The sequence below is a fragment of the Zea mays genome, chromosome 9 (genome assembly GCF_902167145.1).
Source record: "Zea mays cultivar B73 chromosome 9, Zm-B73-REFERENCE-NAM-5.0, whole genome shotgun sequence".
NCBI lineage: Eukaryota > Viridiplantae > Streptophyta > Magnoliopsida > Poales > Poaceae > Zea > Zea mays.
The window spans coordinates 145,366,022-145,438,110 of record NC_050104.1 but is presented as its reverse complement, the minus strand read 5'-3'; the positions used below and the strand labels follow the sequence as shown (position 1 = coordinate 145,438,110).

The 72,089-nt window shown below is 48.4% G+C and overlaps 1 protein-coding gene and 1 pseudogene across 1 annotated transcript; one reads left to right on the top strand and one right to left on the bottom strand.

Annotated features, from left to right (window-relative positions):
• Positions 1 to 53,990: 53,990 nt before the first annotated feature.
• LOC100284393 (uncharacterized) lies at positions 53,991 to 56,874 on the bottom strand. The gene is made up of 3 exons (NM_001157288.3): positions 55,956 to 56,874; positions 55,209 to 55,298; positions 53,991 to 54,747 (listed from the first exon to the last, which is right to left on the bottom strand). The coding sequence occupies exons 1-3, from the start codon at positions 56,736 to 56,738 to the stop codon at positions 54,259 to 54,261; spliced, it is 1,362 nt and encodes a 453-aa protein (NP_001150760.2). The 5' UTR covers positions 56,739 to 56,874; the 3' UTR covers positions 53,991 to 54,258.
• A 1,153-nt stretch (positions 56,875 to 58,027) lies between these two features.
• Positions 58,028 to 58,974, top strand: LOC103639308 (uncharacterized; annotated as a pseudogene).
• Positions 58,975 to 72,089: the final 13,115 nt, after the last annotated feature.

Here is a 72,089-nt window from a genome sequence, read left to right as displayed (position 1 = left end):
TCTCCCAACATCACTTCGAGCGGTTAGGCTCTAATGAAGCACCGGGCTCCGATACCAATTGAAAGTCGCCTAGAGGGGGGGTGAATAGGGCAAATCTGAAATTTACAAATTTAATCACAACTACAAGCCGGGTTAGAGTTAGAAATATAATCGAGTCCGAGAGAGAGGGTGCAAAACAAATCGCAAGCGAATAAAGAGTGTGACACGCGGATTTGTTTTACCGAGGTTCGATTCTTGCAAACCTACTCCCCGTTGAGGTGGTCACAAAGACCAGGTCTCTTTCAACCCTTTCCCTCTCTCAAACGATCCCTCGAACCGAGTGAGCTTTTCTTCTCAATCAATTGGAACACAAAGTTCCCACAAGGACCACCACACGATTGGTGTCTCTTGCCTCAATTACAAGTGAGTTTGATCTCAAGAAAGAATGAGAAAGAAAGCAATCCAAGCGCAAGAGCTCGAAAGAACACAAGCAAATCTCTCTCACTAATCACTAAAGCTTTGTGTGGAATTGGGAGAGGATTTGATCACTTGGGTGTGTCTAGAATTGAATGCTAGAGCTCTTGTAAGTAGTTGGAAGATGGAAAACTTGGATAACTTGAAAGTGGGGGTGGTTGGGGTATTTATAGCCCCAACCACCAAACTAGCCGTTTGGTGGAGGCTGCTGTCGCATGGCGCACCGGACACTGTCCGGTGCGCTAGCCACGTCACCAGGTCGTTGGGTTCCGACTGTTGGAGCTCTGACTTGTGGGCCCGCCTGGCTGTCCAGTGGCGCACCGGACAAGTCCTGTAGACTGTCCGGTGTGCCACCCACGCGTGCTCTGTCCTCTGCGCGCGCGGACGCGCATTTAATGCGTTGCAGTCGACCGTTGCGCGCGAAGTAGTCGTTGATCCGCTGGCTCACCGGACAGTCCGGAGTGCACCGGACATGTCCGGTGAATTATAGCGGAGCGGATTCCCGAAGCTGGCGAGTTCAGAGCCGCTCTTCCTTGGGGCACCGGACACTGTCCGGTGGTGCACCGGACAGTCCGATGAATTATAGCGAAGCGCCTCTGAGAATTCCCGAAGGTGAAGAGTTCAGCTTGGAGTCCCCTGGTGCACCGGACACTGTCCGGTGGTGCACCGAACCCTGTCCGGTGCGCCAGACCAGGGCACACTTCGGTTATCCCTTGCTCTCTTTGTTGAACCCTTTTCTTGGTCTTTTTATTGGCTTAGTGTGAACCTTTGGCACCTGTATAACTTATAGACTAGAGCAAACTAGTTAGTCTAATTATTTGTGTTGGGCAATTCAACCACCAAAATTATCTAGGAAATAGGTGTAAGCCTAATTCCCTTTCAGCCCTCGTATGAGAAGGTGGCTGTCACACCCGGTTTTAGAAGGCAAACCGAATGCGAACCATGTACGTGCCAGGATCAGTTATTCACGTACACAGCAGTTACATAATATGGACATCATCACACAGTGCTCAAAATAGTATTAATAAGGGAAATAGTCGATTACATCATACGTCTGAGACGTCCATATAGTTCTTACAATAAATCAAAGTGCGGAAAAGAAACGTAGATAACCGCGGCCTTCACAGGCAGCCGACTGGGGGTTGCCGCTAACCCACACCTAGAACTCGTCGTAGTCTTGAAACTCCTGGAAGTCTCCTTCCACAGCTTCATCTTCGCCTGAGCAGTGGTTGCAATGCTGACAACCTGAGGATGGGGGGGGGTTTGGTGTGTAGAGCAAGGGTGAGTACACATCAACATACTCAGCAAGTATCCTGTTTGGCTGTAGTGGACTAGCTTTATGTGGGGATAAGTCAAGCAGTTGCTTTTAGTTGGTCAGATTATTACTTACTAGTAGAAAGCCAAGTTTTAGCATTAACCCAAGTTATTAACCCAAACGTACTCCTTTCCAAACGGAAAGAGTACCACTTACCAGCATCATAATCATAACCAGAACCATCATCGATCTCATAAGCACCTGTACCAAAGTATCTCTGATCAAGTACCACTAATCACTGGAGCTCCCTTGGCCGCTCATAACCGTGAGCACGGCTGATATATCAGTTTTCAAACACTCTGCAGAGGTTGTGCACTTTACCCACAAGCCGTGATTCCCTCTCTGGCCCGGGCTTGCAAGACCCTTATTCACTCCCGAGGTGAATGGCCAGGGATTCACTACGAAGCCTTTACAAAGATTCCCCGGGGCTGTAGCCACCCGTTAGGTTTCCTAAATGCACCGCACTCCTCCCCAAGGGGCGAACCCAAACTTGGCAGAGCGAGCCGCATACACCGAGCCCCATTGACGGCACGACGACTAAGTGAACTACACCCCGGATCCTCTAATTATTCAGCTAAGGGCACCCCATTCCACCCTCATGGTTGTACTGTTTTCCCGGGCGGTCATCCATAGAACAGGTCCTTACGGAGAGGCACTCGAGAAACCGCTCGAGTCCCCTTAAATGCCACAAGTACAACATCATCATAAGAGAAGGGAAAACAGCGTATCATAGATAATCTCATCATGTTCATTGATTAGAGTTTGAGCAATAGCATAAAGCTAAACAGTAATAATCCAACCCAGATAGGTAAACAAGGACATGGATAACAAAAGCTAGTCAATCCTTAGGCATAAATATGTAAAGCGGGAGGTGAATTAAATAATGAATAGGACATAGATAGGTCAAAGGACACTTGCCTCCACCAAACGACTGCTGCTCAGGGGCTTCTCCTGCGGGTTCCTCGGGCTCTTCGACCGAATCGTTCTCTATGCGAGCGCAAACATACATACATCCATCCACATTTAATACAAAAGAACAGTACACCATACAAGGGAACAAATAAAGTAAGTATGCATCAGGTATGACATTCGATATCGCATTTGTTATGGTTAGAAAGAAACGGGAAAGGGTCTCGCAGGGGGTTAAATCTTATGCACTAACGATCAATTACAATTGGTTCTTAACAAAAGAATTCTGTTATATGTACTAGTGGAAACCTAATCATTTTAAGTTGATCAACATCGCACGAGATAAACAATTAACTACATGAATCAATTAGCATAACGGAATTTTAAATTAAACTTCCTATTTCCATGGCATGAACAATGATTAACCTACCTAAAATAGAGTAACTAGGATCACAGAAAGTAAATAAAATAAAATAAAAAAAATAAAAAAAAACAGAGGGGGGGCGGTTGAACCGGCCCTAGGGGCGGTTGAACCGGCCGGCTGGGCGGCGAGCTGGGCGGCGGGGCGGCTGAGCCGGCCCGGTTGAACCGGCGGCCAGGCGAGCGGCCAGGCGAGCGCGGCCAGGGGCCAGGCGGGCGGCCAGGGGCGCGGCCAGGCGGGCGGCCAGGCGGGCGGCCGGGGCGCGCGGCCAGGGCGCGTGGGCCGAGCCGGCCATGGCGGCGGCCATGGCGCCGAGCGGCGAGGGGAAAGGGGAGGAGGGATGGGGGAGGGAGGAGAGAGGGAGGAGGGGAGGGGGGCTCACCGGCGACGGGGACGGGGCGGGGCGGCCGAGCGGGGCGGCCGATCGGCGACGGGGAGGGGCGGCGCTAGGGCAGGGGGTAGGGCGGCGGCGGCTTAGGGTGAGGGAGAGAAAATGAGAGAAAATGAGAGGGAGGGAGAAAGAATTGGGGAAAAAGGGGAGGTGGGGGGGGGGCGGCATGGGCCAATTGGGCCCAAGGGGGGGGCGCCAGGGGCGGCTGGGCCGGCCGGGGTCGGCCCACGGCGCGGGGGAGAGAGAGAAAAAGAGGAGAGAGAAAGAGAGAGAAAAAAGAAAGGAAAGATCTTCTCCTCATTTTCGAAATCCGATCTTTCTACATGAATGCATTTGCACTTTCAAAGCAATCAAAAGAAATGCAAGGTTCGGCATGGTGCATCAAACAACATAAAGCATTTAGGTTTTTTCTTTACACGGGAATTCCAAACCGAATCCCGCTAGAACTTTGGAAAAGGTCAAGGTTTAGCGAGGGGAAAAAGAAAAAGAAAAGGTAACGCCCGAATTTTGGCGAGTAAAGAAAAGAAAAAATTCAACTGCAAAATTCGGGGCGTTACAGTGGCCGCGCGGGAGAACGGGCTGACGGACAGTCTCTCTCTCTCTCACTCTCCCTCGCGAACACTTGTAACCCTCTACTGCAAGCGCATCCGCCCTGGGCGCAGGACAACACGAGTCGCGGTTCCCTTTTTTGTTCCCCCTTGTGTTCTGTCTCGCGCCGACCCATCTGGGCTGGGACACGCAGCGACAATTTACTCCTTCCTCCGCCGCGCGACAACGACAATGGCGGCCTTTAGCCCGCCCACCGGCAGCAGAATCGACGATGTCTTCCCCCTGTGGCAGAAGAACAGCATCTGGGCCTGTCCCGTCACCTTCCCCGCCGCAGGAGGAGGAGGTGGGGCAACCATGGCCAAGCAGGAGGCGGCACCTCGTCGGCTGTCGAGCAAGTCGACGACGCCGGCGTCCCAACGAGGGACACGTCGGGCGTCGACCTCGCGTCTGAGATGAAGATGGGCGTCGTTTTCCCGCAACACGCCAACCCCAAGCGGACGGATGACGCCAGCATGCTCGTGAATGACTTGCTGGGCGTTAGCCTCGTACCTGAGATCACGGTGCAGTCCGTCCCCGACGCGACTCCGTCACCATCCGTCGATCAAGAGGTACCGTCCGTTTTCCACCCTGTGCCTTTTAGATTCAGCTTCGACCCACCAAGCGACCCCGCTTCGGTGGACGCTTTCATAAAGGCATACCCTAACCTTTCGGGGTACCATATGTGGTCAACCTGGGACCGACTGACGGTCGTCTCGACCTACGGGCCCCTGGGTTCCGAGGAAGATGACGAGCCAGACTATGGTTGGGATTTCTCAGGGCTCAATAACCCCAGTGCCATGCGTGACTTCATGACTGCATGTGACTACTGCCTCTCCGATTGCTCCGATGGTGGCCACAACCTTGACGACGAGGACTGTGGCCCAAGTCGCGAATGTTTCCACGTCGATCTAGGGGTCTCGACGAAGGTAACCACCATGGTATGCCGGAGGACGGCGATCCCCTAGGCCTGCGCCTCGCGTTGACATCCTTCGGGAGCTAGCTGTGGTCCCGGTCCCTACGGGGGGTCAGGACGCACAGCTCCAGCAAATCCGCGAGATGCAAGCCAGGCTCGACGAGGAAGCAGGACAACTTGTGCAGCTCCGGTAGAACGTCGGGCGGGAGTGGGCAGGCCGAGCACCGGCCAGAGAAGCGCGTCATCTGCCCCAGGACGTCCAGCACTGCATCGCTGACGATGCCAGGGCAAGGCTGCCCCCGGCTTCCAGTGGGGTCGGCCGGAACCTGGCTGCAGCAGCAATACTACTCCGAGCGATACCGGAACCATCCACCACCGAGGGGCGGCGTATCCAGAGAGAACTCAAGAATCTCCTGGAGGATGCCGCGGTCCGACGGGCCGAAAGCTCTGCCTCCCGAAGGCAGGGGTACCTCCGGAGCATCGCGCCGCGACTTCCCGATTCATGCGGGAAGCCTCGGTCCACACCGGGCGCACGCGGGACGCAACGCCTGTAGCCCCGGGTCACCTCGGCAACGAGCACCACCGCCGCGACCGTCGAGCCCACCTCGACGAAAAGGTGCGCCGAGTGTAGGATCTAGGACACCGGCTAGAGGGGGGGTGAATAGACGGTTTTGACTAAAAACAACAATACTAAGTAAATTTAATCAATACAATAAGGGGAATAAATTTACTAGTGTCAATAAGTAAACAATGTATGAAAGACAACTACGGAGATTGAATACTTGAAGAACAATAAGCAAACCACTAATCAATTGCAAGGCAATAAGTAATGCTAGAAGGAATAGACACCGAAATTTATCCCGTGGTATCGGTGATTTGCCGATCACCCCTAATCCACGTTGAGGTGGACTTCAAGCTCTCACTTGCTCCTCTATCAAGACACGACTTGATCTTTGAGCCAAGTGGACAAGAAATCACTCAATACCTCGATTCCACTAATGTCACCTTTGCCGCTCCGGCGAGGTAGGCGCGAACCCCTCACAATCAACACCGCGACTTCTCCACAATCTTCTTGGAGAGCTCGACGGAGACAATCACCCGAGCCGTCTAGGAGGCGGCAACCTCCAAGAGTAACAAGCCAACGACGCTTGCTCGGTGTACCACCTAGTGCCTCAAGAATCACCAAATGATGCAAATGCACTAGGAACCCTCAATCTCTCACTAGAATGCAACCTCAAGCAAAGAGTGTGAGAGAGTGAGTTGGAGGATCACAAATGAGCTCAATGTGTGCAAGGAATGGCCAAGAGAGTTCTCACACACGAGCTACCCTTCTATTTATAGTCCCCCATCTAAAACCAACCGTTATGCACAAAAGAGGGCAGTTCTGCGCACGCGCGGACCGTCCGCGCCCTAGGGCCGGACGGTCCGCCGTACACCATAACGGCTATAATGACCGTTGGAACATGTCAGAGGCGACTCAAAAGGTGGGTCCGGACAGTCCGCCCTTCAAGGTCGGATCGTCCGCGTCCTGGCAAATTCAAACACCCGAGTCTCGGATCAAACGGAGTTAACACACGCGGACCGTCCGGCTATAAATCCCGGACCGTCCGCGACCTGAGACAGTACTGTCCGGACTGGTCTCCCGGACCGTCCGTAGTACAACTCAATAAAAACACACAGTCCCTGTCCAAAACGAGTTAGACACATGCGGACCGTCCGCGCCTCACAGGCGGACCGTCCGCCTATAATTCAGGGACTGACCCGAAGCCACCTTCCTTTGGTCAGGACTGCGGACGGTCCGGCCCTAAGGCCCGGACGGTCCGCAGTGCAAAAGAATACAGAGTCAACACAGAAAAGTCAAACCTCGGACCCTCTGGAGGATCGCGGACAGTCCGCCCCCTAGGGCCGGACAGTCCGCGCGACCAAGACTTCTCAAATTTCAAACATGCTTTTGAATGAACTTTTAACACACGAAATGAGAAGCGCTGTTAGTCCTTATGTAAATGCAACTACTTGATGCTCTATGAGGCACTAAGTTTTACACAGATCTAAGTCATTGACCCCTCTTAATAGTACGGCTATCTAGCCTACTAATCCGGTCAGGTATCTTCTCTAAACTCCTCAAGACCGGCAAAAGTAAAACCTATATTATACCTTTGCCTTCATCTGATCCACAACCAATGCGTATGACTCTTCAACAATCTTATTTCTATGTGGTCCAACCCTGCATTCTTATTTCTCCAAGAATCGTTAGTCCACAGGTAGTTGTCATTAATTACCAAAACATTACCAAAGGGGCCTAGATGATTCACAATCTCCCCCTTTTTGGTAATTGATGACAACACCACATAGTATATTAAAGAGAAGTTTAGTTTCTCCAAATCTCTCTCATACCAAAGGTATAAAATAGATTTTGGAGATGAGTTTCATAGGACTTATCTCGAATTGAAGTTCTGTCCAAAAGATAGATAAATCCCAATAGAAACTCAGTATGCAAGAAAGGCTCCCCCTAAGTGTGTGCAGGATTATTTGAAGTTGAAGATATAACACACATAATATATTGGAGCTTGATGGAGACTTTCCTACAAACATGGTTATCGAGACATACAAGCGATGATTCGTAGAGTGAGCGCAGCAATTATAATCACATCTCGATTAACCACACACAGAGTAATTTGAACTAAAACATAGTTCATCCCACAGAATATTACAGATAATAATCCACAGACATACGACATAGAGTTAATAGATCAAACCAAGTTCCAAATGCATAAGACATAAACTAAAACGGCACGAAAAAGATAAAATGCATATGCATGGTCTTAGTGTCCACATAGAACCACCAACTCCCCCTGAAGGAGACGCCTGACAACTTCTCATCACTTCTCTCCCCCTTTGGCATCAATTGCCACAAAGGAGAGGCCCTACTGATCACTCGGCGGAGGATGCATGTTGTAATAATGAGTGCTGAAGGTGTCAAACAGGGAGGAGAACTGGCCAAAGTCCTGCTGGAGCTGCTGCTGCCTCTGACTGATATCATGCATGTTGTCAGTTGTAGAAAGATTATCAAACTGACTGGAGAGAGCACCCATGTTATCTTGAAAGCTTTGTTGCATATTATTCAGCCTTGACATGATGGGATCAGTGACATTAGTGTGAATTTGATCACGAAAGTCAGAAAATTCAGAGTTGAGCGCATCCCAGTTGCTGTCAAAGCGAGACTGCATGTCATCGAGGCGGTGATCCACATGTGACATCAACCCCTCAAATCGAGTATCAATATGAGTCTCCAGCCCTTGCTGCATGTTTTGAAAATAAGGATCAAAATATCCTGGAGCAGGCTCCCAATAGTGCTGAGGCTGAGGAGGAGGTGGAGGAGGAGGCATCTGCTGTTCCTCAACATTAGGCGCTGCTCCACCCTCATAGCCAGGGTCTTCCTCATCATCTGGGAATGGAGTGAGTGGCCTGGTGAGAAACCCTATCTCATTCTTAAAAGGCCTGAATGGAGTGTGAACAATCTCACATGGGCCCTCAAATCTTGTCTTGGATTTGATAAGAGCCATAATGTATGGAGCATATGCCAAGTTTTGATTCTTGTCCATCTTTAAATCATTAAGCTGCCTCATCATGAAAAGAACAATGTTCATGACTTCTCCATTCATAATGTGCTGAATTATGTTCCAGAACTTATCTCGAATTTTACTCTTATCACCACTCTTGGGAAGAATGGTGACTCTGGCAATCTTGTTGATGACAGCAGGATGATGTCTGAGTCCTGCTGTTTCTCCAAATCTCCTGGGTATACCGAGCCTGGCTGGCTCATAAAACTGCACAAAATCCTCAAAGTTATCTTCAGTATATAGATCCACCCCAGCAGAAATAGTGCCATAGTCCAGACTGTTGGCAGCGGCAAAGTCAGCAAAAGAAGCAGAATACCGCTTGAAGCCAGTCATCCAGGTGATAGATTCTTCTGCAATATCAATCTCTGAGGTAGCCAAGAATTGCTTAACTGCCATTTCATTGAAATCGGTGTGCTGCCCCATAAACTGATATAACCCACATGTTTCAAATTTAGGGATAAGACCCTCCATAACTGATTGACTGAGCAAGAAGGACCAATCAATCACCTGATGCTTATGAAAGTTGGTATCCACCAGGGTGCCCCAAAAGACATCAAACTGCAGCTGAGTGTGGAAAAACTGAATATGGGTATCTGATGGCAGAGCATATTGGTTCACAGTCCGTCTAGAGCAGTACTCAGCCATAGAAAATCGCCGCTTGGGATAAGTCCATCCTTGGATATCAATGGGATAATCTGGATGAACATGAAGAAAATCTTCAGCATCCATGGATTCAGTGCCCCCAGCTGAGGATTGGGCCTCTGAATCAGTGGTCGGTGTATAATCATCATCATTGCCACGAGGGCGCTTTGATTTAAAGCGACCTGCAAGTTTCTTGCGGAGACCACCAAAACCACTGCAACAAGGTGACAGACATCCAGAGATAAATAATTGATACCAATCGCCACTTATAAAAAGGAATGGAATGGTAATACTCTGCCAGGGTCCGGACGGTCCGCGCTAGGGGGCCGGACGGTCCGCGCCAGAGGCCCGGACGGTCCGCGTCCACCAGGCGGACGGTCCGCGACCGACCAGGGGCGACTCCAAGAACCCTAGCCGCCACAAGTGTTCAATTTGACGTTTTTGCAGATAATACCCAGCCAAATAAGTTGAAAATTTTGCATAGCATTGATATTGAGAAGAACTAACAATCCCACCAATCAGATTTTGAAACCCACTGCTCAATTTCAGATCAGAGAAGAAACCCAAATAATCTCAAAGTTGATGAAATTTGATTAAATCCACAAGATTGGAAGATACCGTGATGAAGACATGTTGAGGGAATGGTGCTGCAAGCTGTCGGACTGTCCGCACGCAACTTCACTTCACGGTCCGCGCACACTCGACACAAGAGAGTATATGCGAGAGGAGAGCAAAAGAAAACAACCGAATGGGCACAACTGGCAAGTCTGCGGGCTCTGTCCCTTTTTCTGCCCTGTCGCGGACGGTCCGCGCGGGGGCGGCGGACGGTCCGCGCCCTGATGATCTCAGACGGTCTGCAAGGCTGCTCGGATTGTCCATTTCCTGATGCTGCGGACGGTCCGCGGTCCATGGGCGGACGGTCCACGGCCTGATACTCATTTTTCCAATTTCTGTCCACTTTCTGATTTTGAATTCCGAATCCGAATTGGTGCTCATATATGGACATTTTGACCAAACCAAAAGTTGGTATGCATGCATATACTTATGATGTATTTGAGAAATGCAAGGTTTTTGAATTAAACTATCTAGAGCAATTAGAAATGAAAAATGCACAAATAATACCAAATAAATAGCATAAAAAGCATACTTAGACCCAAGATGCAGGGCGACACATGTGTGATCAACTTCAAGTCACATTAGAGATATCGATCACATTCATTTCACTTCTTAGAGAACAAAATCTTGTTTCATCCAAAGGTTTTGTAAAAATGTCTGCTAATTGATCATCGGTGCCAATGGAATAAATAGAGATATCTCCCTTGCCAACATGATCTCTTAAGAAGTGATGCCGTATATCAATATGCTTGGTTCTTGAGTGTTGGACCGGATTGGTAGCCAATTTCACCGCACTCTCATTATCACACATGAGAGGCACATTCTTGAAAATAATTCCATAGTCCAATAAGGTTTGTTTCATCCATAATAGTTGAGCACAACAATTTCCGGCCGATATGTATTCCGCCTCGGCGGTAGATAAAGCAACCGAATTTTGTTTCTTAGAAGACCATGAAACAAGAGATCTACCAAGAAATTGACAACAACCGGAGGTGCTTTTTCTATCAACTTTGCACCCCGCATAGTCCGAATCCGAATATCCAATTAATTCAAATTGAGCACCTTTGGGATACCATAGACCAATATTGGGAGTATACTTCAAATATCTTAGAATTCTTTTAGCGGCCTTCAAGTGAATCTCTCTAGGAGAAGCTTGAAATCGAGCACACATGCATACACTAAACATAACATCGGGCCTAGATGCGGTAATATAAAGCAAACTACCAATTATTGAATGATAAAGTTTTTGATCAACTATTGTACCTCCTTCATCTAAGTCTAGATGACCATTTGTTGCCATTGGAGTCTTGATAGGCTTAGCATTTTCTAAACCAAACTTCTTGAGCATGTCCCTCAAATATTTTGATTGACTTATAAAAATTCCATCTTTCAATTGTTTGATTTGAAGGCCAAGAAAGAAGCTCAATTCTCCTATCATAGACATTTCAAATTCCTTTGACATCATTTTTCCGAACTCCTCACAAAATAATTCATTAGTAGATCCAAAAATAATATCATCAACGTAGATTTGACAAACAAATAAATCTTTGCCAATTCTTTTAGTGAATAGAGTAGTGTCAACCTTCCCAATTTTGAAGTCTTTGGAAAGCAAGAAATCCCTAAGCCTTTCATACCAAGCGCGTGGAGCTTGTTTAAGCCCATAGAGAGCTTTAGAAAGCTTGAACACATGGTTAGGTCTTTTGGGGTCCTCAAAACCGGGAGGTTGTTCAACATACACTAGTTCACTAATCTTACCATTTAGAAAGGCACTCTTTACATCCATTTGGTAGAGCTTGATATTGTGTGCACAAGCATAAGCAAGTAGAATCCGGATTGCTTCTAATCTTGCTACGGGAGCAAATGTCTCCCCAAAATCCAATCCTTCAATTTGAGTATATCCTTGTGCAACTAATCTTGCCTTGTTTCTTACTACCACACCATCTTCATTGTGCTTGTTGCGAAACACCCATTTTGTACCAATAACATTGTGGTTCTTTGGTCTCTCAACAAGCTCCCAGACTTCATTTCGAGCGAAGTTATTTAATTCTTCATGCATTGCATTCACCCAATCAACATCAAGTAGAGCTTCATCTACACGGTTAGGTTCCATACAAGATACAAAAGAGAAATGTTCACAAAATGAAGCTATGCGAGAGCGAGTTTGAACACCCTTACTAATATCACCCACAATTTGATCAACCGGGTGATCCTTCACAATGGAATGATGAATTCTTGATACCGTTTGATAGTTGCTTGTTGAAGCATTGGGAGGAACCGTAGGTCTTGAAGTACCTTGATCATGAGTACCCAAGGTTTCATCGAGTTGTTGGCTTTGGTGATCTTCCTCATTTATAGTTGAGGATGAAGGAATAACAACTACACTATCTTCATCATCATCTTCCTTAGGTTTTATTTCACCAATGGCCATTGTTTTCATTGCATTTATCAATTGAGTCCCCCCAACATCATCGAGATTATCACTCTCATCTTGAGACCCATTTGTTTCATCAAATTCAACATCATATGCTTCCTCAATAATACCATGAGATTTGTTGAAGACTCTATAAGCCTTACTATTTGATGAATATCCAAGAAGAAAACCCTCATCACATTTCTTCTCAAATTTAGAAAGCCGGCTTCCCTTTCTCAAAATATAACATTTGCAACCAAATACCCTAAAATATGAGATATTTGGCTTTCTACCAATGAGCAATTCATATGGAGTTTTCTTCAAGAGTTTGTGACAATATAGTCTATTTGATGAATGACAAGCGGTATTTATTGCCTCGGCCCAATAAGAATCCGATATATTATATTCCGCTAACATAGACCTTGCCATATCAATAAGAGTTCTATTCTTTCTTTCAACAATACCGTTTTGTTCCGGGGTATATTTGGAAGAGAATTCATGTTTGATACCCTTGTCATCACAATATTGATCAATCCTTGCATTTTTGAATTCCGACCCATTATCACTTCTAACCTTCTTGATGTCGAAATCAAATTGATTTTGAGCCAATATAGCAAATGACTTGAATGTTTCAAACACATTGGATTTGTCTCGTAGAAAATAAACCCAAGTAAATCTTGAATAGTCATCCACAATCACAAGACAATAAGAATTACCACCAATACTTACAAAAGATGTGGGCCCAAATAAATCCATGTGAAGTAATTCCAAAGGTCGATGAGTGGACATTTGACTTTTATTTGGATGAGTATTTGCCACTTGCTTACCGGCTTGACAAGAGCTACACAATTTGTTCTTTTCAAACTTCACATCTTTCAAGCCTCGAACTAAGTCATGCTTGGTTAACCGATTGAGTTGCTTCATCCCAACATGACCAAGTCTTCTATGCCATAACCAACCTAGTGAAGCTTTTGAAAATAAGCAAGTTGTGAGCTTTGCCTCATTAGATGAGAAATCAACAAGATAAAGATTTTCATGTCTAAAACCTTTAAATTTAAGATTGCTACCGTCAACACTAGAGATAATAACATCTTCAACTGTGAAGTTGCAACAAAATCCCAAATCACATAATTGAGCTACGGAAAGTAAATTAAAATTCAAAGACTCAACCAATAGCACATTTGATATAGAATGATCATTTGAAATAGCAATTTTACCCAAACCTTTAACCTTTCCTTTACGATTATCTCCAAATGTGATACTATCATAATTTGAGCAATCTTCCTCACTCATTTGGGTAAACATCTTCATATCCCCGGTCATGTGTTGAGTACATCCACTATCCAACACCCAATGATTCCCTCCCGCCTTGTAGTTTACCTACAAAAGGAAATCAATCTCTTTTAGGTACCCAAACTTGCTTGGGTCCTTGGATGTTAGTGACCAAGGTCTTTGGCACCCAAATAGCTTTCTTTTTGTTTCCAACAATTGAAGTACCAACAAATTTAGCATGAACACCTTTTGCATTATGAGAAAGAACATAACAATGCTCAAAACAAGTGGAGGATACATGTTTGAACTTGGGACAATTTTTCTTAACATGTCCCTTTTTGTGACACTTGTGACACACTTTGTCACATTCTTTCACAAACAATGTCTTTTGCTTTACAAAAGCATTCTTTCCTTTCTTGGGAACATATCCAAGACCTTCACGGTTAAGAGAACATCGTTGACTTCCCAATATGAAATCCAACTTCTTCTTACCACCATATGCCTTTTCTAGGTCATGAGTTAGAGTATTTATTCTATCCACTAACACTTCATTCTCAACAGTAATTTTTGATTCATCAAGAGCAATATTATCATTGAGAGAAATTTTGCATTTATCACAAATAGAGTTAGTAGGTAGTGGTTCACTTGTAAGACTATCAAGTAAGTCACAAGTGACTCCAACATCCTTAGTGACCACCTCAACTTCATGCACAATAGATGATTTTTGAGCATCCGCAAGCTTCTCACAATTTTCTTTGAGATCATTGTGAGAGATCTTGAGCTCCTCAAAAGACACTTGGAGGTTTTTATACAATTCCTTCAAGGCCTTAAATTTTTCTTTCTCTTTGTGCATGTAGTCATCGGCCTCACCTAACATTCTAACAAGATCATCATATGAATAGCCATCATCATCAACATCATCGATATCATCATCATCATTTATATCATTTAAATCGGTGATGATTTTTACCTTAGCATCTCCCTTTGCCATGAGGCAATGGGGGGATGAGAAGAGTGAGGGAGCTTCCTTGATGGCAATTCCGGCATTAAGCTTGGATGAGGTGTCATCATCATCATCATCCGAGCTATCATCCGAGTCCCATTCAACTAAGTAGGCTTTGCCATCTTTCTTCTTGTTATAGTATTTCTTTTTCTTCTTGTCACTTTCATCTTTGCCCTTCTTCTTCTTGCTTGGACAATTCATGGCAATGTGACCGGGTTCCCCACACTCAAAACATTTTCTATCATTGAAAGCATTTCTTCTAGATGTTTGACCTCTTCGAGGTTGACCTCTTTTCATCTTCATGAATTTATTGAATTTCCTTACAAATAAAGCCATGTCACCATCACTCTCACTTTCATTTTCTTCATCATTGCTATCTTCCTTTTCAATTGCCTTTGAGGCCTTGGCTTTGAGAGCAATAGATTCATTTTTCACCTTCTTTGCCAAACTTAAAGCATCGACTTGTGACTTCTTAAATATATCTTGAGTGAGAATTTCTCCCAATACTTCGGTTGGAGAGGTTGTAGATAGATCACTCCTTACTAGCATTGTCACAATAGTCTCATATTTCTCCGGAAGTGATCTAAGGAACTTGTGTGTGAAATCCACATCCGGAACATTAAAACCAAGTCCTTTGAGTTCATTTACAATCTCATTCAATCGATTGAACATATCGGATACACTCTCATCTTCTTTCATAATAAATTGCTCAAATTTCCCTTTGCACACATATAGTTTGGCACTCTTCACGATTGTAGTTCCTTCATGAATTTCCATTAGTTTTACCCAAATCTCATGAGCGGTTGTGAGATTCTTGATACGATTGAACTCATTTATATCAAGAGCATCATAAAAGACATTCATGGCTTGATCATTTGTGAGGATATTCTCATTATCACTAACGGATGGTTCATCTTCCTTCAATACAACAAATCCATCTCTGACAATTGGCCAAATTTTTCCACCCATTGCTCTAAGATGCATTGACATTCTTATTTTCCAATAATCATAATTGTTTCCATCAAAGTGCGGTGGCTTCCCAATGTGCACATTGTTGTTACTAGCCATTTTGTCCCACTCCGGGATGATTAGATCCACAAACAATGGAGTCCTCGGCTCTGATACCACTTGTAGGATCTAGGACACCGGCTAGAGGGGGGGTGAATAGACGGTTTTGACTAAAAACAACAATACTAAGTAAATTTAATCAATACAATAAGGGGAATAAATTTACTAGTGTCAATAAGTAAACAATGTATGAAAGACAACTACGGAGATTGAATACTTGAAGAACAATAAGCAAACCACTAATCAATTGCAAGGCAATAAGTAATGCTAGAAGGAATAGACACCGAAATTTATCCCGTGGTATCGGTGATTTGCCGATCACCCCTAATCCACGTTGAGGTGGACTTCAAGCTCTCACTTGCTCCTCTATCAAGACACGACTTGATCTTTGAGCCAAGTGGACAAGAAATCACTCAATACCTCGATTCCACTAATGTCACCTTTGCCGCTCCGGCGAGGTAGGCGCGAACCCCTCACAATCAACACCGCGGCTTCTCCACAATCTTCTTGGAGAGCTCGACGGAGACAATCACCCGAGCCGTCTAGGAGGCGGCAACCTCCAAGAGTAACAAGCCAACGACGCTTGCTCGGTGTACCACCTAGTGCCTCAAGAATCACCAAATGATGCAAATGCACTAGGAACCCTCAATCTCTCACTAGAATGCAACCTCAAGCAAAGAGTGTGAGAGAGTGAGTTGGAGGATCACAAATGAGCTCAATGTGTGCAAGGAATGGCCAAGAGAGTTCTCACACACGAGCTACCCTTCTATTTATAGTCCCCCATCTAAAACCAACCGTTATGCACAAAAGAGGGCAGTTCTGCGCACGCGCGGACCGTCCGCGCCCTAGGGCCGGACGGTCCGCCGTACACCATAACGGCTATAATGACCGTTGGAACATGTCAGAGGCGACTCAAAAGGTGGGTCCGGACAGTCCGCCCTTCAAGGTCGGACCGTCCGCGTCCTGGCAAATTCAAACACCCGAGTCTCGGATCAAACGGAGTTAACACACGCGGACCGTCCGGCTATAAATCCCGGACCGTCCGCGACCTGAGACAGTACTGTCCGGACTGGTCTCCCGGACCGTCCGTAGTACAACTCAATAAAAACACACAGTCCCTGTCCAAAACGAGTTAGACACATGCGGACCGTCCGCGCCTCACAGGCGGACCGTCCGCCTATAATTCAGGGACTGACCCGAAGCCACCTTCCTTTGGTCAGGACTGCGGACGGTCCGGCCCTAAGGCCCGGACGGTCCGCAGTGCAAAAGAATACAGAGTCAACACAGAAAAGTCAAACCTCGGACCCTCTGGAGGATCGCGGACAGTCCGCCCCCTAGGGCCGGACAGTCCGCGCGACCAAGACTTCTCAAATTTCAAACATGCTTTTGAATGAACTTTTAACACACGAAATGAGAAGCGCTGTTAGTCCTTATGTAAATGCAACTACTTGATGCTCTATGAGGCACTAAGTTTTACACAGATCTAAGTCATTGACCCCTCTTAATAGTACGGCTATCTAGCCTACTAATCCGGTCAGGTATCTTCTCTAAACTCCTCAAGACCGGCAAAAGTAAAACCTATATTATACCTTTGCCTTCATCTGATCCACAACCAATGCGTATGACTCTTCAACAATCTTATTTCTATGTGGTCCAACCCTGCATTCTTATTTCTCCAAGAATCGTTAGTCCACAGGTAGTTGTCATTAATTACCAAAACATTACCAAAGGGGCCTAGATGATTCACACCGAGGCTACCACCCTAGGCGTGGGGGACACTACGACAATGGGGAGGATCGGAGCCCCTCGCCCGAACCACCCGGTCCGCAAGCTTTCAGCCGGGCCATACGACGGGCGCCGTTCCCGACCCGGTTCCGAACCCCGACTACCATCACCAAGTACTCAGGGGAAACAAGGCCGGAACTGTGGCTCGCGGACTACCGGCTGGCCTGCCAGCTAGGTGGAACGGACGATGACAACCTCATCATCCGCAACCTTCCCCTGTTCCTCTCCAACGCCGCCCGAGCCTGGCTGGAGCATTTGCCTCCGGCACAGATCTCCAACTGGGACGACCTGGTCAAAGCCTTCGCCGGCAACTTTCAGGGCACATACGTGTGCCCTGGGAACTCCTGGGATCTCCGAAGCTGCCGCCAGCAGCCAGGAGAGTCCCTGCGAGACTACATCCGACGATTTTCGAAGCAGCGCACCGAGCTGCCCAACATCATCGACTCAGATGTCATCGGCGCGTTCCTCGCCGACACCACTTGCCGCGACCTGGTGAGCAAGCTGGGTCGCAAGACTCCCACCAGGGCGAGCGAGCTGATGGACATCGCCACCAAGTTCGCCTCTGGCTAGGAGGCGGTCGAGGCCATCTTCCGGAAGGACAAGCAGCCTCAGGGACGCCAGCAGGAAGACGTCCCCGAGGCGTCCTCTCAGCGCGGCATGAAGAAGAAGGGCAAGAAGAAGTCGCAAGCGAAACGCGACGCCACCGACGCAGATCTTGTCGCCGCCGCCGAGCACAGGAACCCTCGAAAGCCTCCCGGAGGGGCCAACCTGTTCGACAAGATGCTCAAGGAGTCGTGCCCCTATCATCAGGGCCCCGTCAAGCACACCCTGAGGAGTGTGTCATGCTTCAGCGCTACTTCCATAAGACCGAGCCCCCGGCGGAAGGTGGCAAAGCCCACGACAATGACAAGAAGGAGGGCCACAAGGCAGAAGAGTTCCTCGAGGTCCATGGCTGCTTCATGATCTACGGTGGGTAAGTGGCGAACGCCTCGGCACAGCACCGCAAGCAGGAGCGCCGTGAGGTCTGCTCGGTGAATGTGGCGGCGCCAGTCTACCTAGACTGGTCTGACAAGCCCATCACCTTCGACTAAGGCGACCACCCCGATCGCTTGCCGAGCCCGGGGAAGTACCCGCTCGTTGTCGATCCTGTCATCGGCAACGTCAGGCTTACCAAGGTCCTCATGGATGGAGGCAGCAGCCTCAACATCATCTACGCCGAGACCCTCAGGCTCTTGTAGATCGATCTGTCCACGATCCGAGCCGGTGCGACGCCCTTTCACGAGATCATTCCCGGGAAGCGCATCCAGCCCCTTGGACAACTCGATTTTCCCGTCTGCTTCGAGACTCCCTCCAACTTCCGAAAGGAAACCCTCACGTTCGAATTGGTCGGGTTCCGAGGAACCTACCACGCAGTGCTGGGGAGACCATGCTACGCCAAGTTCATGGCCGTCTCCAACTACACCTACCTTAAGCTCAAGATGTCGGGCCCCAACGGGGTCATCACCGTCGGCTCCACGTATCGACACGCGTACGAATGCGACGTGGAGTGCGTGGAATACGCCGAGGCCCTCGCCGAATCCGAGGCCCTCATCGTCGACCTGGAGAGCCTCTCCAAGGAGGTGCCAGATGCGAAGCGCCACGCCGGCAACTTCGAGTCAGCAGAGGCGGTTAAGTCCGTCCCTCTCGACCCCAGCAACGACGCCTCCAAGCAAGTCCGGATCGGCTCCGAGCTCGACCCCAAATAGGAAGCAGTGCTCGTCGACTTTCTCTGCGCGAACGCCGAGGTTTTTGCGTGGAGTCCCTCGGACATGCCTGACATACCGAGGGATGTCGCCGAGCACTCGCTAGATATCTGAGCTGGAGCCCGACCCGTGAAGCAGCCTCTGCGCCGATTCGACGAAGAAAAGCGCAGAGCCATAGGCGAGGAGATCCACAAGCTGATGGCTGCAGGGTTCATCAAAGAGGTATTCCATCCCGAATGGCTAGCCAACCCTGTGCTTGTGAAAAAGAAAGGTGGGAAATGGCGGATGTGTGTAGACTACACTAGTCTAAATAAACCATGTCCGAAGGTTCCCTACCCTCTGCCTCGCATCGATCAAATCGTGGATTCCACTGCTGGGTGCGAAACCCTGTCATTCCTCGATGCCTACTCAGGGTATCACCAAATCAGGATGAAAGAGTCCGACCAACTCGCGACCTCTTTCATCACACCCTTTGGCATGTACTGCTATATTACTATGCCATTCGGTTTGAGGAATGTAGGCGCGACATACCAAAGGTGCATGAACCATGTGTTCGGAAAGCACATTGGCCGAACAGTCGAGGCTTACGTCGATGACATCGTAGTCAAGACAAGGAAAGCCTCCGACCTCCTCTCTGACCTTGAAACGACATTCAAGTGTCTCAAGGCGAAAGGCGTAAAACTCAATCCCGAGAAGTGTGTCTTCGGAGTCCCCCGAGGCATGCTCCTGGGGTTCATCGTCTTCGAGCGGGGCATCGAGGCCAACCCGGAGAAAATCGCGGCCATCACCAACATGGGGCCTATCAAGGACTTGAAAGGAGTACAGAGGGTCATGGGATGCCTTGAGGCTCTGAGCCGCTTCATCTCGCACCTCGGCGAAAGAGGCCTACCCCTGTACCGCCTCTTGAGGAAGACCGAATGCTTCACTTGGACCCCCGAGGCCGAGGAAGCCCTCGGGAACTTAAAGGCGCTCCTTACAAGCGCGCTCATCCTAGCCCCCCCCCGCTGCGGGAGAAGCCCTCTTGATCTACGTAGCCGCAACCACTCAGGTGGTCAACACCGTGATCGTAGTCAAGAGACAAGAAGAAGGGCATGCATTGCTCGTCCAGAGGCCAGTCTACTTCATCAGTGAGGTACTGTCTGAGACCAAAATCTGCTACCCGCAAATCCAGAAGCTACTGTACGCGGTGATTCTGACGCAGCGAAAGTTGTGACACTACTTCGAGTCTCATCCGGTGACTGTGGTGTCATCCTTCCCCCTGGGGGAGATCATCCAGTGCCGAGAGGCCTCGGGTAGGATTGCAAAGTGGGCGGTGGAGATCATGGGCGAGACAATCTCGTTCGCCCCTCGGAAGGCCATCAAGTCCCAAGTCTTGGCGGACTTCGTGGCTGAATGGGTCGACACCCAGCTTCCAGCAGCTCCGATCCAACCGGAACTCTGGACCATGTTTTTCGACAGGTCGCTGATGAAAACAGGAGCGGGCGCGGGCCTACTCTTCATCTCACCCCTCGAGAAGCACCTCCGCTACGTGTTGCGCCTCCATTTCCCGGTGTCCAACAACATGGCCGAGTACGAGGCCCTGGTTAACGGGTAGGGGTTCGACGCCTCGACGCTCGTGGTGAATCACAGCTTGTCATCGACCAAGTCATGAAGAACTCCCATTGCCGCGACCCGAAGTTGGAAGCCTACTGCGACGAGGTTCGGCGCCTGGAAGACAAGTTCTACGGGCTCGAGCTTAACCACGTCGCTCGACGATACAATGAGACTGCGGACGAGCTGGCTAAAATAGCCTCGGGGCGGACAACGGTTCCCCCGGATGTCTTCTCCTGAGACCTACATCAACCCTCCGTCAAGACCAACGACACGCCCGAGCCTGAGAAGGCCTCGGCCCTACCCGAGGCGCCCTCGGCTCGGCCCGAGGCACCCTCGGCTCAACCCGAGGCACCCTCGGCCACCGAGGGTGAGGCACTGCGCATCGAGGAAGAGTGGAATGGGGTCCCGCCTAATTGAAACTAGCAAACCCCGTACCTGCAATATCTCCACAGAGGAGAGCTACCCCTCGACAGAGCCGAAGCTCGGCGACTGGCACAATGCGCCAAGTTGTTCGTCTTGCTGGGTGACGAAAAGGAGCTCTACCACCGTAGCCCCTCAGGCATCCTCCAGCGATGCATATCTATCGCCGAAGGTCAGGAGCTATTGCAAGAAATACACTCGAGGGCTTGCGGTCACCACGCAGCGCCTCGAGCCCTCGTTGGAAACGCCTTCCGACAAGGTTTCTACTGGCCAACCGCGGTGGCCGACGCCACTAGAATTGTACGCACCTGCCAAGGGTGTCAATTCTACGCAAGGCAGACGCACCTGCCCGCTCAGTGAAAGGGAATTAGGCTTACACCTAGTTCCTAAATAATTTTGGTGGTTGAATTGCCCAACACAAATAATTGGACTAACTAGTTTGCTCTAGTGTACAAGTTATACAGGTGTAAAAGGTTCACACTTAGACAATAAAAAGATCAAATATTGGATTCAACAAAGGAGCAAAGGGACAACCGAAGGCACCTCTGGTCTGGGGCACCGGACTGTCCGGTGCACACCGGACAGTGTCCGGTGCACCACCGGACAGTGTCCGGTGCACCAGAGGACTCCAACTCAAACTTGCCACCTTCGGGAATTTCCAGAGGCACTCGCGCTATAATTCACCGGACTGTCCGGTGTACACCGGACAGTGTCCGGTGCTCCAAGGAAGAGTGGCCTCAGGAACTCGCCAGCTTCGGGAATCTCCAACGGCTAGTCCACTATAATTCACCGGACATGTCCGGTGTGCACCGGACTGTCCGGTGCAACTCCGGAGCAACGGCTACTTCGCGGCAACGGCTACCTGCGACGCATTTATTGTGCGCGCAGCGCGCGCAGAAGTCAGACGTGCCCATACTGGCACACCGGACAGTGAACAGTTCATGTCCGGTGCGCCACCGGACATCAAGGCGGGCCGAGAAGTCAGAACTCCAACGGTCGGAATCCAACGGCATTGGTGACGTGGCTGGGGCACCGGACATGTCCGGTGTGCACCGGACTGTCCGGTGCGCCATCGAACAGACAGCCTCCACCAACGGTCAAGTTTGGTGGTTGGGGCTATAAATACCCCAACCACCCCCACATTCATGGCATCCAAGTTTTCCACTTCTCAACCACTTACAAGAGCTAGGCATTCAATTCTAGACACACCAAAGAGATCAAATCCTCTCAAATTCCACACAAGGCTTTAGTGATTAGCGAGAGAGATTTGTCGTGTTCTTTTGAGCTCTTGTGCTTGGATTGCTTCTTTTCTTTCTCACTTGTTCTTGTGATCAAAACTCCACTGTAATCAAGGCAAGAGGCACCAATTGTGTGGTGGCCCTTGCGGGGAAGTTTTGTTCCCGATTTTGATTTGAGAAGAGAAGCTCACTCGGTCCGAGGGACCGTTTGAGAGAGGGAAGGGTTGAAAGAGACCCGGCCTTTGTGGCCTCCTCAACGGGGAGTAGGTTTGCAAGAACCGAACCTCGGTAAAACAAATCCGCGTGTCACACTCTTCATTTGCTTGCGATTTGTTTTGCGCCCTCTCTCTCGGACTCATTATTATTTCTAACGCTAACCCGGCTTGTAGTTGTGTTTATATTTGTAAATTTCAGTTTTGCCCTATTCACCCCCCTCTAGGCGACTATCAATTGGTATCAGAACCCGGTGCTTCATTAGAGCCTAACCGCTCGAAGTGATGTCGGGAGATCACGCCAAGAAGGAGATGGAGACCGGCGAAAAGCCCACTACAAGCCATGGGAGCACTTCATCGGAAGAGTCCCGCACCAAGAGGAAGGAGAAGAAGAACTCCTCCAAAGGGAAGGAGAAGAAGTCTTCTTCACACCAAAAGGAGAAGAAGGAGAAATCCTCTTCTCACAAGACGCGTCGGAGTGGTGACAAGAAAAAGAGGATGAGGAAAGTGGTCTACTACGAGACCGATTCTTCATCGCCATCCACCTCCGGCTCCGACGCGGCATCCGTCACTTCTAAGCGCCAAGAGCGCAAGAAGTATAGTAAGATCCCCCTACGCTACCCTCGCATTTCTAAACATACACCTTTACTTTCCGTCCCATTAGGCAAACCACCAACTTTTGATGGTGAAGATTACGCTAGGTGGAGTGATTTAATGCGATTTCATCTAACCTCACTCCACAAAAGCATATGGGATGTTGTTGAGTTTGGTGCACAGGTACCGTCCGTAGGGGATGAAGACTATGATGAGGAAGAGGTGGCCCAAATCGAGCACTTCAACTCTCAAGCTACAACCATACTCCTTGCCTCTCTAAGCAAGGAGGAATACAACAAAGTGCAAGGGTTGAAGAATGCAAAGGAGATTTGGGACTTACTCAAGACCGCGCACGAGGGTGATGAACTCACCAAGATTACCAAGCGGGAAACGATCGAGGGGGAGCTCGGTCGCTTCCGTCTTCGCCAAGGGGAGGAGCCACAAGATATGTACAACCGGCTCAAAACCTTGGTGAACCAAGTGCGCAACCTCGGGAGCAAGAAATGGGATGACCTACGAGGTGGTTAAGGTTATTCTTAGATCACTCATCTTCCTTAACCCCACTCAAGTTCAATTAATTCGTGGTAATCCTAGATATACATCAATGACCCCCGAGGAAGTTATCGGGAATTTTGTGAGCTTTGAATGCATGATCAAGGGCTCAAAGAAAATCAACGAGCTTGATGATCCCTCCACGTCTGAAGCACAACCGGTGGCTTTCAAGGCAACGGAGGAGAAGAAGGAGAAGTCTACACCAAGTAGACAACCAATTGATGCTTCAAAGCTCGACAACGAGGAGATGGCTTTAATCATCAAAAGCTTTCGCCAAATCCTGAAGCAACGGAGGGGGAAGGACTACAAACCCCGCTCCAAGAAAGTATGCTACAAATGTGGTAAGCCCGGTCATTTCATTGCAAAATGTCCTATATCTAGTGACAGTGACAGGGGCGGCGACAAGAAGGGAAAGAGGAGAGAAAAGAAGAAGTATTACAAGAGGAAGGGCGGCGATGCCCATGTTTGCCGGGAGTGGGACTCCGACGAGAGCTCCACCGAGTCTCTTCCGACGAGGACGCCGCCAACATCACCGTCACCAAGGGGCTCCTCTTCCCCAACGTCGGCCACAAATGCCTCATGGCAAAGGACGGCAAAAGGAAGAAGGTTAAATCTAAATCCTCCACTAAATATGAATCCTCTAGTGATGATAATGATAGTGATGAGGAAAATAATTTGCGTATCCTTTTTGCCGACCTAAACATGCAACAAAAAGAAAAATTAAATGAACTAATTAGTGCCATCCATGAGAAGGATGATCTCTTGGACTCCCAAGAGGACTTCCTAATCAAGGAAAATAAAAAGCATGTTAAGGTTAAAAATGCTTATGCTCTAGAAGTAGAAAAATGTGAAAAATTGTCTAGTGAGCTAAGCACTTGCCATGAGATTATAGACAACCTTAAAAATGAGAATTCTAATTTATTAGCTAAGGTTGATGCTATTGCTTGTAAAATTTCAATTCCCAGTCTTAGAAATGATAACGATGATTTACTTGCTAAGATTTAAGAATTGAACTTATCTCTTGTTAGCCTTAAGAATGAAAATGAAAAATTAATTGCTAAGGCTAGAGATTTTGATGTTTGCAATGCTACCATTTCCGACCTTAGAACTAAGAATGATATGTTACATGCTAAGGTTGTAGAATTAAAATCTTGCAAACCCTCTACATCTATTGTTGAGCATGTATCTATTTGTACTAAATGTAGAGATGTTAACATTGATGCTATACATGATCACATGGCTTTAATTAAACAACAAAATGATCATATAGCTAAATTAGATGCTAAAATTGCCGAGCATAACTTAGAAAATGAAAAGTTTAAATTTGCTAGAAGTATGCTCTATAATGGGAGACGCCCTGGCATTAAGGATGACATTGGCTTCCAAAGGGGAGATGTTGGGGACCTTCGGCATCCGAAGGTCCTCAAAAACAGGATTTAACAGTATTTCTGGAGTATAATGTGTGAACAGGTATCTTCGGACTCAAGTCGGCATCACAGTAGACCAGAATAATACGAAGGTTGGTACAGCGCCGAAGGTGTGAGCAGGAAAGCTTCGGCGTGACAGCAGAAAGTGAAACCGACTTAAAGATAAAAAGGCTATTTAGACCTCGACAGATTACTATAGAATTATTATCAAGTGTAAAGGGCATGAATGTAATTTTGTATGGGTTGTGCCCCGCGCCTATAAATAGGTGAACAGTACTCCCGTACTGTTCACGCTGACTTGGCATTCGCTTTTTGCGTCACACATGTACTATCATCTCCTTCCAGTTGAAGGTACACTTGTAATTCAACGATATTTCTGTTTATGTCTGATAATAATATATAATTGTTTATGTTGTCTTTTGTATTCATTACATTTCATCCTTCGTCATTGTATAATGAATTTATGAAGGTACGCCCTTCATAACCTTCGTCCGAAAATCATTATATCCTAAGGGAAATAATGCTTCGAAGGACGAAGGACTTTAACGATTAACATTTTCTATGTTGCCTTGTTCTTAACTCATAGCATTTGAGAACAAGTCCCCAACATTGGCGCCCACCTCCGGTGAACTCACTTCCACTCTTTGAAGTTTCTTGAACACCTTCGGCGATCATAAGCCTTCGTTATGGTGCCAAAGAAAGCTTCAGCGACTGGGGCTGCAGCTCTACAACCACTAGACCACAATCAGGAGACAGTCTCCCTTCGGGAAACCCGAAGCCAGAAAAGGAAGGCTGTCAGCCCGACACCACCAGAGGACGAGATAGATCAAGAAATCAGAGATATGGAGATGCTTCATCAACAAGTACAGAGGAAGAAAGAAAAGATGGCCAGGCTAGCTGAACTGCAGAGGCAGATAGACGAAGCCTCTGAAGAAGTTCGTCATCTTGCCCAGGATGAGCAGCACCGAAGGCCTCAGCACCAAGATCTTCATCAGGAGGGTTTTCCCAACGAAGATGACTGGTATGACAATTTCCATCATGGGAATTTTGTTTTTGATGATGCTTCTCCTCTGTCCGCTGAGCTGCAGGCTACACCTTGGCCTCCGTCCTACAAGCCGCCTCAGCTTCCCGTATTCGATGGCCACTCAGACCCGAAGCAGTTTTTGATGAGCTACGAAGCAACAGTATCTTCGTATGGTGGCAATGCTTCAGTCATGGCCAAATCTTTTGTTATGGCTGTCAGGAGTGTTGCTCAAACCTGGTATTCCTCCCTTCGACCAGGAACGATCACTTCATGGCAGAAGCTGAAGGACTTGTTGTTAACTAGCTTCCAAGGGTTTCAGACGAAGCCGATCACTGCTCAGGCTCTGTTCTAGTGCACCCAGGATCACGAAGAATACCTTCAGGCGTATGTCCGAAGGTTCTTGCGTCTGAGGGCACAGGCACCAACGGTGCCCAATGAAATTGTCATTGAGGCCATGATCAAGGGGCTTCGGCCAGGACCGTCAGCTCAGTACTTCGCTAGGAAGCCCCCTCAGACTTTGGAGAAGCTGCTCCAGAAGATGGACGAGTACATTCGGGCCGATAATGATTTTCGCCAAAGAAGGGAGGAGGCCTTCAGGTTTTCTGAAATGACCAGGGGCTTCGGAGGGAGGTTCTACCCGAGGCACGTTAGATCAATTCATAACTCCACGCAAAATGATGATAGAGGGAGCCAGCAGCAAAGGCCACAATGTTCCTCACAGGCTTTGGGGCAACAACAAGGCTCCTTCCGACCACCAGCTCCAAGAGGCAGAGGCGCCAGGGGCTTCGGAGGAAGATTTGGTGATCAACCGAGAAGAATCTTTTGCTTATTCTGTGGTGAGAACAAAGGTCATACCACCAGGATGTGCCATGTTACCATCCAGAAGCAAAAAGAAATAGCCGAAGCGGCAGCACAACAGGCTCAGCCGAAGCAGGTCATGCACACTGCTTCGTATCATTCGCCTTACATCCCAGAGTATGTAGGCAATCACCCTGCAGTTTCTGTTGCTTCGGCGAGTCAACCTCAGGCTTCCTGGCAACAACCTCCGCCTCCACCACCGCTGCAACAAGGCCAGCAGCCAGAAGGGAGCCAATATGCTCCACACCAAAGGGACTTCAGAGAGCAGTCCGAAGCTCGCACAGTCAACAGCACTGTGCCAGAGTCAAAGCACATCTATTGACAAATATCCTACCTTAATAGCAATCTTTTTCATTCAGTTTTATTTTCTGTAATAAAGGACATTGTTCAGGTTTCATGTAAATAGTTTCGTCGATTCCCACAAGGAAAATATATTTTCTTCGCAGGCTTAAATTGTTGAAAGACTTGTGACAACAAAGAGGACCTTCGAACTATTGAAAATTCTTCGAAGTAACAAAAAGTCGTTCTAAGGAACGCAGAGTAAGTTTGCCGAAGTCACAAAAAGCCGCTCCAGAGGGAGCGCAGTGTAAGTTTTCTGCTCCAAAGTCGTTCCAAAGGGAATGCAGAGCATACAGCGAAAAGTCAACGCTGATACCGCCTAAGTAAAAGGCGAAGCGCGAAAAGTCAACGCGAATACCGCTGAAAGTAAAAGGCGAAGAAGCTCCTAAGGGAGGCTTACAGCGAAAAATAAACGCTGATTCCGCTGAAGTAAAAGGCGAAGAAGCTCCTAAGGGAGGCTTGTAAAAAATTATGTGTTTTATTGCAGGGATGCGTGTGCATATTCGGAATACGCATCGCATCACATAACATAACATCATCGCATCATTTTGCATAGCATAAGCATCATTCATCATGTTGCATATGGCACAAGAGGTGGACACAATATCAATCTACAGAAGAGCGTTTTGAAAAAAGGGAAAAATCATAATGTCACAAGGAGATACATTATCGATCTTCGGAGGTGTAGCTTCGAAAAATATTTTCACGAAGCCTGGATATTATTCATCAGAACATTGGATATTGTTGAAAAATTCTTCTTCACGAAGCATGAAAAGAAGGGAAGGTGTTTTTTCGTCAAAGACTCAAAAGCGGTACGTGTAAAGTTTCATGCATCGTAAAGAATTAAGCAAGAAAAACAGGTATATTACATTCAGGGTTACAAAATGTTACAATGTATATTACATTTCAGAAGTTTTTACAATAATACTTAATCCTCTTTCAAAACGACTTCTGCAGCCTCGTTTAGAAGTCGATTGACGACTTCGTCCATAATAGCTTCAGCCATTTTTTTTATTTCGTCGTCTCCTTTCGGCTGAGGGTCCGAAGGGGCTTTAGCAGAATCTGAAGTAGAACAGAATACAGCTACATTGCTATGACAAATTGCAAACGACTCTTAAAACCTAAAATTACAGTACAATAAAAACTATTAGATAATACCTAATTGACCTTCGGGCTCTGCGCTCTTCTCAGCAGCCTCAGCCACTTCTCTAGCATCGTGAATGCCCTTTTCGCTTCTTTGAATAATCTCTCGGGCCATTTCTCGGCCACCATTATCCCAGATATCGGTGAAAAATTTTCCACCAACCATGCTAGCTTCGGCCGATGGATCCCTTGCATCTTTGAAGGACAAAGCACCTTCGGATTGCGCTAGAATCTTTACATGTTCGCAGCCTTTTTTCTCTAAAATAGTGGCAATTCCTCTGGCACCCGAGAAGGCACATATATCTCCACGGCTATTTAAAATTTCTTCGAAGGCTTCAGCTTCGTGGTCGATCCATTCGATTGGACCTTCGGGATTGCCTCTCGTAAAGTTTTCCTCACTTGAGAATGCGCCGACCTTGGCGAAGCTAGCCTTTAACTTCTTGACACATTCTATAGATTTGTTATAGCATCTCTTCTTGGACGACCGAAGCTCTTCAACAGTTCCTTCTAAGTGATCTGCCCATTGGTCGCTGAGTTCTCGCTTTGTTTCTTCAAGTATACGTTCTTCCTTGGCTCTGGCCAGTTATTTCCGAAGATCTTCAAGTTCGCGTTTATGAGCTTCAGCTTGACCTTTAAAAGCAGCTTCGTCTTCCTTTATTTTATTTATCAATGAGTGTAATATTTTATCTTTCTCGAGACCTTCGTTCCTCAGTTCAATTACTTCGGAACGAAGGTTGCTCAGGGCTATAGTACACCCTTCGTCTTCAGCATCTTTTTGTGCCCTGAGGGCATTGCTAAGTATCAGACCCTGCAAAGAGAAATATATGTGTGTCAATAGGTTTAAACAAACGAAAAATTTTGGTCTCAACAAAAAATGCAAAGATTCCATTTGTTGCACCTTCAAGCTATTATACGCCAGGCTGTCGGCCAAATCATTTTTCGATAGCACTGAGAGCCCGTCTTCCAGTGTTGGGAATCCGAAGCTCTTGCTCATCTCCCGACAGACAGAAATTTCTTTGCTGTCAGGGAGACAATACAAAAAGTCTTCTTCTCCACTGCCATTGAATATTAATGCCCCCTTTGGATACTTCAGTTTTTGGGCGTAAAGTTGGGCCTCTTGTTTTTCTTTTTCTGATAGTTGTTTCCCCGAAGCATGGCGAATAATATAATCAAGGACTCTGGGAGATGCTTCGGGGGCAGCAGCACTGATTTCTTCAACAAAAGTTGGCTCTGCAATTTTTTATTCCTCGAATTCCAGGGATTTTATTTTCGTGGGTTCTGAGGACCCAGCTTCGGCTTTAGTTTCTTGTTCTGGAGCTTTAGTATCAGAAATTCCAGTTTTTTCTTCGGGGATGACAGCAGTCTCCTTCGGAGGTGTGCTTGAAGATTTAATTGTCTCCAGAACATCTAGCACGTTGACCATTCTCTTCCTTTTCGGAGTCATTGCTGGCACCTTTTGGTTTTTTACTGCCTCAATATTTGCTGCAGGACTCAAAACTTCTGATGTTTTTGATCCCTCAGTTGCTTCTTTTACTTCTTCCATTTTTTCTGTGGACGGCGCTTCGGCCTTCTCTTTCGTTTCTGATAACAAAGTCTTTGATTGTTCCAATTCTATTTTTGTTGGCATTACGGCCATTTCTGTGACTTCTGGCAGCAAGGTTGGCTCGGTTGGTTTTTCAACTTCGGTGGCCGAAGAGGTTTCTCCGGTAAACTCAGGCACCAAAGCTGGTTCAATATAGCGCGACCGATGTGTGAGGACCTTTATCTTCTTTCTTTTCGGTTCTGGCTCGCTAGGAGCAGTTGCAGCTTCTTCTTTTGCAGAGGTTGTGTTTTTTCTCTTCTGCCTTCGAATGGGATAGCAATGGTCAGGGTAGACAAACCTGATTGCATCAAATACCCGATTTAGCCTCTTCTTTTTTCGGCCTCCGAAGGCTGCTGACATTGCAGTATCTTCGGCCTTCGAATAAGCCCCAAGCAGTTCATCACTTAAATTTTCAATGCTTTTTAACCAGTCATCATCTGGCTCAACGAATTTATCTCCAAATTTAAAAGTGTACTTCAACCTGATAAGTCCACCTTCGTCGGCCTCTTTTATGGTTTCTTGTGGCATTTCCCATTTCTCCGCGAGCGGCCATACCCTGAAGGCAATATGCTCTTGTACTAAGTCTCTCGTTCCAATAAAAGAACAGATAACGCCGAAGGCCCTCTGGCATTCTTCGGCAGCTTCATTCATTTCAACCTTCGGCCTCCGAAGGCCGAAGCTTTGCCAAATAGGGCGCATAATTATACCTTTGATATCTTCTCGTACTGTCAGATCATTCTTCACATAAAACCATTCTGTCATCCAGTCGCCGGGCCATCTCTTCCGAAAAGTTGGCACGGGGCAGCTTGACCCGGACCGAGAAACGAAACTGTAGCAGCCAAAATTATTGTGATACTGTTCCTTACCCCAAGGTTTTGTTTCGTATGATAATTCGTGTATATTGCAGAAGCTTTTTGCATCAGGCTTCAGACCTTGGCTTCTCACGGCCCACACGAAGATATTCAGCCTTATAATTGCCTCGGGAGTAAGTTGATGGAGATAGACTTCGAATATTTTCAGCACCTCTACAACGAAGCTGCTCAAGGGAAATCGTAGTCCAGCTTTCAAAAAGCTTCGGTACACTACGACTTCATTCTCTTCAGGGTGTGGGCAAGTTTTTTCCCCTTCGTCGGCCCTCACAATGGACAAATCCCGGAAATACCTTCCTCTCATGTTGACAAGATGATTCTCTTTGATAGTTGATTTACCATAAACTGAATGGCTTGGTCGCCAGGGACGATCTTCGGAGTCTTCACCACCACTGTCCACATCATAGCTGTCACTGTCACCAGTATCTTCAGACAAACCTTCCAGAATCTCCTTGGTAATTTTTTCTGTGTTGGTCTTTGACATCGCTATAAGAAACCCCAAGTTTTTCTCTTCGTCGAGGCTCAGCTTCATCTCAGCAGCAGTCTTCTTATCTTCAGACATCTTCGGAGACACTAAAAAACTATTTTCAAAGCCGAAGCTTCAAAACTAAAAGCTTAGCAAATCGTAGTACACAAGAGCTAAAAATTGAGTGAGCGGGAGCAGTTGGCCAGAGAGCGTGTCAAATGAGTTTGCGGTATAGCCGTATTTATACGCCAAGTGCGTTGAAAATTGAAAGACCCCGCTTGTCAGTGAATGTTGCTATTCTAGCAAAGGGAAGGTGTTTTTTCGGACCTTCGGCGTAAAGCCTTCGTCCATGTCGCAATCTAAATTTATTATTTTAAACAAATTAATATTGCGAGGGGCTACTGTTGGGGACCTTCGGCATCCGAAGGTCCTCAAAAACAGGATTTAACAGTATTTCTGGAGTATAATGTGTGAACAGGTATCTTCGGACTCAAGTCGGCATCACAGTAGACCAGAATAATACGAAGGTTGGTACAGCGCCGAAGGTGTGAGCAGGAAAGCTTCGGCGTGACAGCAGAAAGTGAAACCGACTTAAAGATGAAAAGGCTATTTAGACCTCGACAGATTACTATAGAATTATTATCAAGTGTAAAGGGCATGAATGTAATTTTGTATGGGTTGTGCCCCGCGCCTATAAATAGGTGAACAGTACTCCCGTACTGTTCACGCTGACTTGGCATTCGCTTTTTGCGTCACACTTGTACTATCATCTCCTTCCAGTTGAAGGTACACTTGTAATTCAACGATATTTCTGTTTATGTCTGATAATAATATATAATTGTTTATGTTGTCTTTTGTATTCATTACATTTCATCCTTCGTCATTGTATAATGAATTTATGAAGGTACGCCCTTCATAACCTTCGTCCGAAAATCATTATATCCTAAGGGAAATAATGCTTCGAAGGACGAAGGACTTTAACGATTAACATTTTCTATGTTGCCTTGTTCTTAACTCATAGCATTTGAGAACAAGTCCCCAACAGGAGACAATGTCAAACTTAATGCTCCCCCTAAGAACTTGTCTAACTTTGTTAAGGGCAAGGCTCCCATGCCTCAGGATAACGAGGGTTACATTTTGTACCCTGCCAGTTATCCCGAGAGCAAAATTAAGAAAATTCATTCTAGGAAGTCTCACTCTGGCCCTAACCATGCTTTTATGTATAAGGGTGAGACATCTAGCTCTAGGCAACCAACCCGTGCTAAGTTGCCTAGAAAGAAAACTCCAAATGCATCAAATGATCATAGTATTTCATTTAAGACTTTTGATGCATCTTATGTGCTTACTAACAAATCCGGCAAGGTAGTTGCCAAGTTTGTTGGGGGCAAACACAAGGGGTCAAAAACTTGTGTTTGGGTACCCAAAGTTCTTGTTTCTAATACCAAAGGACCCAAAACCGTTTAGGTACCTAAAGTCAAGAACTAAAATTGTTTTGTAGGTTTATGCATCCGGAGGATCAAGTTGGATACTCGACAGCGGGTGCACAAACCATATGACAGGGGAGAAAAGGATGTTCTCCTCCTACGAGAAAAACCAAGATCCCCAACGAGCTATCACATTCGGGGATGGAAACCAAGGTTTGGTCAAAGGATTGGGTAAAATTGCTATATCTCCTGACCATTCTATTTCCAATGTTTTTCTTGTAGATTCTTTAGATTACAATTTGCTTTCCGTATCTCAATTATGCAAAATGGGCTACAACTGTCTCTTCACTGATGTAGGTGTCACTGTCTTTAGAAGAAGTGATGATTCAATAGCGTTTAAGGGAGTGTTAGAGGGTCAGCTATACTTGGTAGATTTTGATAGAGCTGAACTCGACACTTGCTTAATTGCTAAGACTAACATGGGCTGGCTCTGGCATCGCCGATTAGCACATGTTGGGATGAAGAATCTTCACAAGCTTCTAAAGGGAGAACACATTTTAGGACTAACAAATGTTCATTTTGAGAAAGACAGGGTTTGTAGCGCATGCCAAGCAGGAAAGCAAGTTGGTGCCCATCATCCACACAAGAACATCATGACGACCGACAGGCCGCTTGAGATACTCCACATGGATCTATTCGGCCCGATTGCTTACATAAGCATCAGCGGGAGTAAGTATTGTCTTGTAATAGTGGATGATTATTCTCGCTTCACTTGGGTATTCTTTTTACAGGAAAAATCTCAAACCCAAGAGACCTTAAAGGGATTCTTGAGACGGGCTCAAAATGAGTTCGGCTTAAGGATCAAGAAAATAAGAAGCGACAACGGGACGGAGTTCAAGAACTCTCAAATCAAAGGTTTCCTTGAGGAGGAGGGCATCAAGCATGAGTTCTCTTCTCCCTACACACCTCAACAAAATGGTGTAGTGGAGAGGAAGAATCGAACTCTATTGGACATGGCAAGGACCATGCTTGATGAGTACAAGACTTTGGATCGGTTTTGGGCCGAGGCCGTCAACACCGCCTGCTACGCCATCAACCGGTTATATCTACACCGAATCCTCAAGAAGACATCCTATGAACTCCTAACCGGTAAAAAGCCCAACATTTCATATTTTAGAGTCTTTGGTAGCAAATGCTTTATTCTTGTTAAAAGAGGTAGAAAATCAAAATTTGCTCCTAAGACTGTAGAAGGCTTTTTACTGGGATATGATTCAAACACAAGGGCATATAGAGTCTTTAACAAGTCCACTGGACAAGTTGAAGTTTCTTGTGACGTTGTGTTTGATGAGACTAACGGCTCTCAAGTAGAGCAAGTTGATCTTGATGAGATAGGTATTGAAGAGGCTCCGTGCATCGCGCTAAGGAACATGTCCATTGGGGATGTGTGTCCTAAGGAATCCGAAGAGTCTCCAAATGCACAAGATCAACCATCCTCCTCCACGCAAGCATCTCCACCAACTCAAAATGAGGATGAAGCTCAAGTTGATGAAGTAGAAGATCAAGCAAATGAGCCACCTCAAGATGACGGCAATGATCAAGGGGGAGATGCAAATGATCAAGACAAGGAGGATGAAGAGCAAAGGCCGCCACACCCAAGAGTCCACCAAGCAATCCAACGAGATCACCCCGTCGACACCATCCTCGGCGACATTCATAAGGGGGTAACTACTAGATCTCGAGTTGCACATTTTTGTGAGCATTATTCTTTTGTTTCCTCTATTGAGCCACACAGGGTAGAGGAAGCACTCCAAGATTCGGATTGGGTGGTGGCGATGCAAGAGGAGCTCAACAACTTCACTAGGAATGAGGTATGGCATTTAGTTCCACGTCCTAATCAAAATGTTGTAGGAACCAAATGGGTCTTCCGCAACAAGCAAGATGAGCATGGTGTGGTGACAAGGAACAAAGCTCGACTTGTGGCCAAGGGATACTCTCAAGTCGAAGGTTTGGATTTCGGTGAAACCTATGCACCCGTAGCTAGGCTTGAGTCCATTCGCATATTATTGGCCTATGCTACTTACCATGGCTTTAAGCTTTATCAAATGGACGTGAAAAGTGCCTTCCTCAATGGACCGATCAAGGAAGAGGTCTATGTTGAGCAACCTCCCGGCTTTGAAGACAGTGAGTATCCTAACCATGTCTATAAGCTCTCTAAGGCGCTTTATGGGCTCAAGCAAGCCCCAAGAGCATGGTATGAATGCCTTAGAGATTTCCTTATTGCTAATGGCTTCAAAGTCGGAAAGGCCGATCCTACGCTCTTCACCAAAACACTTGAGAATGATTTGTTTGTATGCCAAATTTATGTTGATGATATTATATTTGGGTCTACTAACGAATCTACATGTGAAGAGTTTAGTAGGATCATGACACAGAAATTCGAGATGTCTATGATGGAAGAGTTGAAGTATTTTCTAGGATTCCAAGTCAAGCAACTCCAAGAGGGCACCTTCATTAGCCAAACAAAGTATACTCAAGACATTCTAACTAAGTTTGGAATGAAGGATGCCAAGCCCATCAAGACACCCATGGGAACCAATGGGCATCTCGACCTCGACACGGGAGGTAAGTCCGTGGATCAAAAGGTATACCGGTCGATGATAGGTTCATTACTCTACTTATGTGCATCTCGACCGGACATTATGCTTTCCGTTTGCATGTGTGCCAGATTCCAATCCGACCCTAAGGAATCCCACCTTACGGCCGTAAAACGAATCTTGAGATATTTGGCTTATACTCCTAAGTTTGGGCTTTGGTACCCTCGGGGATCCACGTTTGATTTGATTGGTTATTCGGATGCCGATTGGGCGGGGTGTAAAATCAATAGGAAGAGCACATCGGGGACTTGCCAGTTCTTGGGAAGATCCTTGGTGTCTTGGGCTTCAAGAAGCAAAATTCGGTCGCTCTTTCCACCGCCGAAGCCGAATACATTGCCGCAGGCCATTGTTGCGCGCAATTGCTTTGGATGAGGCAAACCCTGCGGGACTATGGTTACAAATTAACCAAAGTCCCTTTGCTATGTGATAATGAGAGTGCAATCAAAATGGCCGACAATCCCGTCGAGCATAGCCGCACTAAACACATAGCCATTCGGTATCATTTTCTTAGGGATCAACAACAAAAGGGAGATATCGAGATTTCTTACATTAACACTAAAGATCAATTAGCCGATATCTTTACCAAGCCTCTTGATGAACAAACTTTTACCAAACTTAGGCATGAGCTCAATATTCTTGATTCACGCAATTTCTTTTGCTAGATTGCACACATAGCTCATTTATATACCTTTGATCATATCTCTTTTATATGCTATGACTAATGTGTTTTCAAGTCTATCTCAAACCAAGTCATAGGTATATTGAAAGGGAATTGGAGTCTTCGGCGAAGACAAAGGCTTCCACTCCGTAACTCATCCTTCGTCGTCACTCCAAGTCACTCTCCATTCTTGGGGGAGAAAGCATGAGCATCAAGCAAAAGGACTTCGTCTTTGGTATAATCTTCACTCATTTATTTATGACCAAAGGGGAAGTAAGTAATTCAAGGGCTCTAATGATTCCGTTTTTGGCGATTCATGCCAAAGGGGGAGAGATTAAGAGCCCAAAGCAAAAGGACCGCACCACCACCAATTTCAAATTTTCAAAACTTCGTGTTTCCAAGAATATTATCAATTGGTATCCTATTGTGTTAAAAAGGGGGAGAAAGTAGTATTTCAAAAATGATATATCAAAACCCTCTTGAACACGAAGAGGAGGATCTCATTTAGGGGGAGTTTTGTTTAGTCAAAGGAAAAGCATTTGAAACAGGGGGAGAAAATTTCAAATCTTAAAAATGCTTTGCAAAATCTTATTCATTCACCTTTGACTACTTTGAAAAGAATTTGCAAAAACAAAACATGTGGTGCAAACATGGTCCAAATGTTAAAAATGAAAGAAACAATCCATGCATATCTTGTAAGTATTCATATTGGCTCAATTCCAAGCAACCTTTGCACTTACATTATGCAAACTAGTTCAATTATGCACTTCTATATTTGCTTTGGTTTGTGTTGGCATCAATCACCAAAAAGGGGGAGATTGAAAGGGAATTAGGCTTACACCTAGTTCCTAAATAATTTTGGTGGTTGAATTGCCCAACACAAATAATTGGACTAACTAGTTTGCTCTAGTGTACAAGTTATACAGGTGTAAAAGGTTCACACTTAGCCAATAAAAAGATCAAATATTGGATTCAACAAAGGAGCAAAGGGACAACCGAAGGCACCTCTGGTCTGGGGCACCGGACTGTCCGGTGCACACCGGACAGTGTCCGGTGCACCAGAGGACTCCAACTCAAACTTGCCACCTTCGGGAATTTCCAGAGGCACTCGCGTTATAATTCACCGGACTGTCCGGTGTACACCGGACAGTGGCCGGTGCTCCAAGGAAGAGCGGCCTCAGGAACTCGCCACCTTCGGGAATCTCCAACGGCTAGTCCACTATAATTCACCGGACATGTCCGGTGTGCACCGGACTGTCCGGTGCAACTCCGGAGCAACGACTACTTCGCGGCAACGGCTACCTGCGACGCATTTATTGTGCGCGCAGCGCGCGCAGAAGTCAGGCGTGCCCATACTGGCACACCGGACAGTGAACAGTTCATGTCCGGTGCGCCACCGGACATCAAGGCGGGCCCAGAAGTCAGAACTCCAACGGTCGGAATCCAACGGCATTGGTGACGTGGCTGGGGCACCGGACATGTCCGGTGTGCACCGGACTGTCCGGTGCGCCATCGAACAGACAGCCTCCACCAACGGTCAAGTTTGGTGGTTGGGGCTATAAATACCCCAACCACCCCCACATTCATGGCATCCAAGTTTTCCACTTCTCAACCACTTACAAGAGCTAGGCATTCAATTCTAGACACACCAAAGAGATCAAATCCTCTCAAATTCCACACAAGGCTTTAGTGATTAGCGAGAGAGATTTGCCGTGTTCTTTTGAGCTCTTGCGCTTGGATTGCTTCTTTTCTTTCTCACTTGTTCTTGTGATCAAAACTCCACTGTAATCAAGGCAAGAGGCACCAATTGTGTGGTGGTCCTTGCGGGGAAGTTTTGTTCCCGGTTTTGATTTGAGAAGAGAAGCTCACTCGGTCCGAGGGACTGTTTGAGAGAGGGAAGGGTTGAAAGAGACCCGGCCTTTGTGGCCTCCTCAACGGGGAGTAGGTTTGCAAGAACCGAACCTCGGTAAAACAAATCCGCGTGTCACACTCTTCATTTGCTTGCGATTTGTTTTGCGCCCTCTCTCTCGGACTCATTATTATTTCTAACGCTAACCCGGCTTGTAGTTGTGTTTATATTTGTAAATTTCAGTTTTGCCCTATTCACCCCCCCTCTAGGCGACTATCACTCAGGCTCTGCAAACAATACCCATCACCTGGCCGTTTGCTGTGTGGGGTCTGGACCTCGTCGGTCCCTTGCAGAAGGCACCCGGGGGCTTCACGCACCTGCTGGTCGTTATCGACAAGTTCTCCAAGTGGATTGAGGTCCGACCCCTAAACAGCATCAGGTTCGAACAGGCGGTGGCATTCTTCACCAACATCATCCATCGCTTTGGGGTCCCAAACTCCAACATCACCGACAACGGCACCCAGTTCACTGGCAGAAGGTTCCTGGACTTCTGCGAGGACCACCACATCCGGGTGGACTGGGCCGTCGTAGCTCACCCCATGACGAATGGGCAGGTAGAGCGTGCCAACGACATGATTCTGCAGGGACTTAAGCCGAGGATCTACAACAACCTCAACAAGTTCGGCAGGCGATGGATGAAGGAACTCCCCTCGGTGGTCTGGAGTCTGAGGACAATGTCAAGCCGAGCCATGGGCTTCACGCCGTTCTTTCTAGTCTATGGGGCCGAGGCTATCTTGCCCACAGACTTAGAATACGGTTCCCCGAGGACAAGGGCGTACAACGAACAAAGCAACTAGGCCAGCAGAGAAGACTCACTGGACCAGCTGGAAGAGGCTCGGGACATGGCCTTACTACACTCGGCGCGGTATCAGCAGTCCCTACGACGCTACCACGCCCGAGGGGTTCGGTCCCGAGACCTCCGGGTGGGCGACTTGGTGCTTCGGCTACGACAGGACGCCCGAGGGCGCCACAAGCTCACCCCTCCCTGGGAAGGGCCGTTCATCATCGCCAAGATTTTGAAGCCCGGAACATACAAGCTGGCCAACAGTCAAGGCGAGGTCTACAGCAACGCTTGGAACATCCGATAGCTACGTCGCTTCTACACTTAAGATGTTTTCAAGTCGTTCATATACCTCGTTCTCTTTACATACACAAATAAAGTCTAACCATCAAGGAAGGGTCAGCCTTGCCTCGGCAAAGCCCGACCCTCCCTCGGGGGCTAGAAGGGGGGAACCCCCTCTGCGTCAAAGTTTTCCTCGAAAAAAGTCCTACCAAAACGACCTTCGTGATTTCCCGGCTATATCAGTAACAGAACCCCGTGAAACGAATAAGAGCGCATGTAAGCGGCAAGGCCGACCGAGCCGAGGGACTCCTACGCCTCCGGGATACGGACACCTCACTCGTCACCTTTCGCGAATAAATAACTCTTACTTGGATAAGCGATTCTGCTACTGACGAACAAGTCCGGAAACTCGAAACGGGAGGAAAAGAAACACAGCTTTATAACACAACGACAAAGTGTTCAGGCCTCGGCGGCCGCGAAAGACACACACATGTTCAAAACAAACTGCTCCAGTAGAATCAGGCATCGCCCGGGGGAGGAGCTGCACCCTCGGCTTCGTCTCCACCCACAGCATCGTTTCCACCCTCGGCGAGATCCGCCCCGACCTCGGACGGCGACGCAAGCGGAAGGATTTCCACCTCGAAGGAGGATGCCAGCACCGCACTTGGGCCCGCGGCGGCCGCGTCAAGCCTCTGGACTTCGGCCAGGGCAGCTTCATCTTCGTCGGGAAGACAGTACCCCTCGCTGACCCGCTCCAGATCCACATCGTAGTGGGAAGCGAGCACGACGAAGGCCCGCCTAACGCCGTGATGCAGCGCCTCGCGGAGTCTGTCGCATGCATGGTCACCCAAGGCCTGCAGGCAACTCTAGGGGGAGCTTCCCGAGGGGACATCGTCAAGACCAAAGACCTGGCAGAAGGCCGAGATAGCTTCGGATATGGCCACGCGGTCGGCCTCCTTCTGCTCAGCCGCCTGGGCAAGTGCCTTGGCGGACTCGTTAAGGGCAGACTCGAACTCTGCAAACAGCCAAAGCAGAATTCTTCAAACACGAGTGGAAGAATGAAGCCGAATCAAAATCTCAAAACAGCCAAGACATACCTTCAGCCCAGGCACGCTGCTCCGAGGCTGCGGCTTGGGCGGACTGAGCAGACCCGACGGCCACGGCCAGGTCCGCCGTAAGGACTCCGGCCCGAGTAGACGCCTCGGCTAGCTGGCCTCCAAGGGCCTTAGCCCGGCTTTCAGCCTCGACAGCCCGGCTCCGAGATTGGTCCCGCTCACCGATGGCCTGGCCAAGCTCCAACTTCCGCCGCTGCGCCTCTGTGCGTGCCGCTGCTGCCTCTGCCCCCAGCTCGTCACAGAGCAACCGAAGGTCCGCCGCCTCGGCGCTCTGTTGGGAGAGGCGCTCGGTGGCCTCGGCAAGCGCGGCCCTCAGGAACCGCAGCGAACCCCAGACGTCGGCCTCGCGGCGGATGAACGATGACTTGGCGGTACTCAGATCCGTCAAATCCTGAGGAAAAGAAGCAGGGCGTCACAAAGAGTGCCCTGGTCACGTGAAAGGTATGCCTGAAATCCTTACTTGGAGGATCCTGGGAACATTCCTGGAAAGGACCTCCATGGTCGACCGAAGTGACCCCATCGCTGCCTCGGCACACTCACGGAGCTCGTCCCGAGACTGCTCGTCCCGCTCATCGTCAAGAACGAAGAGGGGCTTCGAGGCACCACAGGTCCAGAACCGGAGCGCCTCCCCTCACCGCTCATTGGGATCGCGCCGCGCGAGGATGAGGTCACCGCTCCCCACGATGGGCCGCGGTTCTGCTCCCCTCTCCTCCAAGGCATCAGGACCCCCTGCAGTCGGCGCATCGGGTACCTCCTCGGCTAAGGGGGGAGGTTTCTGATCACCGACCTCGAGTAGCGGTGCCTCAACCATCTCAGCATCAGCGACGACAGGTGGCTCCACGAGCAGAACGGCAACAGCCTCGGCATAAGCTGGTGCCGGCGCCGGCAACACATCAGGTGGGCCCAAAGCCATGGCCGCGCCAGCAGTCTCCCCCGGCACGGCGATCGCCTCGACGGAGGGGTCAGCCTGGGGAGCTCGCCCACGGCAACTCGTGCCGCCTGATCCCCCCGCTTTGGGGCATCTTGTGAGGAGGCCAGCCGGCCGGCGTGGCCCGGTGCGGCCCTGGCTGCAGAAGCCAGTGCCGTCTTGAGGACCTTCCGGGGAGCCAGACCGGTCGAGCCGTGCCTCCGTTTGCTGGGAGGAAAAGGAAAGGCAGGATCAGGACACACGAAGAAGGAGCCGGGACAGAGGTATCCTCAAATACTTACCCACTCCGGACCAAGGCCAATCGTGCCTGCGGGGAGGCCCCTCGGGCCTCGGCCCCCGCAGGCACCGCCAAGGTTTGCCCCGCTGCCGGCTTCGGCACCATCCCCACCTCGGGCGCCCGGGGCGCCGAAGGGACGGTCTGCCCGGGCACAGTCACGACGACCTGAGGACCAACCTCCTGTGCGGCCGGCACAAGCGACTGCTCTTGGGGGACAGGCGGGTCGACCTGACTCCCCGGGGTCACCTCAACTACCTCGGCCAAGGGGTCGAGCACCCCCTCGGCCTGCCCCTTTTCTTCGGACTGGGCCCCTGATCTCCTGGCCCGAGATACCGACGACGCCAGCCCACTCGGGGGCTGGCTCGACGACCCCTGGCCCAGCCTCAGATCCGGGCTGAGGCCAAGGTGGGCCGCCATGTCGTCGTCTTCGTCATCATCGTCGTCGTCGTCGTCGTCAGGCGTCTCCGGTGACAGCTCCCTCGGAAGCCCGTCCCTCTCCTGCTTCCGACGACGCCTCTCCAAGGCATCCTGAGCCCGCATCCGCTCACGAGCCCGAGCCTTTTTCGCGTCCTTCTTCTCCTTCTTCCTCTCCGCGGCGACCCTCCGCGCGGCTCGGTCCACCGCGTCCTCTGGGACCGGTGGCAGAGAAGGCTTGTGAAACCCCAACTCCTGGAGACGGACGAAAATCTCGGCTGTGAGAACCAAGGGCAATCTGACACAAGAAAGAAGAAGGAGCAGACACTCACCAGGGATATGCACCCGCGCTCGGGACGCATCGAGGGCTGGGTAAGGGCACCGGCGTCCAGCCTCCCTACCGTGCCGGCTACCCGCCTGTGAAGGTCATCGACGGGGAGGGGGACCGAGGACATCTGCGAACCCTCCAAGTCGACCCCCCGCGTCATCTCCGAAAGTAGCAGCCGCCGCTCCGTCAAGGGGAGCACCCTCCGGCGATGGATGGCGGCAACCACCCCCGCGGCGGTGAGCCCTCCGTCTCGCAGCTCCTGCAAGGCCTCCAGAAGGGGCTGAAGATTCTTCTGTCTCTCGCGCGGGGCCCCATAGCGCCAATTGCTGCCGGCGACAGTCACCACTCGTTGAGAAAACGACGGGAGCCTCCCATCGTCGTTCGGGAGGTAAAACCACCGGCGCTGCCACCCCTTGTTCGAAGACACAAGGATGGCGGGGATGTACTGTTGCGCACGTGCCTGCCTCAACTGGAGGATGCAGCCACCGGCCCGCACCACCATGCGGACTCTCTTTTCCCCCGTCATCGAGGCAAAAGGCTTCGCAGAGAAGAGATGGGTCCACATATCCCAGTGGGGGTCAATCCCCAAAAACCCTTCGCAAACCGCCGCGAAGATGGCTGCTTGCGTGATAGAGTTGGGGTTGAGATTGTGCAGCTCCACCCCGTAGAAATGCAAAATCGCCCGCATGAAACGGCTTGCTGGCACTCCGAATCCCCGCTCATGGAAAGAGACGAAACTCAGCACATACCCCGACGGCGGGGACGGGGCGGCTCCGCTCGGAGGGACCATCCACTCCGGCTGCGGGTCACCGAAGAGGGGACGAAGCAAGCCATCAGCAACAAGGGCCTCCAGATCGTCCGCCGTGACGGTGGAGAAAGGCCACGGGTAGCGCGGCGGAACGACGGTTACCCGGTCGACCATCACCAAGTGAAGGGGGTGGCAGCGGAGCAGACAAGGTGCACGGTTTTCTTTCTCTGGCTATTCCCTCAGGTTGCGGAAACCAAAGCAGGAGGCGAGCAACAGAGTAAAAAACCACCACCGGTCCCTCTTCCGAATATATAAAGGCCTGGGCAAGACCCGTTCAACACTTCGCCCGAACCCGCCGCGAAATTCAAAACTCGAAGGCGAAACGCCCGTTCCTTGAACGGCTCGCGCAACGGCTACCCCGCGAACCACTCGTCCCGTCGCATTAACTCCGCGGCAGGGCAGGCGACACCTTTGGCAGGCGAAGCGGGCGACGCTTCACCTCCGCCATAATGACCGCGTCAAAAAAGGTGTGCCACGTCGTTCAATTTCATATCCTTTTCCTCTTCCCCTTTCTCTCTCTTGCTACAGGGACCGGGAAAGGGGATACTCCAAAAGGGATCCTTCTCTGCGAAGGAAGCGGGCCCCGAGCCCTCCTACTGATCAGGGGTTCGAAGGCTGCCCCCCCGAAGGGTTCGACAGCCGCCTCAGAACACGCAGAGTGAGGGATGACTCTGGGTACGTCCGATACATGGCCGAGGCTCGAGCTACGCTCCCGAGGTACCCTAGGACATTTCCGAGGCCAGCAGGAGCGATTATGTAACGGAATCCCATCAGAGGGAGGCATCGAGCCCTCAGACCCTATTAAACGGGACCGGGTCCGGCAAATCACCTGCAGGTACTTTTGGAGCGCGCATCTGGGCCACTAGCCGACCCTTATCGAACGGGGCACGGGCGTCCAATCGGATCACCCGTTAGCAACTCACTGGAGACACCATGTTCGGCGCCCTCCGAGGGCAACATGGCGCTTTCCCCCCTCCTTGCGGAAAGGCGACGAAGGGGCGTATGAAAAAAGCCGAGTCAGTCCTTGACCGTCCTCTCGCCCTGTGCGAAGGCTCGGGGGCTGCTCTCGCAAACCCGGCTCCAGCCAAACCGTTGACAGCGTCAACATACCAGCCCGAGAACTCGGAACCTGACTATGCACCCGGGCTACGACCAGTTCGCATGAGGGAACAACCAGACCGGCCGAAGCATCACGAAAGACATTAAGACCTCGAAGGAGTCAAACCACTCCTCTGAGGCCTCGGGGGCTACACCCGGCGGGTGCGCTCGTGCGCACCCACCAGAACAAAATGTAACCGAGAAAGGTCGGTCCCCTTGCAAAAAAGTGCGACAAAGCCTCCAAGCGAGTACCAACACTCCCTTTGAGGCTCGGGGGCTACTGTCGGGGACCATAATTAGGGGTACCCCCAAGACTCCTAAACTCGGCTGGTAACCACCATCAGCACAAAGCTGTAAAGGCCTGATGGGCGCAATTCAGGTCAAGGCTCCGTCCACTCAAGGGACACGATCTCGCCTCGCCCGAGCCCAGCCTCGAGCAGGAACAGTAGACCAAGGCAGATTCACGCCTCGCCCGAGGGCCTCCTCAAGTAACGGGCGCACCTTCGACTCGCCCGAGGCCCAGCTCGGGCAGGCTTCGCAGTGAAGCAACCTTGGCCAGATCGCCTCGCCAACCGACCGTATCGTAGGAGCATTCAATGCAAGGATCGCCTGACACCTTATCCTGACGCGCGCTCCTCAGTCGACAAGGTCGAAGTGACCGCAGTCACTTCGCCCCTGCACTGACTGACCTGACAGGAAAACAGCGCCGCCTGCACTGCTTCGACTGCTGTGCCACCCGTCAGGGTGAGGCTGACAGCCGCCGAGTCCAACCACAGGCGCCATAGGAAGCTCCGCCTCGCCCGGCGCCAGGGCTCGGACTCCACCTCGACCTCAGAAGACGGTCTCCGCCTCGTCCGACCCCAGGGCTCGGACTCCACCTCGACCTCGGAAGACGGTCTCCGCCTCGCCCGACCCCAGGGCTCGGACTCCACCTCGACCTCGGAAGACGGTCTCCGCCTCGCCCGACCCTAGGGCTCGGACTCCACCTCGACCTCAGAAGACGGTCTCCGCCTCGCCCGACCCCAGGGCTCGGACTCAATCTCGACCTCGGAAGACGGTCTCCGCCTCGCCCGACCCCAGGGCTCGGACTCCACCTCGACCTCGGAAGACGGTCTCCGCCTCGCCCGACCCCAGGGCTCGGACTCAGCCTCGACCTCAGCCCCTTACGGAAGCAAGGAAACGTCAGCAAGGACCCGACAGCCCCGAAGCTGTGCTTCCGTAGGGTTTAAGCGCTCCTCCGACGGCCACAACAACACATGAACAGTGCACCAACACCTCTCCGACAGCCACGTTGGCATGTACATGGGGCTCTGGCTCCTCTCTGCTAGACACGTTAGCACATTGCTGCACCCCCCATTGTACACCTGGGCCTTCTCCTTACATCTATAAAAGGAAGGTCTAGGGCCCTCGTACGAGAAGGTGGCCGCGCGGGAGAACGGGCTGACGGGCAGTCTCTCTCTCACTCACTCTCCCTCGCGAACGCTTGTAACCCCCTACTGCAAGCGCATCCGCCCTGGGCGCAGGACAACACGAGCCGCAGTTCCCTTTTTTGTTCCCCTTGTGTTCCGTCTCGCGCCGACCCATCTGGGCTGGGACACACAGCGACAATTTACTCGTCGGTTCAGGGACCCCCCGGGGTCGAAACGCCGACAAGCATCATTTGATCACATAAACTTCAAATATCACAACAATATAAAGTCAGTAGTTTATTAAATTAAAGAAATTAAACAACTTGGTCTTAATTGGGTCGTGCCGACTGTCGAGGGCTCGATGGGCCGAAATTTAAGGTCCGGCTCAGGCCCACCTTCAGGTCGTGCTAGTCCGACCCATATATTTCCGTGTCGGATCGTGCTTTGGACTCTTGTTTTTGGGTTGTACTCGTGTTGGCCCAAAAAGACCGGCCCATATTTCCAGCACTAGATCAGAACTACTTTCGCGCTTTCATGTTCTTTTCAATTTCACTCCTTCCAGATTTCTAGATTTGAAAATCCGTTTTCGACGTGAATTTAAAGTTGTTTATTACCATGTATATACATTATTATATACCACTATTCCTTTAAGAGCTAGTCTGAAAACCTTATTTTTCTAAGAGAAATTAGTTTATTTTTTCTTGAGAAAATGAAGTTCCTAAATTAGTCCTAAAGTGGTTGTTTGGTCGTGCATCGTCCTTTCGTGTTCTTTTCTATTTCACTTCTTCTAGTTTTGAAAATCCGTTTTTGGCGTGAACTCAAAACTGTTTTATTACCATTTGTATACATTATTTTATATACATTACTATTCCTTTAAAGTGATATCTTCGTCGTCGCCGTTCGCCTCTCCATACGCTCAACGATCCACCCACTGGGATTTGAACTATGGTATCTGTAAACAAATGTTCGTCTCTAATCACCACAGCTCATATTGGTTTGTGTTATACTTTCTCTGTCCTAAAATAAAAAATGTTTTATCAAATCAGCGGTTCATACAACACTTAGTGTATATGTTTTGTACATGTGTCTAGATTTATTATTGTTCATTTGAATATAGACATAAAAAAATAGAAGCTAAAACGACTACTATTTTAAAACAGATGAAGTATAAAGAAACTATATATATATATATAGAGAGAGAGAGATCTTAGTGATGAATGTACAACGCACAAAGGACGAATCTCTACCTTCTCATCATAGAGAAAGGAGTAAAAAAGCAACCATGTTCCTGATATCATGCACTGACCCGACGAGCATCTTGTGCATCTGACGTGAAGAAAAGAATTCCAGGCTAGTGCGGCTTCACATGGACAAGTCTGGAATACAGGTTGCCATGCACGTGGTACAACTAAGACTGTCTTCAACCGTTCCCCCTAAATTTCTCCCCCTATATCCCACTCACGTGCCACGTCAGCGTTCTCTCTCCCCCTATATCTCCACGCTCTACAGCGGTTCCCCCTATATGAAACCTCTATACCCCACTACATCCATAAAATATTATTTCCTATACCAATTTATCATCCATTATAATTTTTTTCTCTACTAACTATTGTTGTCGGCACAAAACCCAAAATCAGCACAGTGTAAGGGAGCCGGTTGCCGCAACCCCAAATGTGGCGGTTGCCTTCTCTTCTCGCTACCACTGTAGCTCTTAGAGGGAGTCCAAGGGGGCAGCGATGAACGTCAAAAGGTGTTCCTGTTGCCGCTATTTCAGGGGAGGGGGAGAGGAGATGTGCACCGTTGAAGCTAGTCTAAGCACGCCTCAGAATGATTGTTATATCTATAATAATAATAATGATGCTTTCGCATTCAGGCCTAGATGAGGCACGCCTCAGAATGATTGTTATATTTGTAATAAAAATAATAATGCTTTCGCATTCAGCTCCAGATGAGGTCTCTCCTGTCTACGGTTAGTTTGACAACTATGTTTTTTCCAACTGATTCCTATTTTTTTTAAAACAAATAAACTATTTTTTCTTAAACAAATAAGTCCCTTAAAAATAGAGTTATCAAACTAGCCCTTAGTGTTGTTAGAAGTGTGTTGACACCTTTTTGGAGGCGCCAATCACTCAAAAGAACCAGTGGCGGTGCTCTCTGGTCAGGCGCGGACGGTCCGCGGCACAGAGCCGGACGGTCCGCGACCTGGCGCGAGGCGGCGGTGCTCTCTGGTCAGGCGCGGACGGTCCGCGGCACAGAGCCGGACGGTCCGCGACCTGGCGCGAGGCGGCGGTGCTCTCTGGTCAGACGCGGACGGTCCGCGGCACAGGGCCGGACAGTCCGCGACCTGGTGCAGGAGCTAGGATTCCCTGCCTGACGGTCGGACGGTCCGCGCGTGCGCAGGGGCGGCGGCGCCTGGATCTCGCTCCCGGGAGGGACGCCGTCGGGGAGAAGAGATCCTAGGAGTTGTCTAGGCTCGGGCAGACCGACCTAGACTCCTCTAATCGACGTAGAGTCGAGGAGAGGCAGAGAATTTGGGGATCGAGAGGCTAAACTAAAACTAGACTAGAACTACTCCTAATTGTGCTGGAAATAAATGCGAAATAGAAGTGGTATTGGTTCGATTGTTGGGGGTTCAATCGGCCGTAGCCCTTCATCTATATAAAGGGGGAGGTCTGGATCCGCTTCAAACTGATTTTCGAGTTAATCCCGTGGTTTTAGGTAACCAATCCCGCGAGAAACTAGGAACCCTAACTGATTCTGCGCACGCGCGGACCGTCCGGCCTCCGCGAGACACATTTGGTCTCCAACATATGCCCCCTGCCTTTTGGTGAAGGTTGACGAACCAAAAGCATATGAACTAAACCTGATGTAAGTCACCGGCTTTTCAATATTGAGATCATTTAATAAAGCACCAATGTATAAAGGCCGTTTCAGATTTTATCTTTCTCGGCCATGACCGTTTGATCACTGAATCAAAAGGAATAGAATGAAAGTGCCCCCAGTATGGATAGACAAAGAGACTATACATGTACCATGGATTCATCATCGTACCATTCAATGTTTGAATAGGATAATATACCGACGATGAGTAAACGGGTGGAAAGTACCCTGGTCTCATAGGATGAATAGGCGATGCTTGTAGTGTCGCCTTTCGGGCCGTTTTGTTTACCCGTTTTGTTTTAGCAGGTGACCGAGGTTTCTTCGTTGACCGATCACGTAGAACGGTCTTCTCACTAGTATTCTTGGAGAGCAACTGATCAACAGTAGAGTCAGCTTTGATCAGCCGACCATTTGTGCTTTGTCGTTGTGTCTCCTTCCCTTTCAAGGTTTTGTGTGGAGGCTGACGCCTTTGGGCATAGGCGGACTGTCCGGCAGAGTTAGCCGAACCGTCTATCTGAACACCGGACCGTCCGCACATAGGTGCCATACCGTTTGTGGTGTTCAGGCTAGGCTGTCGTGCTTGGCTCATTAATTGCGCCTGCCCCCCGGTGCCTCCGGACTTTTTAGCCTTATCGTCCGGAGCTTTTTGAGCAATCTCCTTTTGTGATATATTAGACGTGCGAGGACTGCCAATGATGATGTCTTTTCTTTTGCCTTTATCGGCCATTTCGGGCCGAACTAAGATCCTTTTGCATCCGATATCTATTGTATTAACAGGAAATGGCTGTGTGTCCACTTGCATCTCCTGAAAAGTCAACCGGCCCTCATTTATGGCCGATTGTACCTGTCGACGAAAAACATTACAGTCATTGGTGGCATGAGAAAAAGAATTATGCCACTTACAATAAGCACGTCTCTTTAATTCATCTATATGAGGGATAGTATGAGTTAATTTAATGTTGCCATTTTTAAGTAGCTCATCAAATATCTTATCACATTTGGCAACATTAAAGGTAAATTTAATCTCTTCTTGCCGATTCTTTTGAACCGGCTGTAAGGAAGAACATGCTGAAGATTTGGCCTTTGTTGACCAAATAAACTCAGCGGTATATACATCTGCGGATTCATCATCTGAATTATCACGCTCTATCAGATGTATAGTACGGGCGACCGATTTTGATGTCTCTTTAAATTGGCTTTCACAGGCTAAAGCCCGCTGATGTAGCTGGGCTATCGAAAAGAACTGGGTCCCATCTAATTTGTCTCTTAAGTAGGATAGCAACCCATTAAAAGCTAACCCTGCTAGCTCTTTGTCTGCGACATGGATCCGAAAGCATCGGTTTCTAGTGTCCCGGAACCTCCGGATATAGTCATTAACCGATTCTTCGCGTCCTTGGCGGACTGAAGCTAAGTCAGCTAGCCCTAATTCATATTCCCCAGCAAAGAAATGTTCATGAAATTTACTTTCTAACTCATTCCAGGAATTAATGGAATTAGGAGGCAGGGCGGCGTACCATGCAAAAGCGGTACCAGTAAGGGATAAAGAAAATAACCGAACACGAAATGCTTCTCCATCGGCCAATTCGCCTAGGTGTGCTAGGAACTGGCCTATGTGTTCGTGTGTGCTTCTCCCATTCTCACCAGAAAACTTAGAAAATTCCGGTATCCTTGCCCCTTGTGGATATGGGACAGTGTCAAACCGATGATTATACGACTTTTGGTATGATTGCCCTACTCTGGCTACACTAACTCCGAACTTATCTCGAAATAATTCAGTCATCTCTTCCCTAATTTTTTCCATTGCACCCGGTGGCAGACCATCGGAACCTAGGCTGTGGGGCTCATTTGGTCGGGCATTAGTATACCGACCTTCTTGCCGTGACCGATCGATAGTGTTGATCGGTCTGTGATTGTATGGTGCGTTATAGTTTAAATATGTAGAGGGCGAAACATACTGCTGTTGTGGTGTGTAATAATTTGGCGCATGGTGTGCAACAACAGGTTCTGTATATGTGTATCCGGTTTGTACAGCGGTACATCCGAACTGGCCAGTCGTGTTCGCCATTATTGGGGTGCCATGCGGCAGTCTTGATATGGCCCCGGACTGTCCGGCATAGAAAGCCGGACGGTCCGTGTAAGGGTCGGACGGTCCGGGTAGAAGCTCGGACGGTCCGACCGCATCCAATGTCGCCGATCTGCCAAGCAGGGACAGCGGTGGTCCTAAGGCAGCCCCAGACTGTCCGGCAGAGCAAGCCGGACGGTCCGCATATGGGCCGGACGGTCCGGGCAGAAGCTCGGACGGTTCGACCGTGTTCAGGGGCGCCGATCTGCCAAACAGGGATGGCGGTGGTGGTACTTGCCCTGGATATGAGTTCATCGGCATACCATATAATGGTTGGGGCTGCAAATCCCCATTTGTTACCGATGTATTAGATATAGATATCCTGTTACTAGTCTCATATGATGGAAAACTAGGAGCAACAGACTTCTCCAACGTACGCGTTAATTTTCTAATTGATTCTTCTAACCCTATAATTTGTTGTTTCATTTGATCCTGCTACTGATCTACATAATATTTAATAGACTGGATATCGTCGGGTTTACTTACGTTGGGGACTTGAAGCGAAGATAGAAGAGACGCGACGTCGGTCTCTCCATGTTTGACAACTTTCTGGTGGCGATCCACCGTGTATTGTGATAAGAATTTCTCCCTCGCTTGACGCATGTAGTCCTCGTATTGCTGTTGCTCATCGGCCGTCAGACTTTCAACAGCCGGCTTCAGGATATTGTCCGGGGAGATATCGGTGTGATCTTTAGAACCAGCCATTTGAGGGCCTGATTTTTAGTAAATCTAAACACCTTCCCCAGCGGAGTCACCAAAAAGTATGTTGACACCTTTTTGGAGGCGCCAATCACTCAAAAGAACCAGCGGCGGTGCTCTCTGGTCAGGCACAGACGGTCCGCGGCACAGAGCCGGACGGTCCGCGACCTGGCGCGAGGCGGCGGTGCTCTCTGGTCAGACGCGGACGGTCCGCGGCACAGGGCCGGACAGTCCGCGACCTGGTGCAGGAGCTAGGATTCCCTGCCTGACGGCCAGACGGTCCGCGCCCTAAGGCCGGACGGTCCGCGCGTGCGCAGGGGCGGCGGAAGATCGCCGGCGGCGCCTGGATCTCGCTCCCGGGAGGGACGCCGTCGGGGAGAAGAGATCCTAGGAGTTGTCTAGGCTCGGGCAGACCGACCTAGACTCCTCTAATCGACGTAGAGTCGAGGAGAGGCAGAGAATTTGGGGATCGAGAGGCTAAACTAAAACTAGACTAGAACTACTCCTAATTGTGCTGGAAATAAATGCGAAATAGAAGTGGTATTGGTTCGATTGTTGGGGGTTCAATCGGCCGTAGCCCTTCATCTATATAAAGGGGGAGGTCTGGATCCGCTTCAAACTGATTTTCGAGTTAATCCCGTGGTTTTAGGTAACCAATCCCGCGAGAAACTAGAAACCCTAACTGATTCTGCGCACGCGCGGACCGTCCGCGCCACCACCACGGACAGTCCGGACCGCAGACCGTCCGGCCTCAGGGCCGGACCGTCCACGAGACACATTTGGTCTCCAACAAAGTGTAGGTTGTACATTAACAGGATTCATATGTCTCTACACTTGTAACACTTAGTTCTCAAAACATTTGCACTTTCCCTTGAGAGGTGATGTGACGATGTATGAACATGTAGACATAATTTAGGTCTTGTTTGGACCACCACCGTGGATAGTACTATATCCGTTCTAAAATATTTATCGCTTGCTACTTCATTTATGAACTAAGAGGGTGTTTGGTTTTTAGAGACTATTTTTAGTCCCTTCATTTTATTATATTTTATTTCCTAAATTGCTAAATACGAAAACTAAACTCTATTTTAGTTTCCATATTTGGTAATTTAGATATTAAAATAGAATAAAATGGAGGGACTAAAAATTAGTCCTTAGAAACCAAACATCCTATAAAATGTGATAAATTAAAAATAACGGAGGGAATACTTATGTGCTAATAATTAAATCTTTTATATCCAAACATATATAGATAATAGACTAGTTGTGCATCCAAACACCTCCTCAAGGTAAATAGGTAGCTAATAGTTAGCTAGCTAATGTGAACTACTAGTTAGGTAACTATTAGCATACGATGAATCTAAACAAGGTCCTTAGGGCCTGTTTGGTTTAGTTTTTTCTGGCTGGCTTTTCTGAGAATCTGGTTCTGGAGAGAATCTGAGTATTGTGGAGATTACGTGTGGAGGAAGATAAAAGTGTTCATAGGATTTAGGATATAGAAAGTGACGGATTCCTAGTATCATAACGACTCGGTCGATTCTGTGTTAACATTGATTTTGGACGGTTTTAACTAAAGTGATTCTTATAGAAACGAACTAAAATGTTAGATGTTTGGTAGACAGCAACAACTGATGGCTAGATGGTGAAAAAGCTAAAACAAATAAGGCCTTAGCTAGGTGGCTCGCATAAGAGAGGTTTCGTTTTATCCCATGTAAGTACTGAAAGTTCAATGGTTAAGGCTATCTCCAGCAACGTCCTCCAAATTTGATCCCCTAAAGGAATATTCTTTGTCATTTACAGTTCTTTCTAAAAGATTCTGTTCTCTATATCTCCACCATCTACAACAACGTCCTCTAAATTTCATCCTCTATACTATTAAAAAAATATTGTTGGCTGCAGAATAATAGCTAAACAAAAACTGTACTATTGTTTGCACTACAAGCATGTGGTTTAAGAACATGCATACTGTTGCTTGCATGTGCACAACGCCAACCGAGTCGTGTCGGCGCTAGATAGCGGATCAACAGGATCCTCCACAGATAGCGGGCGCGGTGATAGTCCTCTATTTTAGCGCACCTTTTATCGGCCCTTATTGAAGACTATAAGCATATAAACCGCTATATTTGAGGTTTATGACCATATACAGATCGTTGCTGAACATAGCCTAATAACGCGCATTACAGCGAATTCGATGCATGATCCACCAAGTTCAGCGAAGTTTCGTTTGTTTCAACATTCTACATGCAACACTATGCGCATCGTGACCGCCCCCCCCCCCCCCCCCCCCAACCCCCCCCACCCGAAAGGCCTCTGGTGTAACCGTGTAATGCGGCTGTTACAAGATAATAAGATAGTTAAATGCGCAGACAGGCCCTTAAGCCTTAAGCTAGAATGGTCAATTATACTAATAATAGCAATCAGTTCCACAACAGCATCAGTGGTCAGTGGATCCCAAAAGTGGAGGCACACTGTCAGGTCCTACCTGGAATCAACCACCAAAAAAGCAACAATGAAGCACCGTTCCTTGTCGCATTAGAGGATAGGAAAGTAGACATTAGGACAGAAGGCACCGGACTTCAGTGCCTAATCAGTTGGTGAGTGGACTGTGGTCAGTGGAAACCATACTGCCTCCAAGTAAACGCACGATCAGAGAACTGTACATCCAGTTCATTGCGCACAAGCTCGCCACCAGTCCCCACAATGCCCACCACGGCAAATTTCGGTAAAGGCTCATGCCCGGTGCAAAACCAACGGAAACCAATAAAGAATATGCGACAAAGTTGGGTAAATTACAGTTTCAACTCGACATTTCCTAGTCAATTTGGGCACTTTTGAATGGGCATTGACCATAGGAATATATCTCAGTAGATATAATAACAGATGTGGTACAAAACACAACCCCTTTCACCCGACGGTTTCAGTATCCCGGATAATACCAACCACTGGACCCTGGTTACCTGCCAATGTAACAACTCTGAAAGTATAGCTCTATGGAGAAGAGAACGGTTTCAGCGGAAGCCGCCTTCCCTCCAAAATGAGCCACCGGAAGTCCCGTTGTGGTTGCTCCCCTTGTTAGAGCTGTTGTGGTTGTTGTAACCAGGACTATCAAAACCATCGTCCTTCCCATCATCCCAGCCAGCCCAGGAGTCACTGCTTTGGTGCGGTTTCGCAGGTTCACCCTTCTTGCCTTGGTCGTCCCAATCGTCCCAAGAACTGGAATTGTTGTTCTTCCATGAAGAATTTTGGGAGGAATTCAAACTGTTGCTGTCGGTCGCGTGCTCAAACCTTTGGTAAGGCTCACCGTTCTGCTCGCTGCGTTGCCAATCCTCTCCCCAGCCGCTCATTCCTCCTTCCTTGGCATATTCCTCGACCTTTTGTGAGGCCATTGCCATAACTCCTCTCATGATCCCCCAGGTCTTGCTTCCAATCTCTGCAGTTTTATTGGCAACAACACTGACAGTTTCATTCACCTTCTGGTCATAGCCCCCATCCCTCATCTGTATTCCAGACAAGCACCATCATCAGACAGAAAAAAACAGTAATGAAAAACATATGGATTACAAAATTTCTAACATAAAATATGCTTTGATGTATTCTACGCCGACTTAGATTGTTGATCAAGGAGAAATGACATGTGATAAAGTTTGTTCAATGAAGTTCATTATACAAAACGAAGAATGGATGTTTAGAGTTGATAGAAGAATATTGCATGCAAATAAAATGCAGATTCCTAAGATGTAATATAAAAACATTCCTGAGCATGGCCTTGTCTCAAAGTGTAGTTTTGTTGCAATAACATTCAAACAAGAAGTGTTTGAGAACAACGGAATAAAAAAGGACCTATATGAGCTCGGTGAACCCCAAAGAGGGGTTCAACTCCATAGCCAACGCATAACTAGACCCGGGAATCAATTGTTGTGCAGGAGAATAGGTAAATAAGTATTACTGTATCAGTCACCTTTGATTGGATTTCTTTTGTGCCGACTTGGACAACACTGGCAGCAGACTGGGCAGCAGAGGCTGCAACTAATGAAAGGCGTCCAAATCCCTGAAAAAATGTTATGGTAAGCAACTATATCAAACCAATATACAATTGCATAACAAGATATAATGCTGGACTCACTACACCTAACTAAATATTCACGTGGCCAAAGTAAGCTGAGGGCAATAATGCATCAACTGCTATTCAACTACAATATATTGGCTCACATGGCAACATGCATATTGAAACCTGTTTTGCTTAAACAATTCAAACAAGTGGCGCTGGCCTTCTGTAAATATGTTACAGGGGACCTCAGTATGTTCCTGTACTACCCAGTAATTGGAATGAACAAAGCATCATCACTATATTCAGGTGTTCAATATGCATCTTAAAACTTGATTAGACCACAATACTAACAAATTCCTTATGGTGAGCAACCCCAGATAGACCAATTGATTTATGCATGTAATGAAACAACAGTTACAAGTCGTAAAATCTTCCGTTTTTACTGCCGGATAGTAGCAAGAAATAAAATTCAGAGCCCTACCATTGTAGTCAAACATATACTCCATAGTAATTGTTCTGTTTTCCTACGAATTGATGATATATTGTTATCCAATCAATGGAAAATATGCTATGCTCGTTATCTTTGTGATGAGTAGCGTGTGAAGTGGATTTGTTCATTGCACGCAGCGATAGCACAAAGATGATCTTTTTTTTTACCTGAGAGACGACCTGCAAGACATCGCCCTGAGCAGCACCGCCGTTCCTATTAGCCGATGGCGCTGGGCTGGATCCGAACCCAACGTACTTGCCGCCCTGGGATGGCGGGATACCCTCAGGCTTGGACTCGTTCTCCGCCATCCTCCTGGCGAAGAAATCATCCTTATTAGCCGCCGACGCCTCCAGCTGCTGCCTAGTGTAGATGTCCTGTGTTGATTTGGACCTCGGCGGCTGCCTCCCTGACTGCGCCCCCGCGGCGGCGAATGATCCAACCGACTGATTCCGCCTCATGTCCGACCGAAAATCATCGTCCCAGTCGTCCCACCCGCCGCCGCCTCCGGAGGCGTGCAAGGGTGGCTTCCTAGCCGGGGCGGGCGCGCCAGATCCGGGCGTCTCCTTGACTACGGGCGGGTCGGTCCAAGGCTTGCCCTCAGCGAGCGCGGCGATGCGGTCGCGGTAGGCGGCCGCGGCGTTGGAGTTGTACTTCGCGACGTGGGACGTCTCCTTGGGAACGCCCCGCGCTGTGAGGAAGGCGTTGAGGCGGTCGTTGCCGCCGGCCTCCATCTTGCGGAGCTGCGCCTCGGTCCAGGAGTCCATGGTGACCGAGCGCACGAAACTGATGTGCACGCCGAGGCCCCGGTGCTTGCCGGAGCACTCGAGGCACATGAACACGCCGTAGGAGACGCTCGCCCACTGCGGGTTCCGCTGCGCGCAGTCCACGCAGGTCTTGTTCCCCGTCTGGGCCTGCAGCTCCCGCAACCGCCTCGCCGCCGTGGACGCCATCGCTGGATTGGATCTGCGCCTCGGATCCGCGGCTAGGTGCGTGGCGGCGTCGCGCCGGGCTGGACGCGGAGGGGAAAACGGGGAGGACGAGGCAGAGAAGTCGCCAGTCGCCACTCGCCAACGCCGACACCGACACCATATATCCCTCTTCTATAAAGATTTTTTGAAACAATTAAATAAATACAATAATCTTTTTCTATATTAAAATACTAGTTTCAACGGTCTATCACATCAATATTTTTTAAAAAATCACTACGTTTTTTTTAAAATCAACTCTGACTCATATAATCTCTTCTCTATTAATATAATAGTAGAGTTTATATAAAAAATAAAGTGAAATTATGTATAAGTGAGTGTTTGAACGTTGATTGTTGACCACATTCACATCTACCTAATAAATAGAAAACATATATTTTGTACTTTTTTAAAATAAAATTTATTCTATATTATATAAAACCGTAGAAATATGACATATGACTAGCTAGTCTATCTCTATTCGATTAATCGCCAACAACATATATCTTTGTTGTAGTGAGTTAAAAAAAGTGGTTAATATATTAATTGACATCATACATCAAGTTCAATAGTTGAGCATCGTAAGATACACAAGTTGAATATTTGAGCATTAGAACAACTAAACTAGAGAGGCACTCCAACTAAGGGGGTGTTTAGTTCCAACTTTCTAAACATTAGTCTCTAAAATACCAAACGGGGTGATTAAAATAAGTATTTCAAATAGGTTTTTAGAGACTAAAATTTAGTCTCTAAAGTTTAAGAGAGTGACCAAAGAAACCAAACACACTATAAAATAAAAACAAAACTATACTAGAGTTAGTTTTGTGGATCTCCGATGATGGAAGCCAACAACAATCACCAAGCCACTTAATAACCCTACGAACCTCTCGGTCGACTAGGTGACAACGACCAGAGTAAAAGAGTGTAACCAAACCAATTCATTCAATTAGTACATAGATGCAAGAACTAATGTGATGCACTAGGGATCTGCAATATTATCCAAACTAGTGAGATGCCCGTGCAGCGATCCTCTTCTCCTGTTGTTACTAGCTTCTGCTTGTTTTTTTTTACTGTCTGAACGTTCAGTGAGCTGAGCCCTTGTAACTCTTTACTTTTGCCACCATTCATTTCAGATTAGGTCTGGTTCGGCTAATCCTGTTACCCATGTATTGGATAGGATTGAAAAAATTAAAAAAAAATTAACTTGTTTGGGATTTAAACCCACCCAATTACACTCAATCTATATAGATTGAGAGCTAACCGAACAAGTCTATATGGTTGAGAAGTTGGATATTGATGAGACCAAGATCGAGAACTTGGGCAATCTGCTGTACAAGAATTACGACACCACGATGGCTGGCCTCAGGGTACGTATATTGCAGCTTCCCTGGTCCCTTGAATCGTTTGATTTTTTCTACTAGTGAATCAGTGCACTAAATAGCTCCTGCCTTTTTTCTCTGTTCCTTCGGATTTTACAGGGCATCGGCTACAATTTCGATTACTATGAGTACCACGCCTTCGTCCATGGAAGGTTGCCGACCATATTCTAAAGCACATTCTCAAGAACCTGCACATCCGCAAACTCGTAAGCGTCCTCTTCACAAATTTCTCCTTCATCGGACAAGAGTCGAGTTGTTGAAACATAGCTGTTTCAGATATTCACCAACAGCGACAAGGTCCACGTCGTGAGAGCCCTCAAGAGGCTGGACCTGGACGACTGCTTTGAGGGGATCATCTGCTTCAAGACCCTGAACCCGTCGTGCCCGCCGCAGGGAGATCTGGAGCCCGAGATCTTCGACATCGCCGCCCACTTCGCTCGCTCGGGCACCGCCGACGAGCTGCCCGAGACCCCTGTCCTGTGCAAACCCAACATCGACGCTATGGAGGAGTCGCTTAGGATCGCCAACGTTTGCGACTGAGTGAGATCGTCCAGGGCATTGATCGGCGGAGCTTGCGGCGTCACGCCGCGAGATGTACGCCGGAGAGGGAGGAGGTCTGGGGCGTTAATTGATCGATGAGCTTGACCGGTGATTCACGAGGGATGATCTACGAAACACTAGCCGTTCGATATGATTAAAAGCTAGGAGATAAACGAAGTGATCTGGAGCGTTGCTTTTGATGGCGTGATTTAACTTGGGTACATTTGATGGGTGGTTGTAGCTTTGTTTGAAGTGATGAGTTTTATAGGGGTATAGATAGATGATGTAAATGAGTGAAGTGTATTTTCTATACCATAAGAGGTGTGCATAGGTCATAAGTGTATGGTCCGACAAGATTATAGCCAAAGCTGACCACAAGAAATATTTATTGCCCCCACAAAGAAATTGAAACCGCTTAAAGGGGTGAATAGGTAAAACCTAAAATTTATAAACTCGAACATTAAACTTCACCAGGGTTAGCGTTAGAACTAGTATAAATGAAATCGAAGTACGGAAGAGTAGTTCCTCTTGCTAAGAGTTGCTCAATCAATTGCGGATAACTTTGGCACCCAACTCAAATCAATCGCAATCAAGAAAACTAGAGAGGCATTAGATGAAGAATCAAATCGTAAATAACGTTTTAAGCAAAAAGAACACAACGATTTGTTTCCCGAGGTTCGGTTCTAAAAACCTACTCCCTGTTGAGGAGTCCGCGTAGGATGAGTCTCTTTCAACACTTTCCCTCTCAAACGGTTACTTATACCGATTGAGTGCTCCTTCTTAAACACGAGGGTCAATCAGACCACGCAAGAATCACTATACACTTAGGTGCCTTTTGCTAGTTTTACAAATCAATGAGAATTAGACGAGAAGGAAGAAAGCACAATCAAGAAAACCAAGCAAGAAGAGCAATAAGAAAACACAAGATCACACTCTCGCTAGAGTCTCTCCAGGCGCTAATCGCTAAAGGTTACAAATCATAATTATGGCACTTAGTGGAGTTTTGAGGCTTTTGATCGTGGCTTGAAGTGAAGTCTCGCTCTTTACAATGAATGAGAATTGTGTAAGCTTGGATGCCATTGAAGGGGTGGTTGGGGTTATATTAATAGCCACCAACCACCACCTAGCCATTGCCAACTTTCTACCATACGCGGACGGTCCATGTGTCTGGTCCGGACGGTCCTCCCCTGCAAGATCAATGGTTGAATAACAACGGTCGGTTATAACGGCTATATCTACGACCATAATCGCATTAAATGTGTCGTCAGATGCCCGATAAAGCCTGACGCGGCTCATCCGGGCGTGCCTCTGAATGGTCCGCGTGGACACTATAATTCATTTTACTGAACCCGGCACCTTCAGGTTGAATTGATCTTCAATGGGCGGACGGTGCGCGCATGAGGCCGGACAGTACGCGCATAGTGTCACACGGTACTCGAATTTCTTTCGGACAGTTTGTAGTAGAGATGTGCATTTGGCATAGTTCCTGTCCAAAGTTCTTCGAGGACTTGCGGACGGTCTGTCAGGAAGGCCCGTATGATCCGAAGTACTTGTGGTATTCTCAAAAAGTTTATGTCCAAGATAATATGTTGTTTTGAATGTTGATCTTCCTTGAAGTACTTTCCGAGTATCTGAATTTGTAACTTAGCAAACTAGTTAGCTTGATTGGTTGTGATGGTCGTCAATTACCAAAACAAGTGTGGAAATAGTTTTTAGGCTTATTCCCCTTTCAGAAATCTAATCCTTAAATACTTGATGAACTGACTACGGAGGCACCAAACATGTATGATGCACCACCAATGCCCGCTTTTGTATATGTTCACTGCATTTCTCATGACTATATTTTCAATGGCTCAAAACTAGTCACGATTATGTTAGATATCTGTTGTTCACACCATATGTGGCACCAGATAAGTATGTTGCTTGTTAGAGCTGATGGACCCAATTTACACGCTCTCTGAGCTTTGTTTGATGCGGCATCTAGTGCCAACACTAGACACGTTCGGTAAGCTTAATGCTCTAGGAACTCATATCCTGTGAGGGATACTTAGTGTACACAAAAACACTTAGTGTTGAACATCATGTTTGATGCACACGTATGATGCATCACCGCACATGTCTGATGCATGCAAAACTGTTGTACTGAGAGCACTCTTTGGTCTCCTCAAAATAGTGTCAACTACTAAATGTTTAGCCAAATATATTAAAGTTGAAAGCATCTAGGCCCCTAGCTGGTTTTAGTGATTAATGACTACGTAAGGTTACTTGGGACTAACGTGTGTTTTGTAGAACAAATGGTAAGTTAGGTCACAATGCAGGAAGTTGTGCTCCAGCCGTGAAAACAATCCCTCAGATGAGAACTTGAAGCAACGGTTGAAAAAGGCAAATCAAAAGATGAAGGTCTTCATATCCTAAGTGTCTAAGGAGTTGTGGTACACTTGGTATAGATCTAGGACTTCTATTTTTATTTAAGTCATACTATAAAGAGGGGTTGTGGATGAGTAGTTTGACCAAGAGATAACTAGTGTAGTGTCAGTGCATGTTCATACTCACAACTAGTGCTATGTGTCACTCAAGAACTCACTCACAAGTTAGAATAAAAAACGGTTTAGAAAAACTCAAGAAAAGAAAGAAGTGTTGCTGCCCTGGGGCACCGGAGTGTCCGGTGGTTCCCTAGGCAGTGGGCCCGAGAGCGAACCCCAAGACAACAAGAAACTCGAGAGCAAATAGTTTGAGGCAGCAGAATGTTAGCCTGGCACCGAACTGTCTGGTGTGCATCGAACAACTACTATGTTGTGTCTGGTGCAACTCTAGCCGTTGGGAGCGCACTGATGGCGCACTGGACTGTCCGGTGCACCCATGCACAGCAAAACTGTATAACAACTAGTTTTTGGTGGATGGGCTATTTATACCCCCTCCACCAGTCATATTGAATGACTTGCTGCCCCAACCACCTAGAACTTATTGCTAGAGCATTGCAAGTTCACAAAGCCTAGTGAGGTGATTAGCAAAATCATAATCCCATGTTAGGATCTCATTAGTGCGCATGAGAGCCACCCAGAGCACACACCATATGCATTAGGCTTCTCTTGGTCAAGTGAAAGTCTATGGCTTATAACTCTTGGTGATCCGCATCATCTAGATGGCTCGGTGGCGATTAGAGCTCGGTGATCACCCTGGAGTATTTGTTAGTCTCCCGACTTCATGATTGTACACGGTTGTGAGGAATCCATTGCGCCGGAGAGGCAAATGATCATCTCATAGTGAGCACTTGGTTCTTGCAAGGACCAAGGAGGAGCGATACCCTTGCACCGGTGCTCCAACGAGGACTAGTGGAGAGTGACGACTCTTCGATACCGAGGGAAAAATTGGAGGAGCCTTCTTGTCCCTACTTTACTTTGATCATTTTACTTTGTGCATTTGCTTTGCTAGTATTTTCCATAATGACTTAGGGTTGTTCTCCATTCATAGCTTTTACTTCTTGCTAGTAGATTGGGTGAAGTTGGGCTCTTGTTTAGGGTTTAATCTTTTGTAATAATTTTAGAAAAGCCCAATTCAGCCCCCTCTTGGGCATCATGGTCCTTTCAAAAGTGAATTTAAGGTATTTTCATAAATACTTTTTGTATGAGTGTGTTACTAGGCTTAAATACACATGCATATGGCCCTAATTATTAGTGGTATTAGATGACTGAATTGTCTAATTAAGAATCCTTCATAATAGTACGATCATCTATCCTAAATCTGACCATGCTCTATTGCGTCTTAACCGGCAAAACAAAATTCCTTAGTTATACCTTTGTTTTGATCCCTTGCAGTTTTGTTTTTCTCTTCTTTTATTTTCCACGTTGAGTCCCCTAATTTCCATTTATGGCCATCACCATCATCTCCATGGTTATCATTCTTGCTCAAACTTGGGTGTGGTTTTAATCTAGCTCATAAACAATAATATAGTAAAGTTTAGTTCACTAGTTGTTTCAAGTACAAAAAACATAATGTGGGGCCCTTTGTAGGGCTTCCAACCTTTCCTATTTTAGCCCACAACTAATAGTGTTGCACTCTACCTCTGTTGTTTGCCTCATAGAATCCTTCTGTGCATGACTCCACTCATGTTTCTCACCTCCTCCACTCCCACTTGACCTTATGGTCATGCTCCATGCGCGTTTGTGCGGTGCCCATGCCATCCTATGCACTCTCCCTCTTCCCGACACCCTATGGTCATGCTCCACACCATTTGTATGGCGTCCACGTCATCTTATGCACTCTCCCTCTTTCTCTCACAGGCTCACTCCCCTCCTAACCATTGCTCTCGCTCTACCAAGCCTTCATCGCCTTCCTTGCCTCCCTCGACGTGCTCCTCGACCTATGTGCCCACCTTGTATCTTTCTCACTCCATGCTCTACCACTCGCATGCCACCGCCTCCTTTCCACCATGCAGGTTGTGCCTCCACGCTTGAATCCTTTGGTTCCCTCCTAATCATGGCAATGAATAAAAAACAAATGGAACTCGTTAGAGGTGTACGAGCTAGAGGGTGTCAAACTCATATTGGCACCACAACTGGTATGCAAGCTTCTGCGTGTGTACATGAAGACTTATATGACATAGAAGTTCTTTTGTTGGGTGGTGTGTCGCCTCGGTGGTGTCGGCGTGTCGTATCACCGACAGTGATTATCATGCTTTTGTGTGGCTAGGAGCGGATGGTGTGCAAAGATGACACAAGGATTTATACTCGTTTGGGAAGTATGTCCCAACGTCTAGTTCATGCTACTCATGTTACCTTGCGCCAGTCTATAGTAGGGATTACAAAAAGGTAAGACATGGACGAGTTCTGAGTCTCTAGTGTATAAGTGTGAATGAGTGTTCTAGTGTTTGATTACTAGATTAGTCGTCCCTTGAGCATGAGCCTCTACCATCCCTGTTACAAGAGGTTGTGGTTGGTGACATGGGTAGTGGTCTGGTGACATCATATATTGTCATCCGTCGAGATCCTGCTGGTCAGGCGATGTATTAATTGACGTCTTCCTTCGTCAGTCTTAGCATTATAGCCACGTGCGAGTCATCTTGTCATTTTTATGTAACGGGAGGGGAGAGAATCCCCCAATAAAATATATTAAAAAGAAAAAATATTTATGTAGTTACATATCAGAAAGGAAAAACTAAAAAAAACATTTCTCTGTTAACTGGACTCTCCAAATCTGTATTGTCATTGGTTGTTGTGTTCCGTCGCATCCCACATCGGGTTGGTCGGTGGTCACTTTTGACTTGCAGGTGTGGGAGTGGTTGAAGTAGTGTTGGTCTCCATGCAATAACAGGTGGCGCCCCTGTTCCGACACACCTACTTAGAGTTGATTTGCACGTCACAAGTTCGTAGTAGTTGAGGCGGTATGGGGCTAGGAATCTCGCGTCCGAGTGATTCAAGTGAAGTCTCCGACCTCTCACCTGTGATATCCTGGCCCCTGGGATGGTGATATCCTGTCCCAAGGTGTCATGTGGGGTCTCCCCTATAACCGTCGGAGGCACGCGAGAGACGTGAGGCGCGCTGCAGAGCGAGCAGCAGTCAGGGCCACGCCAGCAGCAGAAAAGGAAAGCCAGGAAATTAGTGGCTAGAAGAAGGAAGGAATCACAGGGCATGCATCCGCCACCTCTAGAGAAGGAAGGCCGACTCGAAGAGGAAAGAGATTAGTAGAAATCCTAAATTATAGAGATTAGTTTCCCTTTAGTGGAGATCCTAAATCAGAGGAGATTAGTTTCCCCTTTCTGTTGCAACTCAGGCTATAAAGCCTTGTAGCCGGCTCTTGTGAGAAATAAGCAATAACACAATTATCTCATCCTGCATCCCTACCACTCTCAAGCCTTCGGAAGAGGGGTAAAACCTCACCGGAGAAGACGGACCGAGGGTACGACCTACGTAGCCGAGGGCCCCCTTCCCTAGACTCTAAGGCCCTTAACAACCTGGTATCACGGTCACGTCGATCTGACTCTTCCAGTTCATCCGCTACTTCCGCCGCAACCAACCACCCAGCAGCCATCAACACCGCCAACCCACTGTCATCTCCCACCTCTGCCACACCCCAGCCCAGCGTCATGACCGAACCCACGATCACCGACCTTGCCAAATTGATCGAGGGTCTCACTAGCAAGATCAATACCCTTCAAACCGACATCGACACGATGAAGAAGGACAAGACGTCGTCCTCGGGCGCCCAGGTGCCGGGCGGCGGTATCGACTGGCAACACCACACCGATCGGTCACCGTGTTTCCAGAAGATGGACTTCCCTCGCTTCGACGGCAAGTCCGACCCGCTCGTCTTCGTCAATCGCTGCGAGTCGTACTTCCATCAATAGAGGATCATGGAGGAAGAAAAGGTGTGGATGGCCTCTTATAATTTGGAGGACAAGGCCAAACTCTGGTACATGCAGGTTCAGCAGGACGAAGGCATACCGACGTGGCGGCGCTTCAAGGATCTCCTCAATCTCAGCTATGGGTCGCCACTGCGATCGACACCGTTGTTCGAGCTAGCCAAATGTCGGCGCACGGGCACAGTAGAAGAATACCAGGATCACTTCCAGGCGCTCTTGCCCTGTGCGGGTCCGTTGGGGGAGGCCTAGCGAGTTCAACTATTCACCGGGGGGCTGCTCCCTCCGATCAGCAATCAAGTCCGCCTCCACAACCCCCAAACCCTAGCGGTGGCCATGAGTTTGGCGCGGGAAGTGGAGGTCATGAAACGGGAGCGCCTGGCGTTCGCACCCACAGCTATGACGGCCCGGGGCGGCCCCCACGCCCTGCCTGCTCCAGCTCTACAGCCGCTGGCACTTCCTGCCCCTCCAGCTCGGCCTACGCTCCCAGCTCCTCCTATTGGGGCAGTACTAGCGCGGTTGGAGGGCCCACAAATCAAGCGACTGTCTACGGAAGAACAAGCGGAACGATGTCGTCTCGGACTATGCTACAACTGCAACGAGAAGTACTCCCAGGGCCACAACCGGGTCTATCGCGGCATCTTCTTCATCGACGGCGTCACCATCACCGACGAGGAGGAGACAGCTGCTGCAAAACCTAACTATGAAGTTGGGGCTCCAGTCTTTTCTTTACACGTAGTGGCGGGAGTCCCCATATGCGACACCATGCAAGTCCGGGTGGAACTGGGCACCGCGACACTGGTGGCTCTCCTGGACATGGGATCCACCCACTACTTCATTAGAGAGGAAGCTGCGCGCCACACAGGCTTGGTCATCCAACCTCGTCCGCGGCTGACGGCCACAGTGGCCAACGGGGAACACATCCTCTGCCCTGGGGTCATTAGGCAGGCACTGATCATCATCGCCGCCGAGAGGTTCCTTGTAGATCTCTTCGTCATGCCTCTCACGGGCTATGATCTGGTCCTAGGGACATAGTGGCTCGTCACCTTGGGCCGGATCATGTGGGATTTCACGGCGCACACCATGTCATTCACACGACACTGTCGGGAGGTCTGCTGGACTGACGTGGCGACCATCCGGGCACCGCGTCTCGCAGCGACCGCGGCGGGCGACTCCCTCGTCAATGGGCTGCTCGGCACGTTCGCAGATGTCTTCGCTGCCCCGACAGGGCTGCCACCGGTACGTGCTCAGGACCACGCTATCATCCTCAAGCTGGACACAGCACCGGTGGCTGTGCGTCCCTACGGGTACCCGGCGGCGCACAAGGACAAGTTGGAGTGACAATGCGATGAGATGATGGGCTAAGGCATCATCCGCCGGAGTAACTCAGAGTTCTCGTCGTCGGTAATCCTCATCAAGAAGCTAGATGGCTCCTGGCGGTTCTGCATCGACTACAGGGCTCTGAACGCGCTCACCATCAAGGACGCCTTCCCGATTCCCGTTGTCGACGAGCTACTGGACGAGCTCAACGTCGGCTGCTTCTTCACTAAATTGGACCTGCGATCGGGGTACCATCAGGTACGCATGAGGACGGCGGATATCCACAAGACGACCTTTCATACCCACGATGGCCTCTACGAGTTCCTTGTCATGCCATTCGGATTGTGCAACGCGCCGGCGACATTCCAGGCTCTCATGAACAACGTTCTCAGGCCATTCCTCTGTCGATTTGTTCTAGTGTTTTTTGACGACATCTTGATATACAACTCCTCATGGGCCAACCATCTGCGCCCTATCCATGCGGTGTTGACGATGCTATAGCACCACCAGCTCTTCGTCAAGCAGTCCAAGTGTGTGTTTTCCGTACCATCGGTGGCGTACCTGGGCCACGTCATCTCAGCGTCCGACATGGCCATGGATCCTGCCAAGGTGGAAGAAGTCAGGGACTGGCCACAACCCCGGTCGGCGCGGGCGGTCAGGGGCTTTTTGGGCCTTGCAGGCTACTACCGCAAATTCGTCCACGATTACGGTGTCATCGCGGCACCCCTGACGGCGCTGCTCAAGGAGGGCTTCTCCTAGACAGAGGAGGCCACGACAGCATTTACGGCACTCAAGGCAGCGGTCACATCGGCATCGGTCCTTGCACTACCAGACTTCACCAAGCCGTTCATCGTCGAGTGCGACGCGTCGACACATGGTTTTGGGGCGGTGCTACTCCAGCACGTGCACCCCATCGCTTTCTTCAGCAGGCCCGTGGCGCCCCGGCACTGCTCTCCCACTGCATACGAGCGGGAACTCATCGAACTCGTGCATGTCGCCCGGCACTGGCAACCATATCTATGGGGGCGACAGTTCATCGTATGCACCAACCACTACAGCTTGAAGTTTCTCCTCGACCAACGACTAGCTACCATTCCCCAACATCACTAGGTGGGCAAGCTGCTGGGGTTTGATTTCAGCGTCGAGTACAAGCCAGGTGCTCAGAATGCTGTTGCAGACGCACTGTCTCGCCGCGACATGCCGGATGGTGCAATCCTCATTGTTTCAGCGCCACGCTTCGACTACATTGCCCAGCTGCGGCAGGAATAGGCAAGCCACCCGGTGGTAGTGGCACTAAAGGACGAGCTGGCAGCAGGCTTACGCGGCGCACCTTGGGCCATTGTCGATGGGCTACTCACTTACGACGGTCGCATCTTCGTTCCGTCGGCGTCACCGCTCCTCCAGGAGATATTGGTCGCTGTCCATGGGGACGGCCACGAGGGCATACAACGCACCCTCCATCGCCTTCGTTCGGATTTCCACTTCCCCGACATGCGCCACGTGGTTCAAGAGTTCGTCCAGGTATGCTCGATCTGCCAGCGCAACAAGTCGGAGCACCTCCTGCCAGCTGGGTTGCTGCTGCCCCTGCCGGTCCCGATGGACGTATGGTCGGACATTAGCCTCGATTTCATCGAAGCTCTACCGCGGATGCGCGGCAAGTCCGTCATCTTGACAGTGGTGGATCGCTTCAGCAAGTACACACACTTTATTCCCCTGGCTCACCCGTACTCCACTGAGACTGTGGCACAAGCGTTCTTCTCCGACATTGTACGCCTCCATGGCATGCCATAGTCGATCGTCTCTGATCACGATGTCGTGTTCACCTCCACATTCTGGCAAGAACTGATGAGGCACATGGGCGACAAGCTTCATATGTCATCAGCATTTCACCCACAGTCCGATGGACAGACGAAGGCGGCCAACAAAGTCATCGCCATGTACCTTCGCTGTTTCACTAGAGATCGGCCGCATGAGTGGCTCAGGTGGCTGCCCTGGCCGAAGTACACATATAACACGACATACCAGTCTTCGCTCCGCGACACGCACTTCCATGTGGTGTATGGTCGACATCCCCCGTCCATCCGGTCCTATGAGGTGGGGGATACCCGGGTGGTAGTAGTGGCCAAGACGATGGTCGAGCGGGAGGTGTTCCTAGAGGATGTACGCCATCGCCTGGAGCAGGCTCAGGCTGTGCAGATACGGTTCTACGACAACAAGCACCAGGTGGTGGTCTACAACGTGGGGGACTGGGTCCTTTTGCATCTCCGCAACCGGCTAGTGGCTTCCATGTCCCTGGCACAGAAGGGGAAGTTGTAGCCCAGGTTCTTTGGGCCCTATTGCGTCACCGAAATCATCAATGACGTAGTGGTCCGCCTCGCCCTACCACCACAGGCCAAGATTCATGATGTGTTCCATGTGGGGCTCTTGAAGAAATGGGTAGGCGTGCCACCGACCTCAGCCCCGGAGCTGTCTGAGCTGCTACCTGGAGCGGTGGTGCCCGAGCCTGAACGGGTGGTGCGCTCCCGCCTCACAAGGGGGATCAAAGAGGTGCTGGTGCGTTGGAAGGGCCAGTCGGCCTCGGCTGCCACTTGGGAAGACTGGGAAGAATTCATCGCCAAGCACTCGTCGTTTCAGCTCAAGGACGAGCTGAGAGTCGAGGGGGAGAGATGTCATGTGGGGTCTCCCCTATAACCGTCGGAGGCGCGAGAGAGACGTGAGGCGCGCTGCAGAGCGAGCAGCAGCTAGGGCCACACCAGCAGCAGAAAAGGAAAGCCAAGAAATCAATGGCTAGAAGAAGGAAGGAATCACAGGGCATGCAATCGCCACCTCTAGAGAAGGAAGGCCGGCTAGAAGAGGAAAGAGATTAGTAGAAATCCTAAATTATAGAGATTAGTTTCCCTTTAGTGGAGATCCTAAATCAGAGGAGATTAGTTTCCTCTTTCTGTTGCAACTCAGGCTATAAAGCCTTGTAGCCGGCTCCTGTGAGAAATAAGCAATAACACAGTTATCTCCTCCTGCATCCCTACCACTCTCAAGCGTTCGGAAGAGGGGTAAAACCTCACCGGAGAAGACGGACCGAGGGTACGACCTACGTAGCTGAGGGCCCCCTTCCCTAGACTCTAAGGCCCTTAACACAAGGCTTAACAGAATTAATACAGTATCCATACCAATAAGGTGCATCTTCTTTTTCGGAAGCCTATCTCGAAAGAACCTCCAAGTTAAGTATGCTTGGCTTGGAGCAATTTGGGATGGATGACCGACCGAAAAGTTTTCTCGGGTGCGCATGAGTGAGGACAAAGTGTGCATAAAAGACCCGTGTTGGTCTGTGGGAACGATATATAACCTTAGAGAGCTATCAGGAGTAAGTACCGTCTGTCCAGGGATTGGACAGGGTATTACATCACCCTCAGGGTCGGGCAAAGCGGATCTCAAGATGGAGATGTCTGGGTCACCATCCCTTTGTGGTTGGGCAAGGCGTATCTCATGACGAGGATGTCCAGATCCTCATGCCCTTCGTGGTCAAGGGTCGAGCGAGGTAGAACCCAAGACAAATATGTTCGGGGTCCTCGGTCCCTTCGTGGTCGAGGGTTGGACGAGGCAGAACCCTCTCGACTAAGGTCAGGAGAGTGTTGACGTTTCTTATGCCAATTATATATAATTTACAAGCACACATGTACACGTTGTAGCCTTTCGCCCAAGAGTAATCTAGGGTATCAAAAATCCATAGGGAAATGATAAATAAAGCAATTAGATAACCATAAGCGAATGATACAACAAAATTAGAATGTGAAGTGTAAATAAGGTAGAGCAGGTTCTCTATTTTAAGAATATACACTTAATTTCCTAAACACACTAGTATTAATCTAGTTAGGATTACTTAGACACCAAGGCTATTGAACCACTTCTAGGCACCAAAGCGTTGATAACCCATACGAGAAAGGCGAGAACTATAGAAACTCATATATATCGTTAACGTAAACTATTCAAACGACTAGACCGGGATACGTTAGACACACACTCGTTGACACCAAGTGAGACTACCAACCAAATCTGCATGGGATAAAACAACCAACCACTTGGCAAAATCTAAGCCTAAACACCACGCCTAATAAGTAGACCTTTCACTGTTATTCTAGATGCAAGTTAGAGTAACACGCAAACACTTATATAACTCAACTAGGTATATGCCCGTGCGTTGTCACGAAAGTAAAAAAAAGTGTAAAACATAGATATGATGCAAAATCTACGTAGCACAATATTACCGTAACACTAATATTATATTAACAATATAAATATATAATGTTATTATAAATACAGGACAGGAAGGAGACGAAAAAGCAGGTTGTTCAAAACCAATTGCCAATAGGAGAATACGAAAATAGATGATGAGTTTGGTTTGAAAAATAAGCAACATATGTAAGCAGGTAACCTTGGTTCAATTAAGCAACAATCTCTATGATGGCTGGCAACAAGTACAAGCATACGAGATGTCGTATGCAAACAACAAGAATGCGTTGCTACGATTAAGTACAATCATACAAGTTCTGATAGTACAGGAAAATTTTCTTTTTTCCCGACGGACACGAGTGCTGCGATTCTAGCAGGTTTGTATTTCTATCGCGGTTGCTCATGAGAAAGGATGCAGAAGTTTGCGAGGAGTACCACGATCTCCGTTTTTTCCGCAGCCACAACCGATATGTTGCACGAAGCAACAGCCCCCCACGTCGCGGAAAAGCCCACGCCCACGATGTGATCTAAGTCTTGCTGGACTCAACCTTAGCATATCTGCTGCCCATCAACCTGAAACTTGAGAGCAAACTGAGCGCGGATACATACACTGGTATACGTACAACGAAATTTTAATCAAAATTAGAATCCGAAGGCAAGCGTAGTATAGCGAACCTGAAATTTTTATTGTTTCACTGTGAAGCCGATTTATGGTTGATGCATAGGCATGCAGTACCCATCAATTTAGTCCGTTCAAGTGTAACTTCAGTCATACCATTATGGTTAGAACAAAATCTCGATTAATTCAGTTATACCATTAATTCAGTCATACCATTATGGTTGCTACAATTTCTATATATCACATATGTAGACCTTATTTAGAACAAAATCCAACAATGAATTAAGAAGAACTGCTTTCCAAAACCTTTTTACTGTTATATCTTTATGCCAGTCCATAGTTTGTGTGAAATCAATCATAGTCATAGAACACAAGGCCAATTAGAGCCAAAGAGTTTCACAAACGAGTGGAAGAATTAGCACTTGTTAATGTAAATTTTAGTCGAAAAACGAGACAAATTCCGTTTGCATGAGAAAGGATGAATTACATAGACATAAGTTTATTGTTAGAGTTGAAATAGGAGATATGATGTAATGAGTATTAGAATTTTAACAGTAAACATGTATAAAAAATAGCAACAACTTGATTAAATGTTGAGAGCTAAAATATAAATTGAGGATATTACCAAAAATGGATGCAACAAGAGCTTATATAACTTGGCAATGTATCCTATGCATATGAGCACTTGGTGCACATTTTAAATCCAGTCCCATCATTTATCATCCAACGTCTCTCCTACAGTCTACCTTTATCTCCTCATTGTTATAAAAAATCTCGTCCCATCTCCCTCACTTCCTGCTTCGAAACCCACTGGCTCCCAGCTTCTCGGAAATCCCCTGCCATGGATTTTCCTAAAGGCTCACTGGGGCAAACAAAAGAAAGGGAGACAGTCGAGT

Excerpts from the sequence above, each read along its gene's own strand:
- LOC100284393 (NM_001157288.3), bottom strand. The coding sequence starts at position 56,738 with ATGGCGTCCACGGCGGCGAGGCGGTTGCGGGAGCTGCAGGCCCAGACG. Across the intron at positions 55,299-55,955 it reads TCTTGCAGGTCGTCTCTCAG|GGATTTGGACGCCTTTCATT; the intron begins GTAAAAAAAAAG and ends ACATTTTTTCAG. Across the intron at positions 54,748-55,208 it reads CAAAAGAAATCCAATCAAAG|ATGAGGGATGGGGGCTATGA; the intron begins GTGACTGATACA and ends TCTGGAATACAG.